At 44.7% G+C, this 72089-nt stretch overlaps 2 protein-coding genes across 2 annotated transcripts; both read right to left on the minus strand.

The window, feature by feature from the left end:
• Window positions 1–3627: 3627 nt before the first annotated feature.
• Window positions 3628–4055, minus strand: LOC142454185 (large ribosomal subunit protein eL31-like). Its single transcript, XM_075555563.1, has one exon. It carries the CDS (start codon window positions 4014–4016, stop codon window positions 3642–3644), a length of 375 nt encoding a protein of 124 aa, XP_075411678.1. The 5' UTR covers window positions 4017–4055; the 3' UTR covers window positions 3628–3641.
• A 5709-nt stretch (window positions 4056–9764) lies between these two features.
• On the minus strand, window positions 9765–59438 carry ERICH6 (glutamate rich 6). Its single transcript, XM_075555937.1, has 14 exons — window positions 58548–59438; window positions 57712–57769; window positions 48496–48590; window positions 40264–40329; window positions 39487–39542; window positions 39271–39387; window positions 38380–38487; window positions 36228–36385; window positions 33888–33958; window positions 32711–32856; window positions 23497–23585; window positions 17804–17959; window positions 14708–14936; window positions 9765–10028 (listed from the first exon to the last, which is right to left on the minus strand). The coding sequence occupies exons 1-14, from the start codon at window positions 59368–59370 to the stop codon at window positions 9765–9767; spliced, it is 2436 nt and encodes an 811-aa protein (XP_075412052.1). The 5' UTR covers window positions 59371–59438.
• Window positions 59439–72089: the final 12651 nt, after the last annotated feature.

The raw sequence follows: 72089 nt of genomic DNA on the forward strand, positions 1-72089 counted from the left end.
TCTTTGGAGCATAAAAGTTTTTAACATTTTTACAGTGAAAAAATGATTTTTCTTTTGTTGCCTGTCCTTTTAGTATCATATCAAAGAAACTATTTTCTATTCTAAAATCATAGAGATTTATCTATCAGGTTTTGATCCATTTTCAGTTAATTACACGAGTATATGTGATTGAAAGGGGGGGGTTCAACTTTCTTCTTTTGCACTATTTGCCCCAGTACTATTTGTGGAAAAGACTATCCTTTCCCATCTTGAATTGTCTTGACACCTTAATCTATGGCGGGGAAATTTTAAAACAGATTGGTGTTAGCAGATTTGCTTCTTTGTTGATTATTTTGGTTGAAAGTCTGTACAGGCTACAAGACAGTAAAAATATTACAACTGGCTCAAGAATAAAGAAGACACACTCAGAACCCAAGTGATTGAAATATTTTTTCTTACTGAGAGAAATCAGGGTTCCTTGGAGACGTGGCTGATTCTAGATTGAAAAAGCATCTGTGTATTTGAGAAGATGTATACTCTACTGTCACTAGCTGGAATATTCTTCTGGTGTCTGTTAAAGCTATTTTATTTATGGTGTTGCTCAGATATTCTATTTGCTTGTTCATATTCTGCCTATTTGTTTTACTCTTGATTGAGAGTGGGGTATTATAGGTCTCCAACTATTATTGTGCATTGCACATTTCTCACTTCTGTGTCAGCAGTGTTTTCTTCTTACATGTGGACTCTTGTTAGGATCATATGTTTATAATTACGGTTTCTTCCTGTGGCTTGACCCTTTTGTAACTATAAAATGTCTCAAGTAACACTCCTCTTTTAATAGTCGTGTTTTTACCAGGTTTATCTTTTCATTCTTTTATTTCTACTGGCACATATCATCTAATTTAATAGCTCAGTTATATTAAGAAGAGTTGATACTAAAAAGTTGTGCAATCCATCCTTTCACTTTTAACTCATTTGAATTTTTTAATCTGAACGGTGTTTCTCTTTTTTTCCAAGTTCTCTTTCATTTTAATGCATGATGATTATGAAGATAAAACGGAGTCAAGAACTTGACTAAATTGGAACCTGATGATTACAAATGATCACATATGATTATTTCAGACTGATGAAATGAAACTTGCATATAGGTTTAGGAGAAGATAAAAGAAACATTACAGTTTCAGTCATGAATATGTTAATCTAATTAATCAAAGGTCTCAGTCTCAAAATCCTTTAAAATTCAAATATTGAAAATCAACACATGATAGCTTACAGTTGATGCTTCACATTTTACTAACTTTAATAATCATTTCCCAATGTATCGTGTAGCATATAATAATTTCCCCACAATTCTTACTCCCAAAATAAAAATTACATTTCAAAAAAAGTATTAACTACTTCTTAGAACAGCATGAGCAATGAAAAGAAGAAAATAATCCTTTCAAAAGGCAGATTCATCAATACCGAATATGGAGAGTAAGTGGAGTATATTATATGTCTGAGTCCTATCTCAAGAAAGTGCCCTGCGGGGGAGAGAACAACGCTCCTTCCATTTTCTAGCCCTCTCCCTTTCTCTCTTTCTCCTAAAACATCATTTTATTAGGGGCTCATACAACTCATCACAATCCATACATACATCAATTGTGTAAAACACATCTGTACATTCATTGCCCTCATCATTCTCAAAACAGTTGCTCTCCACCTAAGCCCTTGGCATCAGCTCCTCATTTTTGCCCTCCCTCCCAGCTCCCCCTTCCCTCATGAACCCTTGATAATTTATAAATTATTATTTTGTCACATCTTGCCCTGTCCAACGTCTCCCTTCACCCACTTCTCTGTTGTCCCTCCATCCCCCAGGGAGGAGGTCACATGTAGATCCTTGTAATCAGTTCCCCCTTTTGAACCCACCCTCCTCCCACCCTCCCAGTATCGCCACTCTCAGCAGTGGTCCTGAAGGGATCATCCACCCTGGATTCCCTGTGTTTCCAGTTGCTATCTGTACCGGTGTACATCCTCTGGTCTAGCCAGATTTGTAAGGTAGAATTGGGATCATGAAAGTGGGGAGGGGGCTGAAAGCGTTTAGGAACTAGAGGAAAACTGTATATTTCATCATTGCTACATCGCACCCTGATTGGCTCGTCTTCTCCCCTAGACCCTTCCGTAAGGGGATGTCCAGTGGCCTACAAATGGGATTTGGGTCTCCACTCCACATTCTCCCCTCATTCACAATAATATGATTTTTTTTGGTTCTGGTGATGCCTGATACCTGATCCCTTCGATACCTTGTGATTGCACAGGCTGGTGTGCTTCTTCCATGTGGGAAGCTTCTGAGCTAGATGGCCGCTTGTTTACCTTTAAGACTTTAAGACCCCAGATGCTATATCTTTTGATAGCCGGGCACCATCAGCTTTCTTCACCACATTTGCTTATTTACCTGCTTTGTCTTCAGCGGTTGTGTCGGGAAGGTGAGCATCATAGAATGTCAATTTAATAGAACACAATATTCTTGCCTTGAGGGAGGACCTTGAGTGGACACCCAATGGCCTCCTGCTACCTTAATACTAAACATATAAATGTGTGCTTATAGATCTATTTACCCATCTTCATATATAAGTGTATTTGCATATGTACATACCTTTATTTAGACCTCTATAAATGCCCTTTGCCTCCTAGCTCTTTCCTCTATTTCCTTTGACTTTCCTCTTATCCCACTATCATGCTGTCTTCATTTGGGTTTCAGTAATTCCTCTTGGTTACATTACCCTTGATCACACCCTACCAGGCCTCCTACACTCTCCTCATCACCAGTTTGGATCACTTGTTGTTCCCTTGCCCCTGGGTTTGTTAACACCACTACCATTCCCCCCACCTCCCCTTCTCCCATGTCCCCCCAGAACTGTTGGTCCTGTTTTTTTCTCTTACAGATTGTTCTGCCAGCCTATCTTATTTAAACAGACCTGCAGAGATAATAACATGTACAAAAACAAGACAGAGCAAAACCAAGCAACAATATACAACAAAACAACAAGAAACCAATGACAAAAACCCAAACAAAACACAAGAAAAAAAGCTTGCAGTTATTTCAAGGACTGTTTGTTGGCCTTATGAGTGTTTTCCAGTCCATTCTGTTGGGGCACCATGCCCTGGCCCCAAAGTCCACCTTCAGCATTCCCTGGGGACCTTGCCGCTCTATTCCCTTGCTGTTCTGTTGCCCCCCTTAGTGTTTTGCCTCAGTGTGCTGGGATCAAATTGGGCGCAATTCCCACACTGTGTCTCTGGCGTTGTCCCCTGTAGGGCTATGGATCAGTGAGGGATGCCACATCTCATAGTGGGGCCGGCCATGTGGTCCTCTCTGAACTGGCTGCTCTGATCGGGAACATAGTCCTCAGGGCCTGGTGGACCAGGATGCGCTCCGTTCTCCTCCCTCTTCATCTGCTCCCATGTGCTCCCATCCCATATGTCCCTCTCCCGGAGATGCAGAGTCAGTGCTGTCCTCTGAAATAAATTATTCTGGGGGGAGAATCCTTTGATTTTTCAATGTGTTATCTATTCCTGAAATCCTAGTACTAGTTTAAAGTATTTATTTATGCTATTGTACATGTGGTTTCTAGTTTTTTGTGTGTTTTTTTGCAGCTTAAAAACCTTTATTAGAGAATCAGCCACTAGTTTTCATCCACGTTGACTGTCTGTAGGTTTTTGAAAGTGGTGACGGGCACGTAGGTGACCAGTGTGTACAGCTTGTTTGGGGAATCTTCATCCTCGTTTCGTTTCCTGGACAACCGCACACGGATGCGGTACGGGACGTTCCTGATTCCTTTGGCCCACACAGCTTTGTTGAGCCTGGTGTCGATTCGTACATCTGGTGTCCCCATCTCCTTCATGGCAAACTTCCAAATCTCCTTGAGCGCCCGAGGGGCACGCTTCTTGAAGCCCACGCCATGGATACGCTTGTGAATGTTGATGGTGTATTCCCTGGTCACGACCTCGTTGATGGCCGAACGGCCCTTCTTCTCACCGCCCTTCTTCGCGGGAGCCATAGCGCCGGGACCAGGCTGGAAAGGGAGAGCGCAAGGAATTGTGGGAGCTGGTTTCTATTTGTAATGTATTTTACACTGCAGTTTTTTTCTCTGAATTGTTTTGCTGTTTCCCCCGTCCCTGTGTTTTCCTTGCTTTTGTTGACCTTTCTTTTAAATTGTTGGCAGGTTTTATATACCATTCTTTTAAAATCCTTGTCAGGTCATTCCAATGCCTTTTCTTTTCGAGAAAAGTCGTCTGGTTTGTGTCTTGAACACCTGTGTGAGCGACGCTATCTTGTTTCTCCATGTGAATGGGAATTGTCTGTTTCCTTGAGATATTTTTGGTGTTGTACTTATATGTAAGTAATGATTGTATGTTTCTGAGACCTTAACCACTCACCCCGTTTCCTTTTGGGTGTCACAGAGGATATGAGTGTCACGCAGTGTTCTGTCTCCGGCTCATATAGCATAGTTGAGGTCAGGTTTGGCTACAGTTTCATGTTCCTCGTCGTTGATCTGGTGATAGTGGTGGGCAGTAGCTTTCCCCGGATGTGGATGCAGGAGTTCCAGCAGTGACTGGAGCACGTGGCCATCATCACTGTCTCACACTGGGTGGGCCAAGAGGATGTAGAGCAAAAAAAAACTCAGACGAAAAACAAAAGGTAAAATAAACAGCAACCAAAAAAGGAAATTATTTTTAAGACTTTAAATAAAAACAAAAAAGAAGCAATCAAACAAGTGAAAACAGCCAAGAAAACAAACAAACAGCAAGAAAAAAGAATCTTAAATAAAATATAAAGAGAAAACTAAAGACAAATGTAATAAAGAAAAATTAAAAGCAAAAGGAAAAATATACTAAAGAAGAAAAGGGCAAACAGAAAAGTGAAAGAGAGCATAGTAATGAACAATTAATTGAAAAGAAAAAAATAAAAAGGTGAAGGGAAAAGTAGAAATGAGAAACAGAAAAAACAAAACCAAAGCAAGGATAAAAAACAAGAGAAGAATATAAAAGAAGGAAAGGGGAAAACTCGGACTGGAGCTGGAACCAGAGACGAGAAATCTGTGCAGGGCCTGGCGCCTGGAATGGATGGGGGCCCTTTTCTAGCCAAGGAGTTAACAGTTGGGTTGGGGATGGGAAGCCCAGTCTTAGATGGCTTAGTTGATGGGTTAGTCCAGGTTGACTAGAGAAACAAGTCCAGAGACATTCATGGGTGTTAGAGAAAGCTTTATAGTAAAAAGCAATTGTACATTGAGAAAACATCCCAGCCCAGACCAGATCAAGTTCATAAGTCCAATGTTAGCCCATATGTCCGATACTAGTCCATAAATTTCTCCTTAGACTCATGCAGCACATGCAATGGTTCTGAATGCATGAAGATCACAGATCTGTGGGTGAAAAATCTTGTGGATCCAATGGCAGTAGAAGCATCTTCACGACTCTAGCTCCATCAGCGTGGCTCCATGTGGCTTGTCAACAGGAATGTGAAGCAGAGACAGAGAGTGTGTCCAACCTCCAGGGAGGAAGAGAGGAAGTTCCCAGAATCCTCATGAGGCCACGCCCACAATGGGTCATCAGGCTGTGACCGGATTGACAGGTTAGACTCTACCCCTTTACTCTTCTTTTTATTTTTTATTAAAAGATCATTTTATTGGGGGCTCTTACAGTGCATAACAATCCATACATCAATTGCATCGAGCATATTTGTACATATGTTGCCATCATTCTTTTCTAGGCATTTACTTTCTATTGAGCCCTTGGTATCAGCTCCTCTTTTTTCCCTCCCTCCCCCCCTCCCCCCACCCTCATTACCCCTTGATAAATTATAGATTATTATTATTTTCATATCTTATACCGACCGCTATGTCCCTTCCCTGATGGTTTCTGTTGTTTGTTCCCTAGGAGGGGTGTGTGGTTAAGTGTCAGTCATAGCGATTGTTTCCTCCTTCCTTCTCTCATCTCCCCTCTTCCCCTTCCCCTTCTAGTATTGCTGTTTCCATTCCTGTTCCTGGATTCCGTGTGTCCTGAGCTCTTCTCTCTTATCTGTTCCTGTGTACATGCTTCGGTCTAACCGCAGTGAAAGGCAGCACTGGGGTCATGCTCGTGGGGGGTGAGGAAGCCTCAAGAAACCAGAGGACTATTGTGTATTTCATTGGTCCTTTACTGCACCTGGTTGACTCATCCCTCCCCTGTGACCCATCTGGGAGAGGATGTCCCATTGTCTACAGATGGGCTTTGGGTCTCTGCTCCCACCCACTTCGTTCTCAACAATATGTTTGTTTGTTATGGATCTTCTGATGCCTGTTACCTGGTCCCGATGACAACTCGTGATTTCACAGGCTGGTGTGCTTCTTCCATGTAGGCTTGTTGCTTTTCTGCTAGATGGTTACTTGTTTAACTTCAAGCCTTTAGGACCCCAGCCACTTAATATTCTCAAGTTGACACGAGATTATGTAACTACCACAGTTATCTGGGATCAGGGACTACTTGATCTGGATGTAGTTCATTCAGACTTAGATGGTGGTTGTGATCTGGGTAGTTGCTTCCAGAAAGGAACTCTTCTGGGCCCAGAGCATATCTGAGGACAAGGTGGGTAGTTAGGGAAGTAGTTCTTGCCTACTGATGGTGTCTGGCAACAGGCTGCTTGCCTAGCAGTGTGCTTTCTGCTATTCTGACGAGGCAGAGGTCTGCACCTTCAGACAGTGAGCATGGTCTACCAGGAGTAAATCCACAAAAGAGAGCCTCTGATCTCAGGCAGAGTGGAGCTGTGCAGGGGGCATGTGGGTGGGAGCCAGGAGGGTGTGGTAAGCAAGGGAGGAAGACACCTTTCTCATTGTTAGCCACTGGTGTGGATGCTTGTGCTGGTCCTGAGCAAGCTGAACTGTTCATGGCTGCATCATGCCAGGCCAGTTGGCAATTCACCTATTTTGGTTGCTCGCTGGATCCTTTGGCTCAGCTGCTTCTCCTGGTTGGCATCCGGTCTACCTCTCATCCTTTGTGCCGAAGCTCGAGGTTTCAGGATGTTCAGCTGTATTTGTTTCTCGGGTATTTGGTGTAGAGGGTTTGGGCAGTGTGTCTGCCTAGTCTGTCATCTTGTCAGAAGTCCATTTTGTCCATTATTAAATGAGTGACTCATTTGAAGACTGCTGCTTTTTTTGGGAGCACTGTTCCTATAAACTTTTTTTTGTAAAGCATCAGTGGTTTTACCATTTTTGTATTCCAGTGTCACCATAAACTTGATGCTTGTTTCTTCTTCAATTTTAACAGAATTCATGTTGTTCAGATGGGGCTCTTTTAAACTGATCTGATCTTTCTCAGTTCCTCCAAATATAACCTGTTGTATAAGAAATTAGTTTGATTTTTTGATGCAAAAATATTGAAATCCAGGCCTTGTTTTTTCATAAATAGATGTGTACCACAAATCTTTCCATGACCTCTCTTGTATATGTATTGATATACTAACTTTGGAAACAGTTTCAATAAAATTTTAAAGAAACAGCATCAATCCCTAGTTAATTGTTGATTAGAACGAAGATAATTCTAAATGAAATTCTGGCATTAGTCAGGAAGCAACATGATAAAGGATCTTGCTCCATTTTCTTGCCAAATCTCCAATCAATCCAGACTGTATTTATCATCTGCTGTGGACATTGCAAATACAGTTTGGAACGATGTCTGAAAGCCTTTGAAGCTGGAGGCAGCACTGGCTGTCTGGTAGCCGCAGCGTGGGCTTTGATTGTAGACGCTAACAGCTCAACTACTCTGACACTCTCCTCTCCTTTGCGGGAAACAGAGCTCAGACACCAAGGCCGCCGAAGGCTAAGGCCAAAGAGGAGAGACATTTAGCACTGATGAAGACTTAAGTCTAGGCACTTTTTCACAATGCTTAGCCAGGAGGATGATCAAAAGTAGAAATGGAAACAAACAAGCAAACAAACAAACAAGTAGTGGAATTAACTCCTCGGTGTTAGAAATGTTTGTAAAGAGAAAGCCTGGTGGTTACAGATTGCCACAAGAACCAAGCCCTGTTGCTCCTACCAGTGCAATGACTTCACGTTCCCGGGCCCCTCAAATCTTCCTCTTCTTTCCCTCTCATTCCCTCTTAGTACTTTCCCAAGCAGCTCTTCGTCAGAAAAATCACATGATGCTGCAAACTGGAAATCTAGCATGAGGTGTAACTCCTGACCGGTGTTCTGTCTCTCAATGACAGGGGATGAGGAGCCTGGGAGAGATTTGGGCCCCAAGGTTCCTTTGAGGATTCTCCACGTTCGACACTGAAGTGTTTTCTATGGAACCGAAAGCCCTGGGTCCTAAACTGTAACAGCAGTGCGCTGAGGTGCCAGTGCTGGGTTGTCACTGGGGATTAAGAAACACCCCCCCGCCCACGTACACAGGAACTAGATGTGTGCATGTTCTGTCCATGAACTTTTGCCAGAGGGCCTGCTGAGAGTTCCCAAAGGTGAACAAGGAGAAGAGCTATCATTCGCTGTTGGCCCCAGGAGGCGCTGTTTGGGCAGCTGGCAGTGTCTAGTGAGTTCTGCCGTAGCAAGTCAGGTCATTTCCAGAAGAGCTTCCAGCCGCTCTCCCAGGTGGTCGGTCCCCTGCGGCCCAGGCTAAGGCTGTTGACTTTGAATTTCTGGTTTCCTGTAAGGCAGTAGGGGTTTCCGCTGACCTTCACTTCTCCAGCCTTTCCATGGTTTCAAAAGCAAGCTCATCCTTTCCTACTTCCATTTCTCCCTGTTAGACATCACACTGATACTCAATACTTGGCTGAACTGCTTTTCAGGTGTCCAGCAAGTGTGGGAAACTGAGGAACGGGAAGAGAGTGGCTGGCTGTATTCTCATATTTTAGGAAGTCTGGCAGGCCAAGATTTTGGTGGAGCGAGGTGTTCACACTTGTGGCTTGGAGAGATGAGGCCCCATCACATTCTCATAATTAATACTAATCCCCACAATATCCTCCCATAATAGTGCTGCCTAACGTTACCTCTTATAAGCACATGGCTGATGGCTATGTAGCCCGGAGCTTTAACTATAGGGGCAGATATGTTTCCATTGCTCTCACTGCTCAGGTAGGGGACAGTCACTCCCCCTTACCTGTCGCCAGCATTGGCGTTAGGTTACTCCTCCAGTGAACTCGGGACCTTTCCCATTAAGGTTCAGCCCACTTTGTTACGTAGGGGGGTGCCTTTAATTAAGGGAGCGTGTATGCCCTGAGAGTACAGAAGAGTGGTTCTCAACCTGTGGGATTGGGGGTTGAATGACCCTTTCACAGGGGTCACCTGATTCGTCACAGTAGCAAAATGACAGTGATGAAGTAGCAATGAAAAGAATGTGATGGTTAGGGGCGGGGTCCCCACCACATGAGGGAGTGTATGAAAGGGTGGAGGCACAAGGAAGGTGGAGAGCCGCTGCTCTAGAAGCTGGTGCTGGGACTACATTATCTCCCACTTTGCACGGAATTGGTTCCCGATGCCATGGCAGAGGTGAGCACCCCAAAACATTGGTGTGTCCTTTCATTTCTTCCCTCCAAGTACACTACTGTCTCCTAGAACCGGTCCAGATGTGAGGCTGGAGCTCACAAGCAAGTAAGTTGCTTACTATGTTTCCTGCCAAGCGCATAAGCCAGTGACCACGGAGGGAGGGCATGTTCTACTTGGACAATCAGTCAACTTTCTTGTCCTTTCCCAGGCCCCCAGTCCCCTCCCCCCAAAAACAAACAGCAAAAAACCCCACCCACCTCAAGACAACAAATAAAAGCACCGTTGCTCTTATATTTCCTCATTTATTAAGTCTGTTATGGTTTCCATTGTATCTTGATTTACACCGGAGTTATGACAGAGGGCAATCAATTTGAGAGAGAGTGCAGAAAGGTAAGAAGGTTCCCTTAGTTTACCCCAGACTTGGCTCGAGGGAAACGTCACGCCGCCTTCAAGTTTATGAAACAGGCGTCGAATCTTTATGAGGATGGCCAGCAGAAGCAGGTCGTCCCCACTGAGGTAGCGGAGGGCTGGGATCTCTTCCGGGTTTGGCAGCTTTTCAGCAAACAGAAAGAAAAGGCAAGTTCAGGGGCCAGGAGGGCAGACTGGACATGGTGAACGGTGGGCCTGGGACGGTGGGGGAGCAGAGTGGCCGTGAAGATTGTGGATGCGGAGTTCCTGAGGAGGATCCGGCTAGTGAACCCCTCTCAAGGGCAGATGGCTCAGTCTCACCTGTCTGGGCCGTGAGCTGACCTGCCCTGGAGGCTCGAGAGACTAAAAGCAAGGCCGACTTCAAGAAAAATACTTTTAAGCCTTGAAATACTTTAAGTAAAATACTTCAAATACGTAAATGAGATTTGGATACTTTTGAAAGCTTATAATTTATTTAAGTCGTCGGACAGCCATAAAAGGACTGAGAGGCCCTGGGAGCATGGTCCTTGGCGAAGGCCTCTGCCCTGCCCTGCCCACTTTCTCTCGGCCTCCTGTGATTGAAGGCCTCGTGCAGCCACCTGGAAGCTGCTGGGCAGTCTTGCCGAGGTATTTCTACGCCCTGTTTCCAGAGTCTTCTGAGAAAGGGCGTGAGCCTCAGTGAAACGCATCGCCCTCGAGCCAATGTCGATTCACAGTGAGCCTATGAGGCAGGGGAGACCTGCCCACCCCTGTGAGTTTTAGAGACTGTTACTCTGTAAGGGAGAAGAAAGCCGCCTTTCTTCCCCCCACGCTCGGCTGGTGGTTTCAAACTGCCGACCTTGCGGATCCCAGCCCAATGAGTAACCATTACCCCACCAGAGCTCCTGAGTAGACAAGCTAAATGCCAGCAGGCTTACTGACCCGCCTTGGTGGCCTGGGGGGTTATGTTCTGGGAAGGAGGTGAAGCTTTCTGCTCCGTAAAGATTTACAGCCTCTGATCCACGGGCGCAGTCCCACAGTGTCCTACGGGCTGCCACGCGCTGGAAATCAACTATGGTGCTGAGTTTGGTTAGGTTTTACTCCCTGTAAAAGACACAGAACCCATAGAGCTTCTGCGCTTTCCACAGAAAAAGGCAGGCAGGAAAGACAGAAGGAAGAAGGGTAGATCGGATGAATGAACAATAAAGAATGGATCTGAACCCTAACATCTCTAACTCCAAATCCCATAAAATGGCGAAAGCCTTTTAAAGCGCTCACACTAGCAATGCCTGTAGAAAATAAGAAAGCTCTTCATCCGCAGGATAATTTAGGAACTACTGAAAACCCGGAAGCAGATTTGGACAGCACGGGATTGGGACATACACCACCAAAGGAAGCCACTCACCCCAACCGCACACACCACGTCACCCGAAAGGAACAGGGCAAGGGACCGCGCCCGGGCAGAGCTGAAGAGGGCCAATCAGAGGGCGGCCGGAGCCACAGAGAGCATTCTTCCTCTTTCTTTCCCCGGAGCAGCGGGGCCACAGGCTGGGGCGGGCGTTGGCGCTGGGCAGCCTTCTGCGGGCAGCACACGCCCCTGGTTCACCACGCTCAGAAGCGATGTTCAGCAAGCAGAGCACACGGGGGCACGGAAGTCCCCCAGGGCAAAAATGAACACACACAAAACAAATATACACAAATACCAAAACAAACACAGCCCGATACTCTTCAGAAGCATGGATGGTCGGACAGTGTAAGACATGACAAAATAATAATAATTTGTAAATTATCAAGGGTTCATGAGGGAGGGGGAGTGAGAAGGGAGGGGGAAAATGAGGAGCTGATACCAAGGGCTCAAGTAGAAAGAAAATGTTTTGAGAATGATGATGGCAACCTGTGTACACATGTGCTTGACACGATGGATGGATGTGTGGATGGTGAGCGTTGCCTCCGGTCCTTGGACCTCTCGTCAGGAGAGACGAATCCTTGGAAAAGGCCAGCGTGCTCAGTGAGGCACGGGGTGCCCGAAGGGGAAGCGCCTCAGTGCGAAGGACGGATGGCGGCGATGGAGCCCAGCTGACCGTGCGTGCTTGTTTCTGCGGTCCCCTGGGCCACTGTGCACTGGAACCGACTCAGCCGCAAGGACAGTTCTCAACCTGGCTCTTGTGTTAGATTCGACTGCTTGGAAGCCACTCTATTAATTCAAATAAGAGATGGGGTCGATACAAAAAAAAGAACATAAAATGGGGGATGGGAGATGTATTGCAGATGACTGCTGTGTCTTGAGGCGGAGTATATAGGATGGCAGATGGGTTGATTGGGAGCGATGGTATAGGGGAGAGTCACTGCTCGAAAGCGTTGGGCTTGAGCCATCAAAAGCATGGCATTGCCCTTTTCTGAGATGGAGGAGCCTGGCTGCGGAAGCCAGCCTTGAAGTTTTGCTGTGCTACAGATTTCCAATGGTGGTTGACGCCCAAATGGAGGCATCTGGATGGAATCACAGATTCACAAGGCTAGGGTTCATGGGGCGTCTACTTGGAGGTAGATGAGGGTTCTCCTCAGACAGAGGGTTGGTTGTGAAGGGCATGAGACTCACTGGAACTACCTGGGAGTGAGGAGGCAGCGAGAGAAATGACGAGCAGACGGACAGTGCCCGGGGTCTTCCAATAGTGGGAGAAAACACAGGTGAAGGAAAATAAAACCGAGGAGGGGCAGTTAGTGAGATAAAAGGAAAACCAAAGGAGAGAGGCAAGGGCAGAAACCCTTCTAAGAGAAGGGTGTGATCCAGGGGGCCCACGGGGAAGAGAGAACCGCTCCGGCCACAGCCAAACCCGAACCGCTTCGGAGTTCCAAGTCGATTCTGGGTTTTCAGGGCTGTGGCTGTGGAAGAAGGCTTCCAGGTTTCCCTTTCACGGCACCTCTGGACAGGTCCAAACAGCCCGTCTGTGGTTAGCACGTGAGCACTCAACCACTCGCACTACCTAGACTTGGAAACCAACTAGCGCGCATGCCCTGAAAAACCAAATGGACCCCAGACTTGGGACTGTCGACGTGGAAAATCTCCCGGGTGCGGGGAGTGAAACCCCAAACCAAATAGGCTCACTTTCAGCTATATACTCAGAATAGCATGAGCGGAGGTTTTATTTCTTCCAAAAGGTATGTATGAATCACGGATCAGTCCATAGCAAGAGGCGCAGATACACATGTCGTTTCAGGTGTGATTATCTCTGGGGAAGGGTCAGAAAATAAAGCAGGGATAAAGAGGGAGAATCTCATCTTTTACTTTCCGTATTTGTATTCTGTTTAAACATTTCAAAGAGAGAATATATCCACATCTCTCTTTAAAAACAAACACAAAATAATAATAATTTATAAATTATCAAGGGCTCATGGGAGAGGGGGAAAATGAGCTGATACCAAGGGTTCAAGTAGAAAGCAAATGTTTTGAGAATGATGATGGCAACAAATGTACAAAAGTGCTTGACGCATGGATGGATTTATGGATTGTGGTAAGAGCTGTACAAGCCCCCAATAAAATGAGTTAATTATTAAACAAACAAACAAAAAGGATGACTATGAGAATAGTAAAAAAAGTTTAAAAAAAACTTTTAACATGACGACTCTCTAGGGAGAGAGAAAGGAAAAGGCAGGCGGCGACAGGACAGGGCCAAAGGCAGGACGGATGGGATTGAAACAGACACACAGAGGGCGAAACAGTTGTGCTTCTGGGCTGAGGGTAAGAGAGCATTGACTGTGACGGCGATGTGCCCCCAAGAAGCTATCTTGAAAGTATCGAAGCCAGAGAGAAGAGGGTCTGGAGTTTCACACATCTGGCCGCAGCCCTGCACTAGTGCTTGCTACACTGCAGACCTTCCATCCTGCCGGCGGGTACGCGTCTAAGGGCTCATCTCTTGGGGTGTGTTCTCAAAGGAATCCAAACAGTGAGGAATGCTGAGACCGTATTTCCCTGGACTTGAAAGCGTAAAGTTTTCAGAAGTGGGAGAAACCTTTGCAGTTTTGAGCCCTTGATGTAATGAAGCCCCTCTGAATTGGATGGAATTATTCAAAGTCACTATGTACACACACACACACACACACACACACACGCACACACGTCTCTAGTCATAGCTATCTCTACATTGAGCTGTTACTTACTATGCTTAGTGCTTTGCACTCTCACTGAATCTCAACACGATAAGGTAGGAATCACTGCCTTCTGTGTGCCAGCTAAATGGTAGTGCCTCGGTAAGTCTGAAGCCTGGATTCTTAAGCACAGTGCAAGACTGCCAATCTCTGAGTGGGTACTTAGAGCCATGCCGTGGGCTGGACTCTGGGCTGGAGGACTCAGTAAGAGATCCTGCTCGCCAGGGGCTCCCTCTTCACTAGAAAGGCCGTCATGGGGCTAATGACAGTCTCACAGTTCAGCAAGTGCAAGGTCAGGCAAACACGAGAAAAGCCCAGGGAAGGGCATGATTGGCCCTGCTTCAACAGCAGACTCTGAGATCTGGGGAACCACTTCAAGGAGAGGAGGCTTCTTGAACCTGACTCCAACCCCAGACCCTTGACCCAGTCCCCTATGGAGAAAAACACACACAGTACAAAATCCCCAAACCAGCTCTCCAGAACGGCCCTACTTCATCACAGACACGCAATACATTGGAACTGCGAGGAATTTCTGAGGAAGAAGAAACACGGAATGGCCAGTTCGACCCATGGGAAACTTTGACCGTGGCTTTTTCCAATGAATTCCAAATCCTCCATGGATGGTACTCTGTGCACAAATGGAATCTCTCACTGAAGACAAGGGATGGTGCCCATTCTAAAGGATTTAAAAACACACCCACCTTCACTTTAGTTCCAACGCTGATTCTTGCCTGCCGGCCCACGGCTAGAAAAGTGATGTAAATTTTGTCTTGTTCTAAGATGCGAATTCCAATATGTTGGTTCAAAGCCAGAAAGACAGGTTTAAATGAAACGAAGGGTGTGGAAGCCACAGAACTGGACCAGTTCCAAGCCCTGACTCTGTTGCCTGCTTGATCTGAATATTGACCGCCTAAGATGTTGATGCATACCCTGGATAAGAAAGAAATGAAAAATCACAAACAACAGCACTGCCTGTCAGCCCCGAACTTACCCTGTCCTGTGGAGCACTTGTTTTATGTTAACCAAGAGCACACCGTTGCACATGGGAATGGCAGGCAAGAAATCAAATGACGGGTCACGTTGGGCCTATCTGCTATACCAGACCCCTCTAAAGAAGGAGAGACAAAGATGTCACTTTGGGCGCTCAGGAGCGCCTGCAGGAAGCCACAGTGTTTTCAATGGCCTCACATGCATGCGGCTGCTGGACATTCATCAGGAGCCTGCAGAGGCGTCTTTGCCCTCGAGTTCCGGGGAAGAACACTGCGAGGACCAGGGACTGCCGGAAAAACAAAGCAAGTTAGTTTTAGAGGCAGCACAGGCCACAACGCTCCTTAGAGGTGAGGGCATGTGGACATGTTAGCGGGAGAGCCCAGCCGCGAGGAAAGGACGACATGGTTGGTAGAGAGTCACCAAAAGCGATCCTCAGTGAGACGAACTGACTAGTGGCTACAAAAATGGGCTCAAGCGTCACAGTTGTGGGGATCTCCCTAGATGGGGCGGAGTTTCCTTCTGTTGCAGGTGGGGTTGCTACGGATTGGAGCTGATTGTATAGCACCCATGAAACAACAGCAGCGCTTGAGAAGCCCAGATCATCCCATAATTATTTGGAAAGTGGGGTCCAGTTAGATCCTACACTGCAAAATGAAGACAGGCCCCAGGGTTGGAATCTGGGTGATGAAAGGGTCTGGAAAATTATGTGGTGAGAAGAATGAAGGGGCGCAGGGAAGGTTTAGTCTCGAAAAGACGAAGGCCAGTGGGTGGGAGCTATTTGCTAACAAATGGGTCCGTGCTGATATGTATAGTGGACTAAGCAGTGGGCTTCTAACAGAAAGGTAGCTGTTCAAAGCCACCAGTGGCTCTGGGTGAGAAGGATGCCCTGGAAAAACCCTAAGGGAAGTTCTGCCCTGTATTTAGGTCACTGTGAGTTGAAATCTCCTTGCTGGCAGTGGGCTTGGCCTTGGCCTTGAGTTTCTAGCTCTGCCTTCGAATGGGTGGGGTCAGGCTTCCTTCAAGGCCTCGCAGCAGGCCTGGATGTGTGTAGGCGAAGAACCAGGGAGACTCCTAAGAACATATACGTAGAAATGGGTAAAGTGGCAACCCCCCCTTTTTGTTGTTAAATATATTCTATCACAATAAAACTACAACCAATCAATTAGATCAGTGGTTCTCAACCTTCCTAATGCCACAGCCCATTAATACAGTTCCTCGTGTGGTGGTGACCCCCTGACCATAACATTATTTTCATTGCTACCTCATCAGTGTCATTTTGCTGCTCTCATATAAATATCTGATCTGCAGGATGTATTTTCATTGTTACAAAGTGAACATCATTAAGGCATAGTGATTTATCACAAAATAATGCATAATTCTATATTGTGAGATATTTATTTCTAATGACAAATCAGTGAAATGTTGTCTTGAGCCATGGTGTAGCATGGGTCACAGTGTCATGCCGGGTACTCGTCTGTGGGTGTATCTGCATGTGGGCAGACCCACCTGGAGATGGATAGAGGAGACGTGTCTCGGTTCCTAAGACCATCGGAAATGGTCTTAGGTGACCCTGGGTTTTCCGATGGTCCTCGGCGACCCCTGTGAAAGGGTCATTTGACCCCCAAAGGAGTCACGACCCACAGATTGAGAACCGCTGAATGAGATGGACTAGATAAATTGGCCTTGGGAACCTCCGAGGGTAAGATACATTATATCTCATTTTCCAATATTGATGAATGATGGTCAAAGAGCATAAGCCCAAATGGTAGCGTAGTGGCACACTGGGACTGAAAATCACAAATGGCTCTGTCCAGTACTGGCAGCGTCCAAAAGCTGCCACCTCCTGGCAGAGCTTCTCCCATAAATACCTTCATGGGAAAGAGTAGCTCTTGCTGAAGAGCTTGAAAAGTTAGACTCCAAGTTCTATTTTGTCAAGTTAAACAAAAATAATATGTATATTAGAAGATCCAACAGAGTCAGAATCTTAACACGTTAAAGAGGTTGTCCCTATGTTGTGGTTGTATTTGGCTGCAGGAGGCTTATGGGTTGGGAATAAATACACCGTCTGTGAGGGTGATCTCGCGACATCTATCACCCCATTGATGGCCGGCCAGGGTTGTTTTGGCTGACCTGGCTTGCTAGGTGGGTGTCCCCTTCCTCCCTCACCTCTCCATGTGTGTCCCTCCTGAAGCTGTGCGCTTGCTCGAAGAGGATGACCTTCCCCTATCGAAAGAGGACCATCCTTTGGTCAAGGGAGCAGCTGCGCTCCCCCGCTAGACCCTCCAAACACGTCTCAAGGAATACATGCTCAACAACACAAAGCAATCTGCTGCAGCTCCTGTCAAGAGGATCTTGGCAAACTCTTGCCACCGATGAGGCCAACCCAAACTCACTACCCCAAGTCCATTCTGACTAATAGTGACTCTGTGGATGGAGGGGAACTGCCCTCCGTGAGTTTCTGAGACTGTAACTCTTTACAGGAGAGTAGATCGGCTGGGGGTTGGGACCGCTGACCCTGCAGTTGGCAGCCCAATATGGACTATACTACACAACCCGAGTTCCTCACATAGGAGGACGTTATCAGGGGCACAAGCTCTAGCAATGAGAAACCACAGGAGTTCGTGTCCCCAATCCATAGGGCCGTAGCTGGTTACACAACAAAGCGGTGCATTTGACGGGTACAGAAAGGCTATAGTAGCCTTTGCTTTCTACAGTTACCTGAGACTTCCCCACATGGGCTGATATAAGTGAAGCACTTCCTTGAGTTGAGCATTACTATCATAAGACCATACTGAACCCTTCCTTACCAGACGTTTCCGTTGGGATGGTAGCAGGAGCCGCGGCCCGAGGAATCCAGCAGGGCCAGGATGGCGGGGTTAGTGGGTGTGTCTTCTTGGATTATACACGTGAAGCCATTTATCTTGTTGGGCACTCGGATGATGGCAAGGTTTCCAGAAGGGTAGCTGAGATCAGATAAGGTCATGTGAGTCGTTCTCGTGGCTCTTAACTATTCTGGGAATACTCCGTTTCTGAGAAAACCCACTGAACCTGTATAGCCTTCTGAAAACAGGAAATCATATTATTACAAAGGATTTTAAATGCCACAAGGTGGCAGAGTAGGTATGCACTGGGCTTCTAAGGGCCAGGTCAGCTGTTTGAAACCACCAGCAGCTCTGTGGGAGAAAGACAGGGATTTCTACTCCTGGAAAGAGTCACAGTCTCGGACACTCACAAGGGCAGTTCTACTTTGTCCTACAGGGTTGTCAAGAGTCAGGCGTCAACTTGATGGCAGTGAACTAGGTTAGGTTATGTGGATCAGAGGCCCTGGCAGAGCAAGAGTTAAAGTGCTTGGCTATTAATGGACGGGCAGAGTGGCCCCACAGGAGAAAGAGGTGAAGAAGGCGTGGCCGACTGCTTCCGTATGGTGGACATGCAGCCTTGGAAACCCCATGGGTGCAGATGTACTCTGTCCTTCAGGCTCCTGGCTCTCGTGTGGTGGACATGCAGCCTTGGAAACCCCATGGGTGCAGATGTACTCTGTCCTTCAGGCTCCTGGCTCTCGTGTGGTGGACATGCAGCCTTGGAAACCCCATGGGTGCAGATGTACTCTGTCCTTCAGGCTCCTGGCTCTCGTGTGGTGGACATGCAGCCTTGGAAACCCCATGGGTGCAGATGTACTCTGTCCTTCAGGCTCCTGGCTCTCGTGTGGGTCGAATGAACTTGAGAACAATGGTTTTTGTTGGTGGTGGAGGCGTGACGTGGACAGAAATATGAAATGCAAAAGTCTTCGATTAAATACCAGGAAACTAAATCCAGGAATATATATAAAAAAGATGACGCACTATGACCAAGTTCCACCACGCAAGCTTGCTTAACAGATGCATGTGAAGCAATGTACGATACCACACTGACAGGGAAGAGGACAAGCCACCCCCACCCCTACCACAGGGTCATCTATCTCAACAGAAACAGAAAAAGCATTGGACAAAACCCAGCACCCTTTGATGATTAAAAGCACGTCACCAACGAGGGGCAGAGGGAACTTCCGAGTGCATCGAGCACACCTCTCATCTGTTTAACAGTGAGAGATGGGACCTGTTTCCTCAAGTCAGGATCTAGACACAAATGTCTACTCTTACTGTTTCTAATCAATATTGCCCTGGATGTTTTAGTCAGGGTCATGTTAAAACTCACTGGCGGTGGGTCAATTCTAACTCCTGGCGACCCTGGATTATGTTAGGTTCTGAGGCTGGGTCAGTCTTATAGGAGCAGACAACCTCATCTTTCTCATGCAGAGTTCTAGCAGGTTTGAACCACTGACCCTGTGGTCAGCAGTCCAACCCTTATCCGACAGAGCTCCTTTGGGTAATGTGGGACTGAAAAAAAAAACCACCACCACCAAGGAAACCACCCACCTCACTGCCTTTGAGTTAACTCTGATTCGGGGGGACCCTATGGACAGGATAGAACTGCCCCTGAGACTGTACCTTTTTATGGAAGTAGACAGCCTCATCTTTCTCTCAGATTGGCTGATGGTTTCGAACTGCTGACCTTGCAGTTAGCAGCTCAATGGGTAACCACTATAGGCATCCATATTAGAAATCTTCATTAATATGACATGCTCTGATATATATATAGGAAACATTAAAGAATTCACCTTGCCTGCTGAAAGTTAAGAAGAACTGAAGCACTTGATGATGAAGATCAGGAATTGCAGTCTTCAGTATGGATTACAACTCAATGTAAGGAAGACAAAAATCCTCACCACTAAACCAATAGGTAGCATCATGATAAATGGATAGAAGGTTAATGTCAAGGATTGTGCCTTGCTTGGATCCACAATCAATGCTCATGGAAGCAGTAGTCAAGAGATCAAATGACATACTGCAAGGATGCTACTCTGAGGACCAAAGTGTGCCTGACCCAAGCCATAGTATTCTCCATTGCATCACATGCGTGTGAAAGGTGGGCACTGACTCGAGAAGAGACTAGAGAATTGGATATATTTGAATGGTGGGGCTGGAGAAGAGTAGCGAAACTGCCGTGGGCTGCTCAAAGACTACACAGATGTGTGTGGAACGAAGTAGGCCAGAATGGTCCTTAGAGGGAAGGATGGCAAGACTTTATCTCAGGGACTTGGGACGTGTTGTTAGGAGAGACCAGTCCCCGGAGAGGGACATCCTGTTTGGTAAAGTGGAAGGGCAGGGACCAGAGGAAGGCCCTCAGCAAGCTGGAGTAGCAGTGGCTGCATCAGGGGCTCAGGCAGAGGAACCATCGTGAAGGGGCCCAGGGCCCTGCTGCGCTTCATTAGGTTGTGCAGAGTCGCTAGGGGTCGAAATCATCTTGATGGCACCTAACAACAACAAAGAATTCATAAGGCATTAGCTTAGAGCTAATAATATGATAAGTCTGCAAGGTGAAAGGATACAGCGGGATCAGTATAAAAACTTTACTTACATATATTAGCAACTAACATTTTGACAAAGAAATGATGACAATTTCATTTGCAAGAGAAGCAAAAAAGATAAAATATACTGAAGATAATTCACTAACTGTTGATACTCAGTCCACATCTAAGCTGACAAGAAGTCCAACTGAGACATGAAGTAAACATAGATGAATTCTCACTCATTTTGAAAATCGGGCCCAGACTTCAAGAGAGCCAAGAAAGATGAAAGCCAAAGCAGAATAAAGACACAACAACGAGAGCTGAGTTAGCTATGTGAACTTTCCTGGCATAATTTAAACATAACCTACGTGCTTTCTCATAGGATTGAAGGAACTGAGACATCAGTTCGTTTCCTACGCCATGCAAGTAAGTCTCTTTTGGTTTATCTGTTCATTGTTGGAGTTTGACTAGACATTTAGGAAAATATGAATGGAAATCATATTCTACAAAAAGAATCCAGGACAGATGATCCCTGCAGGACCAGTGGTGAGAGTAGCGATACTGGGAGGGTGGGGTGGAGAGGGGGAACAAATTATAAGTATCTACATATAACCTCCCTGGGGGACGAACAGAAAAGTGGGTGAAGGGAGACGTCGGACAGTGTAAGATATGACAAAATAATTTATTAATTATCAAGGGTTCATGAGGGAGGGGGGAGTGGGAAGGGAGGGGAAAAATGAGGAGCTGATGCCAGGGGCTTAAGTGGAAAGCAAATGTTTTGAGAATGATCAGGGTAATGAATGTACAAATGTGCTTTACACAATTGATGTATGTATGGATTGTGATAAGAGTTTTACGCACCCCTAATAAAACGATTTTTAAAAAAAGAGGCCTTTGTGAACAAGCGGCCATCTAGCTCAGAAGCAAAAAAGCCCACATGGAAGAAGCACACCGGCCAGTGCGATCACGAGGTGCCAAAGGGACCAGGTATAAGGCATCATGCAAAAAAAGATATATGTGTGTATATGTGTATATATGTATGTGTGTGTGTGTGTATATATATACCATATTGAATGAAGGGGGAAGTGCAGAGTGGAGACACAAGGCCCAATTGTCGGCCAATGGAGATCCCCTCATAGAGGGGTTTAGGAGAGGAGATGGGTTAATTAGGGTGCGAGGTAGTACCGATGAGGAACACAGCTTTCCCCCAGACCCTGGATGCTTCCTCCCCCAACTACCATGATCCGAATTCTACCTTGCAGGGCTGGATAGGGCAGAGGCTGTACACTGGTACATATGAGGGCTGGAGGCACAGGGAATCCAGGGTGGATGATACCTTCAGGACCAAGGGTGTGAGGGGCGATGCTGGGAGAGTGGAGGGCGAGTGGGTTGGAAAGGGGGAACTGATTACAAGGATCCACAAGTGACCTCCTCCCTGGGAGAGGGACGGCAGAGAAGGGGGGGAAGGGAGACTCCGGATAGGGCAAGATATGACAAAATAACGATGTATAAATTACCAAGGACACATGAGGGAGGGGGGAGCGGGGAGGGAGGGGGAAAAAAAAGAGGACCTGATGCAAAGGGCTTAAGTGGAGAGCAAATGCTTTGAGAATAGTTGGGGCAGGGAATGTATGGATGTGCTTTATACAATTGATGTATGTATATGTATGGATTGTGATGAGTTGTATGAGTCCCTAATAAAATGTAAAAAAAGAAAAGAGGAGAAAAAAGAGAAAATGATTAGGGCAAAGAATGTACAGATGTGCTTTATACAATTGATGTATGTATATGTATGGACTGTGATACGAGTTGTATGAGCCCCTAATAAATTGTTTTTTTAAAAAAAGAGGCCTTCAATTGTCAAAAAAAACCCAACCCCCCCCCAATCCTTGCTTCACATCATACAAATATTTTAATTTTCCTTGATGTAGTGAAAGACCTTGATGTATTGAGCTCAAGACATCTAGAGCCCTGGATATCAGTTAGGAGTTCAGGCGATCATTAACTCAGTATTCTGTAGAATGTCTATCAAATTTTTGTATTAAAAACCAGTTAAAATAACCTGTTGCTAATGGATGGGTCAACAGACATGCTTTTTCTTGGGGACAAAAAAATCTACCAAAGCCTTGAAATGCCCATTATTTCCAGGACGTCTACTCCTCGGTGTTTAATTCAAGGAAACAAGTGGTAAGTAGGCAGCACAGTATGCGCCACACTGTTCACTTAGCTGTTGTGTAGAATGGAAGACCAAGTCTGTTCAGCAATAGAAGACGGGTTAAATAATGAACCACTGCGCATTATTAAAAACAGTGGTGCATCTGTATACTTATTGCATATTATATACTAAAGCACTTACTATGGAATGTGTGAAAAGGGAAAATATTATGAATAAGTGTAAAAAATTGTCAGAATCAACTATTTTAAAAGTCTTTTTTATCTTTATATGGGCTTATAAAAAACCCTAAACTCACTGCCATTGAGTCATCTTTGACTTGTAGTGACTCCAATATAGGGTTTTGGAGATTACATCTTTGTGGGAACAAGATAACTTCACCTTTCCCTCAAGAGGCTGCTGGTGGTTTTGAACCACTCAACTTGCCACCAGGGCTTGGTATGGGCGCATAAACCATTCACTGCCATGAAGTCAATTCCAACTCAAAGTGACCCTACAGTACAGAGTAGAGCTGCCCCTGTGGGTCTCTGTGTCTGTAACTGTTTATAACTTCTACTCCTACATTTTATAGGAGTAGAAAGCCTTGTCTTTCTCTGGCTGGTGGCTCTGAAGTACTGATGTTATAGTTAACAGCACAGCCAAAAACCAACCCACTCTGCCACCAGGCCTCCTAGACATAGAAAGAAGTAAGAGAGGTATATGAAAACCTGGTAACAGCTTTGTTTTCCTGGTAGAAAGATATTAGAGAAATATATATATATATAGATATATATGATATTAGAGTGGTATGTATATATATATAGGATATTAGAGTAGCATATATATGTGTGTGTGTGTATATATATAGGGTCATTGTATGTTTCTGTACTGACTTCCTTTACCTTTCTTTTAGTGAAGAGAGAAAGTAAATAAAAATAACTTGCTGAAAGAAAGGATACAATATTTGTGTTGTTCCATCTGGAAACGACGTCAGAAACTTGGCCCCGTGATTGTAGTTCTTCTCCAGGAGCTCGCCCTGCAGGACAGTCTGTGCGACACGGGGACAAAGAGCAGGCACGTCAGTGGCTCTGGAGGCAGGACAGTAAGTCCAACTGCAGTTGTCATTTAGGTGCTAGGCTGTGATCCCATTTTTCTCAATTTGAAACGTCCCCTTGGGAAGTCCATCTCCACCCCCCAGCGTCACTTGGTACAACCTTTCTGGGAGGAATATAACATTACAATCTGTTTGAAGAATTTTTTAAAACTTATACACGTATTACCATAAAGACAAGATGAAAGATGATACAGAGCCAAATGGAAAGTATTCTACACTCTGATTTTCATGTTGATTATATAACTATATACATTTGTCAAAACTCAGAGAGCGTCACACCTGAGAAAGGGTCAATTTTACCATGCGTAAATTACACTTCAACAAATGGAACTTAAATGACAAACTCCAGTGTAAGCTGCAGCCATCGATGGCACTTCAAGATCGCACTGCAAGTTCATTTGATCAAGACAGTCATGAGATGTAGGAAGGCAAAGAAAGGAAGATATTCTTTCTTTATCGTCTAGTCTTTCTTATATATAGTCCTTATAGGGATGTGAATTTATATTTGTATTCCATTCACAAAAGCCTGGTGAAACATTATGTTAAGCTTTGGACTGTGAGCCACAAGATTGAAGGTCCAAATCCACCAGCTGCTCAGTTGCAAAAAGATGGGACTCTGCTCCCATGAAATGCATCGGCTTGGCGACTGTACAGAGCCCTGGTGGCATAGTGGTCACACGCTGGGCTGCACAATGTGAGGTCAGCAGTTCAAAACCACCAGCTGCTCCACTCAAGGAAGGTGGGGCTTTCTACTTCTGTAAACAGTTACGGTCTTGGAAACTCACAGGGAAGTTCTACCTTGACCTGTATGGCCACTCTCAGTGAGCACTGACTCAGTGGCAGTGAGTTTGGTTTTTGTTTTGGAAACTGTAAGGAACACTTGTACATTGTCCTTTGGAACTATCTCAATGGCCGTGGGATATCTATTTATTATTACAGAATAGTTTATATAATACATATAAATAAAAATGATGGATCAAATAATAGCTTATATATATGCATAAAACCATTGTAACATAAATTATATGTATGAGGGGGCTCCAAAAAGTTTGTGGAAAAATGGGATTGGAAGACAATGAAAAATTCCCAGGAGCTTTATAAAACACCCTCATAGATGTAATTTGTTGGTTTGGACATATTAAAAAGGAATACTTTTTTACACAGCTCCAACTGTGGAAGTTCCACACCCTGTTTTATTATTTCTCTGAGTGCTGTGGAAATTTCAGCATGCACGTTTACAATGATCTTACTGATTTATTGCCCTTAGCGTAATTGTTTTCAAGCTTTATCCATATCATAGCAGGTATCATAACTTCATTTCTTGTAAATATTAATTGCAATCCGTCGATGTTTATACCACAGTCTGCTTGTCGATTCATCTGCTGATGAACACTTAGTACCTGGAGGTGGCTGTTCCCGCCCTGAGCTCCTGTGCACCACGCTGCAGTGGGCCTGGTGGGTAATCACAGGCAGACCTTACTTGGTTGTACTTTGCTTTACTGCATTTCCCACATATTTAAAAAAACAAATCGAAGCTTTTTGGCAGTCCACTGATACTGTGTTTTCTCTTTGCTGTTTTGTTGTTGTTTTTCAATAGCAAGTGCTTATTTCACGTCTCTGTGCCACATTTTGCTATTTATTGCATTAGTTCAAAACGTTTGGATGTTATTGCATACTGAATAGACTACAACATAGCGACCATAACTTTTATATGCAACAGGGAACAAGAAAACAGCATAATTTGTCTTACTTTGCTTTTTGCATGACTGGGGTGATCTGGCAAAGAACCTGCAGCGTCGCTGTGCAGGGCCTGTACCTGTGCTTAACTTCAATTCTTTTGGATAAATGAGTGGGATACAAGGCTAAGGGAAAAAGAATTGCTACAAAATCAGACAAACATCAGTGAACAAAACTATCAAAATGTGCAGCTATTTTGTTCTCGACACATCTTCCATCTCGGTGTACACACTTCTGTAAGTGTGGAGACCCTTCAGAAGAGTCGCTCTGGCTCTTCCCCAAAGCATCCTGTGCTCTCCAATTTACCTGACGTCACATGGACAGGTGGGGCAAGCTCAAGGGACTTACAGCATGCTCCTAAAGTTTGGGGAACAATGAGAAGTCAGGAGGGGAACAATCATGGCTGTAGAGTGGCGAAGGTAAGACTTCCCAATGAAAGTCTAGTGGATCCACCCTCGCTGTCTGGAAGAGGAAGCAAGGGAGTTGCCATGAGAAAAACAAGTCCAACTCAACCAAAGCAAGCACAGCTTTCCTGGCCCATTTCTCACCACTGCGGTTTGCAATTAAACAACAACAAATTCTTCATATAAGTCTCTGTGTTTGTAAGCGTCTAAGACATCGTGATCAGCCAGTGTCTTCCAAGGAAGTCTATCAAGCGTTCCCATTTGGATTCTAAGTAAAAAGCCATTATAACACTGAATTTGTCTCTCTGCCTTGAATTTAACTGGCTTAGCAGAGCCTATCAGATGGAATCTTTCATCTGACGGCACCCTAACAAGATGAAGAGAGTGTATTCCTGTGAGACCTGTCTGCAACCATCTACTGACCTCTCAGAAATGTTTGAACATGCTTTGTTAGGGATAACCTGTGCGTATATGAACTGGAACCACGGTAGGAGTATTTTTTGACCCATCATCATATATGCAAGTCATATGATGATTCCATGTTTCACTGTTTGAAGAATGCCTGTCTTAGACTGGGTTCTCCAGAGAAGCAAAACTAAAAATGCCTCTGTGTGTGGATAAATTTATATAAGGAAAATGGCGCACACAGTTTCACAAGTGGGCAATTCCACGTGCAGGCAAGTCCAAAATCTGCGGGTCAGATTTTAAGCTGGAAGCTCCTCCTGAGGCTCAGTGGGGCTGATGAATCCAAAATTAATAGGAAGACCACAGGCTGGTGGCTGCAAAAACGGATGAATCCGAGACAAGTCGTTATGCTTGTGGCTGGAGATCGAATGAACCCAAGATCAGCAGGTTCGATGGCAGGCCTCTGATGACTGCCGGGGTTAGCAGGCAATATGGCAAGCCACTGGCTCAAGGAAGAATCAGAGACTGATGAACCAGATGCAGGATCCAGACCCAACAAAAAGCAAAGCAAAGTTTTCCACAGTATCCTTATATTTGAAGGAGGAAGCAATTCCGAGGAGACTTTATTTAATTGTATTGCGGCCATGACCTGAGTAAGGATGTTGCATTTCACCCTAGTTTTACACTTTTATGGAGGCTTACAAGTCCTTCCCTGTGGTTACATTGTGTTAGATTAGGTCATGGGGAATTCCTATGTGAGACTGGCCAAACCATGATAACCCTGACCCAATCAATTTGCCAAAAAAATTAACTATCATAATGCCCAAACTTTCCCACAGCGATGATTTTCACATTTCACATTCCCACCAACAGTGCGCTCCAATTTATCCAAATTTCATCAACACTTAGTATTTTCTATTAAAAATGCTTTTTATAGTAGCCATCCTAATGGGTGTGAAGTACTTATAGGGCATTTTTAGATCTACCTTCTTCAGCTTGCAAGAGATTAAAAAAGAAGAAGAAGCAGAAGCAAGCAGAGAACATGGGACTGGACTACCACCAAGAAGAAAGAGCTGGACCGGAGCCTGTACGTTGGCTGTGGGGCCTCCGTGATAGAGCCTCCTGGACTCAGGGGAATGTTGATGGAAGGCACAAGCCATCTCCGAGGAACACCAGGCCCACAGATGTTGAAAGGAGACTAGTGTCTTCCTCCAGAGTCGACAGAGAGGAATCCTCGTCTAGAGCCAGCAATCTCAATTCAGATTTCTAGCCTCTTGAATGGCGAGAAAACAGATTTCTGCTAGTTAAGGTCATCCACTTATGGTATTTCAGACATAACAAAGTCAGATAACCAAGACATTATATATTTTTACTTCTATAATTATTTTCAAGATCTGCTGTATTTATTGCTTTACAGTTTTCTGTTCCCTCCATATTACTGACAAGTTATTATTAATTTGTGAAGTAAGCATAAGTTGATAACTTGTTTCCAAAGGTGTGGCATGTTTTTTCTTGTTGCATGGGATTCTCAATTGTGTTGGCTTTCCCTGTGTTCCTGGCTACTCTCCTTGGTGTGTTGGTCACGGCTTGGAGATACTTTAGATGTGTAACTGGAGGGCGAGATGAGTGGCCTTCCTCCGGAGAGAATCTGAATTTGCTCTCTCCCTCGCCTGGCATCGCTCGTCCTTTTAAAATGCTCTATAACCTGGTCTCGTGGTCTCAGCAGTTCAGTCCTGGAGGACTTCCTTTGAGGAACCATACTTACCGTATTTACTCGAATATAAGCTGACCTGAGGATAAGCCGGGGTACCTAATTATTACCTGGGAAACCAGAAAAACTGACTGACTCGAGTATAAGCTTAGGGTGGGAAATGCAGAAGCTATTAGTGAGTTTCAATAATCAAAACAAATGAAAATAAAATTACTAAAATTTGAGACATCAGTGGGGAAATGTATTTAAATATTTATTTATTTTTAAATGCATGATTTATAAATATATAAAATGTCCACAGATATGTTTACAATGATAGGTTTCTAGATTAAATATTTATTTTAAATAAAAGGATGGCAAGTCACATAACATTAGTAAACCAGCACAGTAAGTGGAAAATAGGTTCAACAAAAACAATAAGGTGTCAACAATGATACCTTAAGAGTACTATTCCCTGAGCTCAATCAGCAACCAAGCTAAAATGTAAAGAGTTAAAATCCTTCAAAACTGGATTCCTCATCATCATCCGTATCCCAATGCAGAGCTTCAGCTGGTGTGAGGTCATCATAGACCCTGTCCTCACTGAGATCGCCGTCATCACCATCACTGCCGTCATTTTCATACAAAGCGCAGTCTTCACTGCCATCCATAGCATTACTAATACTACATTTCTGGAAGGCACGTCGCACCATGTCTTCTGGAATGTCTTCCCATGATCTCGAACCCACTTTGCAATGAACTCTATGTCAGGCTTCATGAGATTTCCTCCTTTGGTTAGTCGGGCTTGACCAGATGACATCCATTCATGCCACATCCTTCGCGCATGGTCTTTAAAAGGCTTGTTCAAAGATACACGTCATAGGACGGCTCTGATTGGTTAGATGTGAGTAAACAAACATTCAAAGCCCTGCAGTGTCAGCGGGGCTTTGAAATGAACAGCAGAGAAACGGCAATCACCTACGAGATCACGGGCGCTCGTCCCGTTACCTCGGGTGACTGGGGGGCGGTGGGCAGCGAGATGTTACCACCAGTGTATAAGCCAAACCCTAGTTTTTCAGCACATTTTTTGTGAGGAAAAACTTGGCTTATACAGGAGTATATACAGTAAGTAAAAGTAGATTTTGTACATAATGATATTCAGAGCATTATTTAAGATAGCAAAAAATAGTATGGGAAAATATTTAATTCCGTTAGCAGTGGAAGATGGCTACATCCACTAACAGGGAAGGTTAAATAAAAGTGTAGGGAAGATGACACAGAGGTGAGTGTTGTGGTTGTGAGCTATGCCGAGCAGGTGATTAGGTTTTCTTGCTTGTAATCTTCATGGAAGCACATCAGCGGGACTTTAATTCCACAGTACCGCTGATGGCCTTTAGGGTAGCAGCTGAGTGCAGCCTGGTAGCTGCCACTGAGTGGACTCCAAGCCATGGCGGTATCAGGTGTTACAGAACTAAACGCTGTGCCCTCCCGAGTCATCTTCATGAAGGCTGGCACGTCCCAGCTTCGCAGGGAGCGCACGGCGCAATCGGTCTCATCAGGGTCGCCCTCCCCCTCGTGGGACCCCCGTTTGGCGAAACATGCCATCCCGCGTTAGCAATAGGTTCTTCACGATGCTGCGTCCACAGTGAGTGAGCGCTTAGAACCCTAGCTCCACTTAGCCGCTCCCTCCCAAACCACCCAAACTCATTGCCATTGGCCGATTCCTACTCACAGGGACCCTGTGTGGGTTCCGAGGCAGGAAACAGGCAGGTTACAAGTTGGGCCACTAACTGAAAGGTCAGCAGTTCCAAGCCACTAGCTCCTGCAAGGGCGCAAGATGGGGCTTTCTGCTTCCACACAGGGGACGGTCTGCCCTGTCCTACAGGGTCAGTCTGAGCTGGAGCTGACACCAGGGCAGCGACGGTATGCTATTGTTTAAAAGGCAGTAAACCTTTACTGGAGTAGACAACCAAATCTTTCTCCCTGAGCGGCTGGTGGGTTTTCAACACGGACCTTTTCGTTAGCAGTCTCCCCCTTGCCCAGCGGTTCCACCAGCAGCTCGCTCCCTCCCTCCCTTTATCCTGTCATGCGTTATTGTTTTCATGTATTTTAATTCTATAGGCCCACACCTCACTTATCAGGGACCTCATCGGATATTTTGCATTTATGAGAATCATAAAAAAAACCATCTATGCAAATCACATTAAAGCCATGGAGAGCAAGAACTCTGGGAGTTAGGTAGGAAAGCCCCTCCTAGCTCCAAACCCTGCTGCAGACAGCTCTGCCTGTGCTTTGGGAGGGCAGGAGCAGACCCAGCTGCTCCAGGCCTGGAAGAAGGGAGGTCACGGTCAGAGCAGAAGACCCAGCTTCAGAAGGTGGCTGAGGGAGGGCGCAGCTCCCAGTTGCTCATTTCACCTCAGAACTGACTCCTGAACAGAGAGCAGCATTTGGCCACTGAAGTTTCTCTGAATGAAGATTTTCTACACAACAACCTGGGCTTTGAAATCTCAGCATGCCCGTACGTGAGGAATGGGTATACTGTTTTTTACTTTTTTGATCCTATATTTCATTATTAGTACTATTTAACCAGGCAAAATTTTGTTTTCCTGTATTAGCCATATACTGGTTTATCTTGGGATCAGTGAGGGTTTCACTGGACAGTATTTGGAAGATCACCAGGCCTTTCCATGTAGTCTGTCTCAGTTAGCCTGGAAGGGCCACTGAAAGCTGTCCACCATGGGGGACCCTGCCGGTACTTGAAATGCTAGTGGTATACCATTCGAGCAACATTCAAACCACTGTAGTAGGATGAAATGATGGATAGGTGGTGGCACACAGCTATGAAAATGATATTCATGTAAATTATGTAATATCATGGCAAACAATTTGTTACAACCAAATACAAGAGAAATTTTTCATATAATCACATGCATGTTAATAAAATCGATGCCTGGAACAAAGTCTAGAACAGTGCTGTCTAATAAAACTTTATGTGATAATTAGCACTGGGCTGCTAACTCTGAAGTCAGAGGTTCAACTCTACCAGCCCCTCCTCAGAAGAAAGATGAGGCTGTCTGCTCCCTGGAAGCCCTATTTTGCATCCCTAAGGGTAGGATTTGACTCAGTGGCAGTGGGGCTTTTGGTTTAAATATCTAGATAGTCCAATATGGTGTTATGGGAGCCTCTGACCCCATGCAGCTAGTTAACATTTGGAATGTGTTACTAAGGGATTGAATTAAAATGTTTATGTAACATTAATTTTGATTTCAACAACCATATATGGTAGTTGCTATCATGTTGCGCGGTACGGGTCTACACATGGTCCAGTAGTCATGCTGTGCAGGGGAGTAGATGGGGCTTTCGGTGATCTTCTCTCCTTCCACTCATCTGTTCCAAGTCTTCTCTTATGTGCAATTATCATGTCTTATTTCTTATTTTTAACAGTTTTATTACAACTCAGTAATCTAATCAGATCAAGAAGAGATGCACAGCCATTACCACATTCAATTCCAAGACATTTGCTGCTTCTTCATACTCATGGTTACTTATGTAACTTTTTGTTTTTAATCATTTTATTGGGGCTTGCACAACTGATCACAATCCATACATCCATCCATGGTGTCAAGCACACTTGTACATTTGTTGCCATCATCATTCTCAAAACATTTTCTTTCTACTTGAGCCCCTGGTATCAGCTCCTCATTTTTCCCATCCCTCCCTGCTCCGTGACAAAAAGTATACCCAGCAAAGCATTCTCCAATTCCATAACTTCTACATGTGTAACTCAGTGCCACTGATGGTCCTTTCTGTGTTATATAACCATTTTATATTCCTTTCCAAGTTATTTCACCGCCAGCAACAGAAGCTCAATGGCCCCTCAGCAACAACTCTCTCCTTCACCATGGTAACCATCGGTCACGTTTGATGTCCTTCTTTCTTCATTCTTTCTATTCGTCGTTTTCTTGATACAGTATTCACATGTCATACACTCCCACAGTTAAATCACTTGTAAAAAGAGCTGTATCTAATGCTCCCTCCCCACGCCCACATTCATTGTTTGCTGCCCCAATCCCCTCCCCTCCCCCACCCTCCATGTCCCTGATAAATCCTTAAATCAGTTATGGTCCCTACACATCTACTCCTTCTGTACTTCACAAACTGAGACACCAAACAAACAAACAACAAAAAAAAAACTACAAGGAGAAAATAATAATAATAATACAAAGATAAAAATACAAATAAAGAATAAAAAAGAAAAGACCACCAACTACATTTTAAAGGCCGGAGAAGAAATGTCTATCGTGCAACAAGTGAGAAATATTTGAACCCAGGGCACAATCTGGTTGCATCAAGAGGGAAGTCAACTGACCAAGTATCATGTTCTACCAGGGCTCAATCCACCACAATCCAGTTTAGAGTAATCTCTGTTGGAGCGTGAAGATGTTTGAGTCCCTTGCTGTGGCTAGGCGGGGTCTGTCAGAGGCTCCACCTGCCTCGGAAGCCTGCAGGTGGGTTTGGGGCTCCCACTGTCCTCCATAGCCTTGGACACAATGATCATATTTTAAGGTAAAAGGTTTTAAGCAACCCCCACCCCCACCCCAAACCTGATTCAAGCTCTGCAGGACAGAAGAGAGCTGCCCACGGGTTTCCGGGGCCACTCTTTCCGGAGGCAGGCTGCCACGAGGAGCAAGCAGCCGAGTGGAAAGCAACGGGACCACCAGGGCCCCCTCTCAGCAACATAAATCCCCACGGAACATTTATAAACTGTACGGTTATAAGGAGACAAAGGAAAGAGCAAGTCTGAAAACCGACACGTGCATTACCTTTCCACATGCCACCCTGGAATCACAGCAAACGATGGGTAGGTCATCGGTCTCCATTTGAAAGTCAAACTTGCTCTTAGTGGGCGCCTTCTTTTCCGGTGTATCCACGGAGAGTTGGTAAGAAATCGTTTTCAAGTGCTTGGAATCTGAAGGGAAAGGAGGCACATGAAAGCACAGTTTCAGTTTCCCAAAGCCGCCTTCCTAAATTCAAGTTTCCAAGTCTGACAGGCAGTCTGCCCTAAATATCTTTTCAATAGCTCTGATTGGTAGAGGAGGAGCCTGATACACAGAAAGATTAAAAAAATCAGTGTTCAGAGAGAGGAGCAAACCCACGGCCCAGAACCTTTCCTCTAAGATGGGTGCTCCTGTACCATAACTGTCATGGCGAGCAGTACTGGCTGATTCAATATGAGGAGAAAAGATTTCCCATTCCCAAACTCGACAACATGGAATATGTAAATAAAACAAGAAATTATGAAGCTGGAAGTTCTTTGCAGGTAAAAGGGCTCTCAAGTTTCGGTGCTCTGAAGTTCCTGAAGTCCAGAGGGCCCTGGTGGTGTAGTGGTTGATGTGTTGAGCTGCTAACTGCAAGGCCAGCGGTTCAAAACCAGCAGCTGCTGTGTGGGAGAAGGACGAGGCTTTCTCGTCTCAAAAACTCACCAGGGAAGTTCTGTTTTCAAAAGCTGTCCTATAGGGTCACCGAGTCAGCATCCTCTCAATGACACGGTGAGAAAAGTGCTCCAAAAATGTTGCTAGTTTTATTTCAATGGATGATCAGGAGACGCAGGCTGTTCGCTGGTAGGTGCCATTTAGTCGCTTCCAAACCAACGCGAGCCCAGGCAAAACCGAGAAAACTGCACGGCCCTGCACCGGCCTCGCCTGTTCCTACGCTCAAGCCGCTTGCTGCATTCACTGGGTCAGTCCGTCTTCTTGAGGGTCTCGCTCTTTCTCGCTGCCCCTCTACTTTACCACGCACGGCACAGGCTAGCAATTACAAAGACAAGTCACACGGTGGACATACCACCTTTCCTGAGCATTTTGGCTGGCACAGGCCTGACTGTAACTTAGAAATGAAATTTGGTTAGCGTTAATAAACACCAGTGTGAGCTCCTGCTCCGACATCTCGGCGTCTGCTATTCCACAGCCGAGGTACAAAATCCCGTGTGGGCGAACTCACCGTCCTCCGAGAAACTGGACCCATCGTTGGTGGTCACTGTGTAATGTCTGGCCAGTTGTCGCTCTTGTCTTCTACAAAGTCAAAATGTATCATACGTAAGTCTGAGTGTATTTGAAGCTTAAACTAGGACACGACACAAGTTTAACTGTTTACATGGCATCTTATTGCTTTTATGTGATTATTTATGACTCTACTCTGTTTAAGCATGTAGGTCCCTATTCTGTTTAGTGGATACATTTCTCTTATTTAGGAGTTCTAAATTATCCTGAGAGTTTGAGGTCATTAAATTGCGACTACGGAGTCCTGGTTGCACAGTTGCTAACCCCAGAGGTTAGCAGATCAAACCCACCAGCTGCTCTGAGGGAGATGAGGCCACCTGCTTCCACACAGGTGCTCTAAACTCCAAGCTCACGGCCATCGAGTCACTGCCGACTCACAGAGCCCCCTGGGGGGTCTCTGAGACTGCACCTGTTGATAGGAGTAGAAAGCCCAGTCTTTTTCCGGAGGAGCTGCTGGGGGTTTCAAACTGCTGATCATACAGATGGCAGCCCAAGCCATCACCACTACTCCACCACGGCAGGTCTACTCTGCCCAATAGGGTTACTATGGGTTGCAATTGCTTCCACACAGTAACAGCAATATCTGGTGGAGCATTTAGCCTTGCTAAAAGATAGACTTGGCCTTTGCCCCACCCCCCAAGGCGATTTCTAAACCCTTGAGATGCCACCTGGGCTCATGCTGGATCGTTTCAACAATGGGACTGAGGGTGGGAGGTAGCCATACTATTGCTTTTAAGGTGGGGACGGCCCACACCAGAAACTAACCATGGCTTGCAGCCATCTCTGCAATAGCTTTGAGGGTGGGGGCTTTGGGTCCCACAGCCTCCGTCAAGTTCTGGAGGGGCTGGAGGCTGAGATGATTCATGGCGAATCAGTCATGCTTATGCGATAGAGCCCCAGTGGAAACTCCACCCTGAGGCTCAGGTGAGGTTCCCTGGTTGACAGCATTCGTGGTGTATTGTGTGTGTCGGTATCATACATGTAATGCTGTCCATGGCTGGGGAGCAGGGGAGTACAGGTGAATCTCTGTACTCACTCCCTTTCTTGGACTCGGCCAGAGGAGCCCTGGTGTCGTGGTTACAAACTGGGTTGTTAACGGCAAGGCCAGCAATTTGGAACCACTAGCTGCTACGTGAGGGAAAGAGGAGGCTTTGTACTCCTGGAAAGCGTTAGTCTCAGAAAGCCAAGTGGAGGTCTGCCCTGTCCGACAGGGTCATGTGAGTTAGAAATGCCCTGGTGGCAGTGCGCTTTGACTTGGACTCTGCCTCTCCTCTGGTTGATTTTTACTTGTGATCATGACAGCTTTTAAAAATCATTTTATTGGGGGCTTGTATAGCTCTTATCACAATCCATCCATCCATCAGTTGTTTCAAGTGCATTTGTATACTTGTTGCCATCATCATTTTCAAAACATTTTCCTTCTACTTGAGTCCTTGGTATCGGCTCATTTTCCCCCTCCTCCCCCCACCGTCCGTCACTCATGGACCCCTGATCATTTATAAATCAGTATTATATTTTCATGTTTTACACTGACCAATGTCTCCCTTCACTTTTCTGTTATCTGTCCCCTTGGGAGGGAGTTATATGTAGGTCAATGTGATCGGTTCCCCCTTTCTCCTCCCACCCTCCCCTTCCTCTCCTGGTGTCGCTACTCTCATTATTGGTCCTGAGGGGCTTATCTGTCCTGGATTCCCTGTGTTTCCAGTTATCTGTACCAGTGTACGTCCTCTGGTCTAATCAGATTTCTAATAGAATTGGGGTCATGATAGTGGGGGGCAGGGGAGAAGCAGTAAAGAACTAGAGGAAAGCTGTATGCTTTATTGTTCCTATACTGCACTCTGACTGGCTCGTCTCCTCCCTGTGACCCTTCTGTAAGGGGATGTCAAGTTGCGTACAGATGGGCTTTGAGCCTCCACTTCCATTCACATTGGCAACCACGACAGCTTTCAGTGAGTCCAGTGAGTGCCAGCCAACTATCAAGTTAAATGTGGCTTTGGAAGCCTCTGAACCCCTGTTGGAAGGGAAAGTGGTCACGTGTGGTAGACCATGGTCCCTCTAACTGTACAGTTGACTAACATCCCCCACTACTTTAAATCAGAGGGTCTCCAGTTTCAGATGGCATGACATGCACCAGGAATTGTAATACGCTTACCTTACTGGCAACACAGCCTTAACATTATGTAAGTTTTTGGGGGGTGGTGGTGAGGGAAGGTTCAGTTTATAAAATGTTTTCCAAGGAAGGGAGCCGACCTCGGTTTTAATATCCAAGGCTCAATGTTACCTCCGCAAAGCTTTTTCCTTTGCTTTGAGCCTATCAACTTCGCTGCCAAAGGCTGCATGCGGTTGGATACTGATTAATTTATCACGAGGGCTTTTGGTTTTATGTTCTTCATCAGAGACAAATTCCATTATTTTTCGGAACTGAGAACAACATGAGTCCTGAAAAAGAAGAAGAGCTTTTGTTGCGCTGTGAGTCCTAGATGCAGGTGCTTAGAGGGGAGAGGAAGATTGGCCACACGATGGGGAAAGAAAGAGACGGGCGAAGAGAGAACTCAAAGTTGGTTAATGAAGTTTGAATTCAGACAGCCATCTTATCAAGTTTTTTCTTTTTGGTACACAATTTTATTGAGCTATAATTCACCTATTGCACACTTCAACCATTTAAAGGGTGCAACGCAGTGGACAGAGTTGTCCAGGCATCAACAGCATTAAATGTGGAGACTTTCCTTACCTTGAAATGAAGCCCCGTACCCGTTGTTCTCCCTGACAATCCCTAATATACGTCACATTTCTATGGATTTGCCGATTGTGGCTATTTAAAGTAATGGAATGAAACAACCCACTGTAGTGACTGGATTTTCTCGGCGTGATGTTTTCAGAGTTCGCTCATATTGTAGACCCCGTCAGAATTCATTTTCTTTCCAAGGCCAAATGATCTTCCAATGCAGGGATATACTCTACTCTACCTGGCCGTTTGTCAGCAGCGAGCCCTTGGCTGCTTCTGTTTTTGGACTATCGTGTCCTACTCTCTTGGATTTCCTAGAGTGGGGTTCTATGTTAACTCTATGGTTAACCTTTTCGGGAACTCACAGGCTGTGGTGCACAGTGACGGCACCGTTTTCTACACACTCCCAGCAGTGTACGAGCATCTGATTTTCCGCATCCAAGCTAACACTGGTTGTCTTTTCTAAACACCAACTTGTTGATGTAATTGGCACGTCCTACCACTCAAGAGCTCAATCATAGGAAGAGGGGCCGCACAGTCATCACCATAATCAATTCGGGAACCTTTTCTTTCTTCTCGTGCCCATTGCTGCTGACAAACCCCCCCTTTCCATGCCCCCAGGTAAATTTAGTCCAGTTACTGTCTTTACAGATCCACCCATCCTGACATCCTTATACAGAAAGACATCCAATACAAAGACAACCCCCTAAACAAACAAATCCCACACACAAAAGGACACCCAACAATGACTAAATTAGAGAAAAACCTCAATTGAAAAGAACAATGCTTTATCTGATACTAAGACCATTCACATTCCTGATTATGGTTAGTGGGGAGTTACTGGAGACTCAGCCCATGTAGGGATCCGTGGACTGTTGGATTGGGGGCTTACACTATCATCCATAGAGTCTGTAAAGTGAGTGTTTAGAATTTAGGCTCTGGTACCATTTCCTCCTGCAGGTTTGGAGTTTATTGTTTAAAATCCTTGGATCACACAGGTTGGTGTGCCTCCCTCTTCCATTTGGACTTAGGTGGCTCCTTACTGGCATAGCCCAGTGAGATGCGCCTTTAAGACCCCAGACACTATTTTCTTCAATCACCAGTCACTATTGTTTTTTTTTTTTTATGGTAACAGCTATATTAGTGGGTGCATTGTGGTTTTGGTTTGCATTTCTCTGATGGCTAACACATAATTAAAACAAAACAACCTTTTCATTGTGCATTGGATGGCAATGTAGGAGAAAGGGCAAGAGGAAAGATCATGTGATCCGTGCACATTTCAAAATACTACTCCTGTCAGGATCAGTAATGAGAGTAGCAAGACCAGGAGCATAAGGGAAAGGTGGGGGAGGGTGGGGGTGAGAGGGGGAACCGATCACAATGATCTACATATAGCCCCTTCTCAAGGGAAGGACAACAGAAAAGTGGGTGAAGGGGGACATTGGTCAGTGTAAGGTATGAAAAAATAATTGATAAATTTCCAAGGGTTCATGGGGAAGAGAGAGTGGGGGGAAAATGAGCTGATACCAAGGGCTCAAGTAGAAAGAAAATGTTTTGAAAACGATGATGGCAGCTTATGTACAAATGTGCTCGACACAATGGAGGTGTGTATGGATTGGGATAAAAGCTGTACGAGCCCCCAATAAAACGATAAAAAAACCCCACCAAAATAATACGAGTGCCGCAGCACACTTGCTCTAGAACTTACACGTTTGACTTCAGCATTACTGTATTCAGAGGAAAGATCCATACTGGAAAGAAATGTCTTCAGATCGTTCCCACAAAATTCACAAGTAGGCCACTCCTCATCTTCTTCCTGTCGAAAGGGGGAGATGAAAAGAAGGCCAGACAACTGACACGGAGGGCCCGAAGCTCTGGCAGCAGCAGGGGGACCGTTCAGGGAAGGTTTACTGAGGGTCCAGCAGCAGCAGGGGATATAAGCTCAGGAGACTCCCTGATATATGTGGTGGGGAACTTTCAGGGCCTGAGAGCCTGTCTCAGAAAGTTCCAGCGGGATTAACTTGACGGCACTTGTGCTCCCAGATGGGTGTGGACCTGGGAGACCGAGCTGGCATTTTGAGTGCCTCTGCTTGAAGGCAGTCCACTAGGGCAGAGCTGAGCTCATCAGGGCTGGGGCTGGCTCCCCAAACAGGAAGCCAGCTACAGAAATCACTGCACTGCCGATATCTAAGTCCCAGGTGAGGCTGCACTGTGTAACTAAGAGACAGGAGATAATCCGTGGCTGAGTTCATGTCGGTCTTTGATGAAAAGAAGCTCCTTCAAGGAGTGTCGCAAAAGCATAAAAACCTTGGCAGTACTGTGTAGGCCAGCTTTTACGAGTTACCTAATGATCTCAAATCCACCAGCCACATCTCGAGAGGAGACCCAAGGCAGGGCTCCCAATTCCCTGTCTGGATTGTATAAGGTCACGGAAAGTCGGAAGAGACTCAAGCCTGCGGGCTTTCCCTGCTTCTGCAGGCACTCATTTGTGGGATTTCTCACTAACCAGGTATGCTCATGACTGATGGGGGAAATCATCAGGTGGCTTTGTAATTATGTGACTGAGGGAAAAGGAAAAAGACTATGGCTTTAAAATCACCTCGAGGTTAATGCTTAGAGTGGAAACCTCTGGTTTGTACGCCAGGATGGCTGGGGGCCCAATGCTGGGCAATGTTCTCAGAGAAGGCTGAAACAGCTGGATGAAGTTGTCTTTAAACTGGAAGAGAAAAAGAAAAGGGAGATGGACACATGGAAGATTACACCATTTTAATCATGAAAGCGGTCAATTACTACTGGGTTTGAAAACATTTCTTACCTCCATCTCACATAAAATCTTTAATTTGGGGTCTTCTGCATTAAGCCACCATTTTTCTGAAGAGAAGGGGCAGATGTGTAAGTAAAGGTTAAAATGTGTTTGTGTTACATTTGGAGATTCCCACCTACCCTCCTCCTCACCCTCCTCCTCACCCTCCTCCCCTGAGGTAGCTAGTTTATTGTGCCAACCTGGCCGATAAACACACGTGGGATTAACTGAAGGGTGGAAAGATAAATGGCTCAGCAAGCCTTGCCTCTCTTGTCTCTTGCTCTTTGATCATTGGGCCAGTGTGCGGCTGCCTTGCTTGTTCTTTGCCTCAGTGTGTAAGCTACACTACCTGTGGGACACCTAACCTGTGGACTGTGTCACTGTGATTTGAGGTTCCTTCAAGACCTGCTTTGCTACACCACTGGAATTTACATCTTTTGAGCTGGGGACTGTCGGACCCTGTCATCTGACTAACTTAGTGACCTGCCTTGCTGTTTGCTGCCTGTGCCCGGATAGCCTGAATTGCTCTACAGAGGACTACCCGGCGGCCCTCAAGACTTGAAGGACTGCCAGTGTCTCACAACTGTCTCACGGGAGTGAGTGTCACTGATTCATTTGCACTGCTTTATATTTTAATTAACTGTTTATTTCTTATGTTATATATCTGTGTAAGTATATATTAAATTATTAGCATTCTGGTTTTGTTTCTCTAGAGAACCCTGTCTAACACAGGCCTCAACCAAGATTGGTTCCCTAGTGGTAGCTCGGATGCTCCAAGTCCCTATTTACCTCTTAACTGGGAAGCCAGGCTCGCAGGCTTTTCTGTCATCTTCAATGGGCCAGTAAGTACTGCTTCTGTCAAAAGAGAATGCTTGTCACCAACTAGGGTTAAATTGAAAAGATGTTGAGTTTTTTTTTTTAACATTTTATTAGGGACTCATACAACTCTTATCACAATCCATACATATACATACATCAATTGTATAAAGCACATCTGTACATTCTTTGTCTTAATCATTTTCAAAGCATCTGCTCTCCACTTAAGCCCTTTGAGATGTTGAGTTTTTACGCAAGTAAACCTTTTAGAAAAATAAGTACCACTTTTCTGTGTGTTTTTATCTTTTAATTTTTGTCTTTTTCCAAATGATATTTTACCAGTAGTAACACAGAGGAACCTTACACTCTAACGCAGCACATGCAGACATTTGCCTCTGTTCATCCGTAGTCTTAGAACGCTCGCAGAGGCGTAGTTCACTTGACCGTAACCCTGAAGGGAGCACCCTGATGTGTCCTGCTTGTTTTCAGTATCACCAAGCTGCTGTTATTATGTCAGTGATCTTGTGTGAGAGTTCTCAGGCTGGGGGATTCTGGTCAGAGAGTTCCAGCTCAAAGCAGTGAATTAGGTCACTGGGGTTGCTGCTTCACCCTCCACAGATTTCAGATCAGCACTAGAGAGGGGGACAAAGAGCCACGACAGCCAGGCGACTTGGAAGAAATGTCCTAGCAGGCAGAGAGCATGCAGACTTGAATGATGGCCAGTCTATCAGAGCGATGCTCCATCGGACAGAGATGTTGGGGAAAGAAATGAGCTCCGGCAGGTATTATTGGAGGAAGAGGGTGGCAATGTGGACTTAAAAAACACATTTCTAGGCACTTTGCTCAGTGGAAATGCCCAACCCCCCCAAAAAAAACCCCCATAAAAATAAGACTTCATAAACATTTTCATTAAAGCATCATTTGTTATACGGAAACGCTCAAAAATCAAAGGAAAGGAAAGCAACTCTATCTGTAATGCTGAGAACTCTGCTTTATTTCATAAGTGACAATGATGTGAGGGGAATGCTACTCAACCATTTAAATGAAGTAGACCAGGCTTTCCTGTCAAGAACAGATGTGAATACTAGACTGTTAAGTTAAACATTCAGGAAAGATAAAAAGATGCCATGAATTGTGATTTTCCAGGAAGCTCTCAGCTGACAAGCGATTTATATTAGTAAGAAAATTAAGCAAGATAATCAGATACAAGATTAACATATAGAAATCAATAATAGCCAATGAATAAATATTATAGGAAAACATGAGTCCAGTTGATACATCAATAAAACAACATGAAATAGTTAGGGATGATCTAATAAAAGCCACATGTGTCCTACAGAAGAAAACAAAGAAACCATAAAGGAGAATGGGGAAAGAAACGAGGAGTCCTCTAAGTCCCTATATCTCAACTCTGCACAGCCACGGAGTCGTTCTATAGGAGAGAGTAGAAGTTCCTCTTTGAGTTTCCAAGACTGGAAATCTTTACAGGAGTAGAAAGCCTGTCTTGCTCCCACAACGTGGCTGGTGGTTTTGAACTGTTGACTTTGTGGTTAGTAGCCCTATACCACCAGGCCTCCCTATTCCTACGTAAGAAGGCTTATATTAAATATTAAAAAAAATAAATATTAAAAGTAAATATACAAATTACTTAAAAATTACTCCCCAAGCTACTTACTCTATATGGTCAATGTAATTCCAATAGGATTTCCCTTGGTTTTCTCAAGTTGATGCTAAAATGCTTCGCAGGCTCAGACTCACTAGGAGCAGCTTCAGAGAGAAGCAAGGGGCCCAGCTGTTGAGTCACTTGGAACTGACGGGTTCCAAGTGTGTCAGAGCAGTACGAGGCCTCCGAGGGTTTTCAATGGCGTCGTATTTTCCCCCAAAGTAGATTATCGGCTTTTCTGTGAAGGCTCCTCTCATTGCTCTCTAGACTCCAACCTTTTGGCAGCTCCTGAGCGTGCTAGCTGTTGATATCACCCATACCCAAGACATGGTAAGTGAAAGAGAATAAGGAAGGCAGTCTCTTATCTGTTAGAGATATATTGTGTTATGTTATGAAACCATCGAAAATACAGCTATGTGCAATTGGTGTAAGAAAATACAAACAGTTTCAGGGAACAGAATTTTCATATATACGAGAGAAATCTTCTTTCAAAGCATAGAGAAAGGAAACAATACAACACTGATATTTGCTCAAGTCACCACAAAAATGAATTCCATCTTGGTTAAAGAACTAAATATAAAAAATAAGATAGATGAAGTAGTAAAAGAAAATTAGGAAAATATGGCTATAATTTTGAGTTAGAGAATGAACTCTTAAACCAGCAGTTTTCAACCTGTGGGTCGCCCAATTCATAACAGTAGCAAAATTTCAGTTATGAAGTAGCAACAAAAATATAATTTTATGGTTGGGGGGTCACCACAACATGAAGAACTGTATTAAAGGGTCACAGCATTAGGAAGGTTGAGAACCACTGTCCTCAACAAACCACAAAATATAAAATTCACAGGGGAAGTTATTTACATAAAAAATGAAAATTACAAATACTAAAAAAAATACCAAAAATAACAGTAAAGGACAGATCTAGAGGAAAACTTTACAACCCAACAATACTTAAAGTATTCTGATATATGTAAAGCGCTAGAGTAAAATAGACAACCAATTGAAAAATAAGCAGAATATAGGAGTACTTGTTTATTTGCCTTATTCAAAGAAGAAGATATTCAGGTGGGCTAAAAAACATATCCTGGTAATAAGAGCCTCAACCTCACTTGTAACCATAGAATACAAAATAAAATAATATGATACACTATAATTTCCACATACCACACTCTCCAGAACTTCAAAAAGAGGTAATATCACATGCTTGGAAGTGAGGTGGGAAGCAAGTGGTCTCAGAACTTTTGGTGGAAGCATACAGAGGGCTAGCTCTTTAAGAGAGCTGTGATTAATATTCTCCCCTTTTGCCCAATAATACCACCTCCTGGCAACTGCTTTAGAGAAGCACTTGGATGCGCATACAGAGAAGGCGATGTTTACTGTAATATTGTGCAAGTGAGTGGGAACAACTTTATTACACAACAATTGGGAAATCTTTAAATAAAAATTGCACATCCGTACTACATATTATTTATGCAGGAATTAAAAAGGATAAAGAAGACCTGTCTTTGCTGGCCTGGAAATATTTCCAAGGCATATTAGGCCAAAAGGCAGGCACACAGGTTTTTATCTACGCAATCATGTCGAAATGAGTCTTCTCATCGCCACCATGCTGAGTGTAGGACTTTCCTACCGGCAGCACCGGGCAGCGTTTGATCCAGCCGCTCATTCTCTCCTCTTCAAGACTAGTCCTTGCCATTAGGGCTCTTATATATTTTTGGTTTTAGTTTTATTGGCTACTTTTTAAAAAATCTCCTTTGTTGTCATTTCTCCCCAATTTCTGGGGTGCCCCAAGGCTCAATCTTTGGAGCAGCAGCCATTAAAAGGTGAGAGAGATACACTCCAGTGACTTCTCATTTAATTCACAAGGAAAAAATCCAGTCCTCATTCTTTCTCCAGCTTCGTCCCCTAGGACTCTCCCCTCCTTGGTTAGTCTGGAGGCAGCCTCTGCTGTTCCCCTCTGCCTGCAACATCCTTCCCACAAACTCTCTCACCTCCTCCAGGGCTTTGACCAAGTAGCTCAGTTTTCAGTGAAGTTTTCCCTGAGCAACTGTATAAATTGGTAGCCCTCCCACTCGGATACACCCCCACTCTCTTCTGTTAGGAATTTGTGTCCTATAAAAAGATATGCTGAAGTCTTAACCCCTGGGCCTGGGAACTGAACTTTGTTTGTAAAGAGGATCTTTGAAGATACTATCATTTGGTGGGGCCTAACCCAATAGAAGGACTCTTGATGGAAGAGAAGAGTCACAGTGGAACAGAGGAAAGATTCAATGTCTCCGTGCTAAGAAATGCCTGGGCTACCAAAGACCAGGCGAGATCAGAAAGGACCCTCTCCTTCCTAGATGAAAGCCTTTGGAAGAACACGGCCCTGCTAAAACCCTGAATTCTGATTTCTTGGCTTCAAGAACCAAAATAATACACGTCTGTTTTTCTGGTCTCTCAGTGTGTGTGCTACTGTGTTGCAGCAGCCCTAGAAAATGAATACACCTTCTCTGCTCTATTTTCTCCTTCACACTTACATCATATCATATTACGTATTTAAGAATTTATCTTTGTGTATTATTTATCTTTCCTCAGCCCCCGATACACTAATATAGCTGAGCAGAGGTTTTGTTCATTTTGTTCACTGCTATTTCCCTAGGTACTTGGCCCATGGTAGGCACTCATTAAGTAGTTAGTAAATGAAGGCGCCCCAGTGGTGTAGTGGTTATGAGTTGGGCTGTGATCCATATGGTTGTCAGTTCAAAGCCACCAGCAGCTCCACTGGAGACAGACAGGTTGTAGTCTTGAAAACCCACAGGGGGTGTTTGCTATGAGTCAGCATTGACTTGATGACAGTGAGTTTTAGTTTAACCTAAAGTAAGATTTAAATAAAAAGTCTGGAAAGAAAAGCTGTTCATCATGATTACCTCTGAGAATTATAGAAGTATGTTTTTAAGTTTCAATCTATGTTATTTATTTTTTAATGATTTGAGGTTTAAAAAAACATTCATATGCTACTTCCATAATAAAAATGATAATGCTACATGTTAAGAATAAAATGGCAGATTATTATTTTTTTCTGTTTTAAAATTATTTTAGATGATTTCCTGAGGTGACTGGAAATGTTGCCATTTAATAAATACTGAGTTCCAGTGAGTTTAAAATGCTTTTTTATAAATGATTTTTGGGGGGTTCTTACAACAATCCATACATCAATTGTGTCAAGCACATTTGTACATAGATTGCCATCATCATTTTCTTTTCCAAATGATCTCCTTTCATTAAACATTCAATCTGTATTATATGCAAAACATATCTTCCAAAAAGCTGAACTACATGAAGATCAGTCTTGGAGGAGACTCATTAGCATCATATGGTATGCAGAAAGCACAGCTTGCTTGATGAAAGTAAGAAGGACTTGAAACAGAGAGCCTTCAGTATAGATCTCACCTAACATAAAGAAAACGAATATCCTCATGATGCATTTGTCAGAGAAAAGATTCAAGTTGTCAAGGATTTCATTTTCCTTGGATCCACTATCAATGGCCATGGACACAGCTTTCAAGGAATCAAAGAATGAACTGCACTGAGCAAATCTCTTGCAAATGACCTTCTTGATTGTGCTGAGCTGAAGCAGGTCAGGGCCTGCTTCCCTGCAGGTCCCTGGAGGTCAGCAGCAGACGACATCAGATAAGTTAACCTGTGAAACCAGATGATCCAGGTACAAAGAAAGCCTCAAGGAGTCAAGCAATTCTGGGAGTGTCCAGACCCCATATAGGAACTGCCGTAATTCCCATACATTCCTCACCACCCCTTTAAAAACCTAGCCAGCTGCTGTGCGTGACTTCCCTGACCTGCTGGCCTAGGTCACAGAACCTCCTCCATCCAGGAGCTCCCTCTAATAAAGTTATGTGTTTCTGCTCTCCCTTGTCCTGCCAGTTGTCTGTCTGTCTCCCTGTGCCTCAGTTTCACCTTTACACTTCTGACAGTTGTCACCATGAGGATTAAGAAGAGCTGAGCCCAGATGAAGGTGTTTTCAATCACCTCATTGCCTATGAAAGCTGGACAATAAATGAGGAAGTTCAAGGAATTCACTTATTTTAATTATGGTGTTGGTGAAGAATACTGAAATTACAACGGACTGCCAGAAGAACAAGCAGACCTGTGCTAGATGTACAGTCATGCTACTTAGAAGAGAGGATGGTGAAGTTTTGTCTCAAATACTTTGGACATGTTTTCAAGTGGGACCAGCGCTTGAAAAATGACATCATGTTTGAGAATGATGAGGACAGCAAATGTACAAATGTGCTCAACACAATGGATGGATGGATGGATTGTGAGAAGAGTTGTACTGCCATCATCATTTTCAAAACATTTTCTTTTTACTTGAGCCCTTGGTATCAGCTCCTCTTTTCCCCTCCCTCCCTTAACCACCCTCCTGATCCCTTGATAAATTATGAATTATTATTTTCATATTGTACATTGCTGTCTCCCTTCACCCATGTTCTGTTGTACATCCCCCTCGGGGTTGGTGGGTTGTTATATATATACATCGATCATTGTGTTCGGTTCTCTCTTTCTCCCCCTACCTTTTCCATACCCTCATGGTATCACTACTCCCATTATATTTTCTGAGGGGTTTATCTGCCCTGGATTCCATGTATGGAGAGCTCTTATCTGTACCAGTGTACATGTTCCTGTCTTGCCAGGTTTGTAAGGTAGAACTGGGGTCATGATAGTGGCAGGGAGGAAGCATTAAAGAACTAGAGGAACATTGTGTGTTCCATTGGTGCTATATTGCACTCTGGTTGGCTCATCCCTTCCTGTGACCCTTCTGTGAGGGGATGTGCAATTGTCTACAGATGGGTTTTGGGTCTCCACTCTGACCCCCCAATTGCATCAATATGATTGCTTGTTTTGGGTCTTCTGATGCCTGAAATCTGGTCCCGTCAATACCTCGTGATCACACAGGCTGTTGTTTTTCTTCCATGTGGGCCTTGTGGCTTCCCTGCTAGATGGCAGCTTGTTTAACTTCAAGTCTTTAAGACCTCAGATGCTATATCTTCTAATAGCCGGGCACCATCAGTTTTTTTCACCACATTCGCCTATATACCCATTTTAACTTCTGCAATCTTGTTGGGAAGGTGAAGCATCACAGAATATTAGGTTATTAGAACAAAGTGTTCTTGTATTGAGGGAGGACTTGAGTAGGGGCCCAATATCTGTCTGCTACTTTAATACTTAACATATACATATATGTACCTAGGCCTATATCCCAATCGCTATATATTAATATATATAAAGCTTATATTTAGACCTCTATAAATGTCCTTTGCCTCTTAGTTCTTTCCTCTATTTCCTTTTACTTTCCTCCCACTGTCATGCTCAGTCGTCATTCGGCTCTCAGTAATCCCTCTTGGCGACATTGCACTTGATCAACCCCACCAGGCCTTCTTCTAGACTCTCCTTGCTTCAGTTTTAGATCTCTTGCTGTTCCTGGGTCCCTGGGTTTGTTGACTCCCCCTCCCTTTCTCCCCCACCCCCCAACCACTGGTTTCATTAGTTTCTCCTTGGGATTGCTTATCTTGCCTATCATATAGGTAGACATGAAATTTTAAAAGGGCCTATAAATAATTCCAGGTCTGTCTGCTGACCCATAAGGTCAGTTTTCCGATAGAATCTGATGAGGTACCAAGCCCTGTCCACTGAGTCTGAAGTCTATTTTTGGGATTCCTTGGGGACTTCATTGCTTTGCTCCCCTTTCTGCTCTCTTGTGCTTTTTGTGTTTCGCCCCTGGTATTGGGGGATGGGGAGGGTCAGAAGGGCACAATTTCTGCACTGTCTCCAGTGTGCTGTCCCCTCAGCGCTGTGGGTCAGTGAGGGGATGTCATGTTTCCTGGTGTGGCCGGGCCTAGGGTCCTCTCGGTGCCTTGGCTGCTCCGAGCAGAAGAGTCATCTTCAGGGTCTGGTGGACCAGGACGAGGTCACCTTTCTCTTTTCCTACCACCTCCCATGTGGCCTGGGCAGATGGGCCACTCTCCCCAGGCTGTATCTTCAGCGTTGCCCTCTGTAGTGCAACCTTCCAGATAGGCGGTCAACCGAGCTGGGATCCGGCTGGTCCGGACAGCTCTGTAAGTTTGTTGCTTCATGCCAGTATGTTGCCTTCAAGGCTATTCCAGGGAGTTTTAAGATCCAGTCTCCTGACAGTCCTACAATGGAAGCGTAGTTGCTAACAGCTGAAGAAACTATAACTCAATGCGGTTAAGTCACTGGTTCAGGTGCATAGTGTTAGTTTGTGATAAAGCTTGAATTTACAGAAGTGGTTCTCAACCTTCCTAATGCTGCGACCCTTTATTTCAGTTCCATATGTTGTGGTGACCCTCCAACCATAAAATTTTTTTTCGTTATTTCATCACTATAATTTTGCTACTGTTATGAATCGAGTAACCCCCTATGATAGGGCCATTTGACTCCCAAAGGGGTCGCGACCCACAGGTTGAGAACCGCCATGCCACAGGCTCTTTAATATGCAATCCTTCCCAGGAAATCAAACTACTCACTTTTGGGCTGTCTTTGGCCGGAAGTTCCTTGAAGCCAACTTTCCTCTGTTTGTACTGACATTGGAGCTCTCAGATACCAGTTTTGATAGATGGTCCTAAAATTTAGGGGGGGGGGGATTAATTTTGTGTGTATCTACAGAGAAGATCCTGATTCTGTCTTCCTTGACATCTTACTTCTTCAGGGTTCAAGGCACAGAAAGATTCACAGCAGTTTACCAGTCATTTATTTCAAACACAAACCAAAAAATGACTAGTCACTCAAACACAATCAAAAGCCTGCTCTGAAAAGGTGGCCCCCGAGGACCCAGCAGAACAGCTGATATGAAGGACAAAAGAATACAGAAAGCTTAGTGGAGAACTAAATATGTTTTATCATTCATGTCCCCAGAGAACTGAAAAACAGATCAACATTTTCCAGTGCTTATGTTGTTGCCATTAGGTGCTGTCCACTTAGTCCTGACACCTAGTGACCCAGTTCACCACCGAACAGAAACTCTGCCTAGTCTTGCGCTAGCCCCACCATACCTACGCCGGAGCCTATGGTTGCAGCCACCATGCTAATTCATCTCCTTGTGGGCCTTCTCTGTTTTTCATTGATCCTCTTACAAAGCATGATGTCGTTCTCTAGGGGCTGATTCCTCCTAATTGGTCCGAAGCATGTAAGAGGACGCCTCGCCATTCTCACTTCTAAGGATCCTCCCCAGATAGACTGGACAAAATTGTTTGCTCTTCTGGCAGCCCAGGCTTTTTCAACAGGCTTCACCAACACCACAATGCAAAGGCATGGGTCCTTTGTTTGCCTTTCTTTATTCATTTTCGAAGTTTCATGGGCATTTGAAAATGCTATGGCTTGGGTCAGGTGTACCTCAACTTTTGAACACCGTTAAGGAGTTATTTTCAGCACACTTGCCCAATACAATATGGAGTTTGATTTCTTGTCGGCTGCTTCTGTGAATGTTGATTGTGGATCAAGTGCAATGCAGTCCTTGACAATGTCAGTCTTTTCTCTATTTACCATGATATTGCTTATTGGTCCAATTGTGAGGATCTAAAAATATCTTAATGTTGAGTTACAATCTAGATTGTAGTCCTTTATCAGTAAGTGATTCAACTTCTCTTCCCTGTAAGTGAGGTTTGTCATCTGTGTATTGTAGGTTGTAAATGGTTTCCCTTTGGTTCCAATATAGCATTCTTCATGTAACCCAGCTTCTCAGATTACTTGCTCGCTGCACAGATTGAATAAATCTGGTGAAAGGTGTATAATCCTGATATATCCACTTTCCTGGTTTTAAACCTTACGGCATCCCCTTGTTCAGGTTCAATACCTGCGTCCTGGTCCAAACACAGGTTCTGCATGAGCAGACTGAAGTGTTCCTGAATCCCCATCTTTGTAATGTTATCCATAGTTTGTTCGGACCCATACACTTCACACTTACGGTCAAAACATACGTAATCATCTTTTGTCTATTCTCTGCTTTCAACCATGATCCAATGATATTTCTTGTTCTATGTCCTCTTCTGAATCTGGCTTGAATTTCTAGCAGTTCGCTCTCTGGGTACACCTACACTCCTTTTTGAATTATTCTCAGCAAAATTTTACTTATGTATGCAATTAAAGATAATGTTTGAGAATTCCAGTATTCTGTTGGGTCACCTCTCCTTGGAGTGGGATGAAATATGGCTCTCTGGCAGTTAGTTGACCAGGTAGCTGTGTTAAAAATTTCTTGGCATAAGGAGTGAAAGCTTCCAGCATCGCATCTCACAATTTGTATCCTATCACTTCTTGGAGACTAACACCACCACCCCCCCCTGCCCCCCACCCAACCTTTAGACTCCTTCCTTCAGTATCATGGTTTCTTGACAGGCTGTGTCCTGAAATGGCTGAATGTCAGCCAGATGTTTTTGGTAGTGACTCTGTGTATTATTTCCTGATTCTTTTGATGCTTCCTGCATTGTTCAAGATTTTGCCTGGAGGAATCTTCAGTATTGCAACTCCAGGCTTGACTTTTATCCTCAGTTCTAGCAGCTTGATACATTCTGGGTATGACCTTCACTTTGGGTTTCTGGCCCCAGGGTTTCACATATTGTGCCACAATAGCTTAGCCTTGTCTTCTCAAGCTACCGTTTGAAATCTTCTGTTTGTTCTTTTACTTCATTAGTACCTCCTTTCACTATAGCTACTCTTAAATTCAAAGCTAGCTTTGGAATCTCTTCTGGTATCTATTTTGGTTTGCTTCTACAGTGACACTCCATTGTCGAGAGGCTCCCAGCTTGAACTTTCCACTACTTGAACAGCAAAGTTGGAAGAAAAAACATCTGCCAGTGTTCATAACCTTGCCTGAGGGCCAAACTGAAAATCCGTCCAACATGAAAATACCTGTATGGGTCGTCCTCTCTCACCTGGGACACAAAGTAGTAAGGCTTCAGTCATGTGCCGTGCTTGCTCAGACGACATAGAGTGCTTGTGGTAGCACTTGAAAACATTTGTCATTGGGCTTTTTTGGGCATTTTATTTGCATAAAGTATCACTACAGAGGAAGTTAGTGATAACTGGAGTAAAGCTAAGGGGAAAACAGTGAGAACCAGGATGGAATTAAAGAAATCATTGTGAAATTTGAATCAGGTCGTTGTTTGCCTGATTTGGTGGCTGAATATAACGTGGGTAAGTCGACATTAGCAACCTTTTTTGGGCGGGAAAAAATGTGATTAAAGCAGCTAATGTAGCAAAAGGTATGTAATGTTTAACCACAAAACAAAGAACCCAGGCCATTGAAGAGGATTAAAAGTTACTGATAATTGGGGTAAATCAGAAACAGCTCAATTGTGATAATGTGTTCAATGCAGTGATATGCAAGTAGGCTAAAAACCTCCATAGTGATTTGATGGAAAATATTGTGGGAGCAAGGGCAGTGTCCAAGTAACCTGAAGTGTTCAACGTCAGACATGGCTGGTTTAAAAAATTCAAAAAGAGAAGAGGCCAACACAGTGTAGTGAGGCATGGGGAGGGGGCAAGTGAAAACCCGACAAAGCTGATTCGTGGCTGCATTTGATATTTAATGTACTGTTTTGATATCCAATGTACTATATTTATTGTGTCTAGATGTTGTTGGGGTTATTTCCACAACTTGGGGCTGTTAACTTTGTGTTAAAGTCCTGGAAAAATGCTTGGCACCCCAATAGACTTGACTGGAAAACACTCCTATGGCCAACAAACAGTCCTTGAACTAACTACAAGCTTTTCTTTCTTGCTGTGTTTTGTTTTTTGTCATTTGTTGTTGTTGGTCGGTTTTATTTTGTTGCGTGGTTTTGCTCTGTCTTGTTTTTGTGCATGTTATTATCTCCGCAGGTCTGTCTAAATAAGATAGGCTGGATGAACAACCTGGAGGAGAAAACACGAGACTGACCGTTCCAGGGGGACATGGGAGAAGGGGAGGTGGGGGGAAAGGTAGTGGTGTTAACAAACCAGGGACAAGGGAACAACAAGTGATCCAAATCAGTGGTGAGGAGGGTGAGGGAGGCCTGGTAGGGTGTGATCAAGGGTAATGTAACCAAGAGGAATTACTGAAACCCAAATGAAGACTGAGCATGATAGTGGGACAAGAGGAAAGTCAAAGGATATAGAGGAAGGAGCTAGGAGGCAAAGGGTATTTACAGAGGTCTAAATAAAGGCATATACATATGTAACTATATTTATATATGAGGATGGGGAGATAGATCTATGTGCATATATTTATAGGTTTAGTATGAAGGTAGCAGATGGACATTGGGCTTCCACTCAAGTACTCCCTCAATGCAAGAATGCTTTCTTCTATTAAACTGGCATTCTATGATGCTCACCTTCCCGACACAATTGCTGAAGACAAAGCAGGTGCACAAGCAAATGTAGTGAAGAAAGCTGATGGTGCCCGGCTAGCAAAAGATATAGTGTCTGGGGTCTTAAAGGCTTGAAGGTAAACAAGCGGCCATCTAGCTCAAAAGCAACAAAGCCCACATGGAAGAAGCACACCAGCCTGCGTGATCACGAGGTGTCAAAGGGATCAGTTATCAGGCATTAAAGAACAAAAAATCATATTGTGTGCTTACCTCCCTGATATGATCACCGAAGACAAATGGGTGCATAAGCAAATGTGGCGAAAAAAGTTGATGGTGCCCGGTTATCAAAAGATATAGCATCTGGGGTCTTAAAGGCTTGAAGGTAAACAAGTGGCCATCTAGCTCAGAAGCAACAAAGCCCCCATGGAAGCAAACCAGCCTGGGCGATTATGAGGTATAGAAAGGATCAGGTTATCATCAGAACAAAAAATCATATCATTGTGAATGAGGATGAGTGTGTGCAGAGTGGAGACCCAAAGCCCATTTGTAGGCCACTGGACATCCCCTTACAGAAGGGTCTCAGGGAGGAGGCGAGCCAGTCAGGGTGTGATGTGGCAACAATGAAACATACAGCCTTCCTCTAGTTCCTAAATGCTTCCCTTCCCCCCACCCCAAACTATCATGATCCCAATTCTACCTTACAAATCTGGCTAGACCAGAGGATGTACACTGGTACAGACAGGAACTAGAAACACAGGGAATCTAGGGTGGATGATCCTTTAAGGACCAGTGGTGAGAGTGTATGGGGGGAGGTCAGATGCTTACAGACATCCTCCCTGAAGACAGTCAGTCACCAGACAAAGGTAGGCCCTGCTTCCTGCTGTTAAGGACAATGGACAGGCCTGCAGTCATTGATTTGATTCCTGTATATGGGGTTTACACCCTACTGATAATGGTTCCTACGGAGATCCTGAGAACAGATCAAACCCACTCCAGGACATCCAAAGTTAAGCTGCCATCCTGAATCTAAGATCCGCCCATCTTGTCACATGTATGCCCCCAACCCCTCTTCTTCCTATTGCCTGTATGTCCCTAGCTTATCCCCCTCTCATTGCTGTATAACCTATAGTACAACCCCTTCCTGTGACGTATGTCTTTACCTGTAATTAGTGGGCTTGCACTCCCCGCCAAAGGTATATAGGCCTGGGTTAGCAATAGAGAGGCTCTCTCTCTCTCTCTCTCTCTCTCTCTCATTTGGCTCCTCCCTTGACCTCGTCGGCTCCTGTTCTCCTCTCCAGTGCTTGCTCCCCTGTTCCCTTTCCCCTTGCCCTCCTTCCCTTCCCCCTCTCTCCACATGGACCACCAAGCAGGGCTGAGGTGACCATTGCTACTATGAAATGTGCCTGACTCCATTATTTTAATATCTCTTTTATCTCTCATGCTCTCGATGAATTTTAATATTTATATATCTCAACTGTACAATTGTGCCTACAGAACCTGTGATTAGTGGTGGGGGGCTGGCATTCTCCCTCCAAACGCAAGAGTGGCGATCCGGGAGGTTGGAGGGAGGGTGGGGTGGAAAGGGGAACCAATTGCAAGGATCTATGTATAACCTCCTCCCTGGGGGACAGACAACAGAAAAGTGGGTGAAGGGAGATGTAGGACATTGTAAGATGTGACAAAATGATAATTTATAAATTATCAAGGGTTCATGGGGGGGGAGGGGAAAAATGAGCGATGCCAGGGGCTTAAGTGGAGAGCAAATGTTTAGAGAATGATGAGGGCAATGAAGGTACAAATGTGCTTTACACAATCGTATGAACCCCTAATAAAATTTTAAAATAATAACAAAAAATAAAAAGCTCAAGATTGCTGAAAAAAATTAAAACTAAAAAATAATAAAGTCCCAGAAAAATGAATGACAAGTGTAACTTTTAGGCCTCAGAAACAATTATTTGGCTTGCCATTATTTTATAGGAAAAACATGTTGATCTCTCAATCTTTTTGGTGTTCATTGAAATGCAAATTTGGAATGAATTGAGTTTGACAGCTGAAGTATCACTGTACTTTCCTGTCTTTTTAATGACCTTTTCCCTTTTTTTCATGTATAATGTCCTTCCACCACATTTCTAGTCTTCAGTTATTAGTGTTCAATGAATCAAATCTTTTCTTGAGATGGATATTCCTCTAAATTCGGGAGGGATATACTCAAGACTGTATCTTGGCTCTTGTGGACTTGAATTAATTTTCTTCAGCTTCAACTTGAATTTTCATATCAGTAATTGATAAACTGTTCCAGTCAGTTTTGCCTAATTATATTGAACCTCTTGGTTGTCTCTTTCCAGACAAATTACTGTTTATTTGATTCCTATGCATTCCATCAGGTGAGGTCCACGTCATTGTTTGTTGTCGACGATGGTGCTTGTACCAATTAAGTAATTGACTTTTAAAAATTCTGTCATGTGATCGACAGTGCCATTTCTACCACCAAGGCCATTTTCCAACGTTTGATTTGTCTTCGTTTCCAAGTTTCACATTCCGATGACCAGTCGTTGCCAATGTGTCTTGATTGCATGCTGATCAATGTCTGCCTGCGGAAGTGCTCAGTTCCCTAATCATTGTCATTAATGGCTAATACATACATTTAATAACAGTCCGATTAATGGCTCATCCTCACAAGTACCTGGATCTTTCCTATCACTGCCAGTCTTTTACATCAGAACAGACCTTAAAATATTATTTTTGAGGATGAATGGGAGGTCTTTCATCTTCAGTTTTTCATTCTCAACTTAATAGACCATGTTGTTTATGATAAAGAGAAATTTTGCAAGAATTATTGGTAGTTGCACAATATGATCGATGGAATTGGTATCACTAAATTATACCCATGTAACCTGAATTGTCTGTCACAACATGTGCATTCATTTACAATAAGTATTGAAAACTATTTTGAACAGTAATTAATCAAACAAGAACTGGGTTCCTGGAAATTATATATACGAATAAAAAAATTTCTCTACAAGGGCTACATGGTGGCATACAAGTATCAAAGATGTTAAAGGTATTGAAAAGTAATAAAACATGGAGACTCTACCTAAGAGCAGAAGCTCCAGGAGACAGCAGAGACAACGAAGGGTTAGAACACAGTCAAGTATCAGGACAGTTTGATGAGCAAACTGAACACTAATACTGGGTAAAGGAGGCCATGAAGCGATGTCTTTCAGAACTGGGAGAGAATATGTTTTTAAAGCAATTCTTTACTGACAGCTCATAGCAAATACACAAGCCACGTGAAGAAAGTTTCTGAGGCGGAAACTCAAGTTTGACTTCCTGTGAACTCTCCAAAGGATCTCTCGGGGCGCTGTCAGTGAAGCACTGAACTGGTAACGGTAAGGTTGGTAGTTCCAAACCACCAGCGGTTTTGTGGGAGAAAAAGGAGGCCACCAGTTCCCTACAGATTCACAGCCTTGGAAACCCTCTCTCGGATCAGTTAGCATCTACTTGATGACATTGGGGTTTTGTGAACCCTCTATGAAAAAACTACCTGAAGAGTTTCTCTAATATCAAAAAGGAATAAAATCTAGGGGAATCAAGAGATTATTGCTGTGAGCCCAACCCAGAAAAACTGAAGGTAACTAAAAACTAAAAAAAGTCGAAACAGTCACTTTCCATGAACCAAGTCTTACAGACATAGGACATTTTATTGTCTGTGGGTCCAATCGCATTGTTGGGTTTTCTAGTAAATAATCATTAGCATGATTTAGGTAGTATTGCTATTTGACCTTCAAGTTTTACAATCAACCTGTATCTAAGACTTCTGTAGAGTTCTCGCTGCTACAGAGCAGATTCCGACTTTAGAGACTCAAGAACACAGCAGAACTGCCCCTGTAGCTTTCTGAGGCTGTGCATCTTTGTAGGTGCATGCAACATCATCTTTCTCCTGTAGAGCTGGGGGTGGGTTTGAACTTTTGCCCTGTGGCTAGCAGCCAAATGTGTAACTGGCTACACCACCAGGACTCCTTTAAGAATATTTGCAGAATAAAATATCATTAAAGTTGGCAAAATAATACAACTTGATCTGTGAATGGAAGTAAAAAGTTTTGCTACAAAATTATAGAAAATTTTATTTGAAAAATATTGAAATGTGAAGCCTTTATTTCTCCACGTATCTGCCATGTAGATCTATACAGCTCTGAAAGTGGTATTTCTATCACCAATCCTTCTCTAAAGAATTTTACTTTTTCATTTCCATGTAAAAAATGCTAGCTTCGGAATCTTTAAGGGCCTCAGATCGTATTTCTTTTAAATGTTATTTGAGCTTTAGAAACAAAAAGAATTCTGCAGGGGCGCGATCAAGGCTGTAGGGTAGATGGGGTCAAGTTTCCCAATGAAATTCTTCTTTACCCTGGAAGCATGAGCAGGTGCACTGCTGTGATAAAAAAAATTCCTTAGCACAACTTTCCTGACTTTGCCTCAGTAATCCAGGCTTCAATTTTCTGGAAAGCTCTTCATAAGAGGTCCCCATGATCGTCCTGTGTGGAAACCTATCAAGATCACACAGTGGAACTCCCCGAAACAGCACCATTATCTTAGAAGTTGGCTTCTCTTTCTTGAATTTACCTGGCTCAGCAGATATCTTCAGAAGTCATTGCTTAACTTAAAAAACAAAAACAAAAAAACCCCTATGTATCTATATCTCTTTTATCAGAAAGTTGAATTAAAAGTAAAAATACAAAAAAGGATAAATACAGAGGTGAGACAGACCAATTCTCCTTATTTTTAAGAATTCAAAAGGTGCTCATAAGGTCAAGCTTATGTGAATAATAGTGGAAGTCAGGAGGACTCAAGTTTGGTATGAAATTTCAAAGCTTTATAAAGGCCCAAAGTGATTTCTCTGGCATTTCTCTATTATAGTTAATGGGCTTAAAGACTAATAACAGTAACAATAATAAGGACAAAAGGCCTATGATTTCCACTTTCCTTCATAATGGGTGTCCATGATGATTCTCTTAGGCATAGTTAGCCAATGTCCTAGACTTTCAGAGCATTTACTATTAAAAATACTGCTGGTATTTTTACATGCCATTTCTCCTCACAGTGCAACTGTGATCGAGAGCACTTTCACTCGCTGGTCTTTCCTCAGATTTTCCTTCCATAGTACCTGAGCACACCTGAACTGCCAGCCTTCCTTTAGGCTGGCTACCCTCAGGGCACATGAACGGGGCTCACTGGACTCCTTCCCAGTGTCTCACACAGCGTGGACTTGGGAAAGAAAAATCTTTTTGACTAAGTCAGTTATAAGTAGCCTGGCTTATTTTATTCTAGTTCCTGATGTTTATTCCAAAGCTAAACATTATCAGCCACCAAAGAGATAATATGAAAATTGAAAACACATCTTCTTACCTTTCTAAGGTCAGTTCAGACATGTCTTTCCTAAATGTCTGAAATATTTTAGGAGCACCTGTTGAAGAAACATGTAAAATTTTAGGACTCATTAAATCAGTGGTTCTCAAGTGGGTGACTTCTCACCCAACCATCCCGACATTTAGTGATGACTGGACACGTTTTTTGATTGCGTGTGTGTTGGGGAGGGGACAGGAGGCAGGGGGGATAGTGCTGCTACTAGCAGAGGTGCAGCTATGGCTACATGCGGTTACACTCATGCACAAGGCAACCCACAGAGTTAGGCTAATGGCTAAAATGTCATTAGCGAAGGCTGAGAAACCTGCGTGTTCTAAGTAAGTGTTCTGCCTCTGGTTTTGAGGACGTGGCCAGATTATCTTCAGGACAGGACGCTAAAAATTTAATATAAAAACAAGCGCCTTTCAAAGACTAGTGTATGTGTGTGTTTCAGTTCCAGAACACCCTGACACTGCTTCTCGGGTGAGATCCAAGTGCTCTTGTGTACATTCACGGGAAAAGAGAGACAATTACGTGGATACCCACATTAAAGTGAGCACTCCATACGGCACCAAATTTCCAGTCTTACAAAGCGTTTCACCTAGACCCTAAATTATGAACCAGCACAATTAGCGGCCAGCTCGGTGCCTGCGACCTAAGAGGCAGGGTGATGGATGGCCAAGCGTTGTAAAGGCTGCCGGCCTGTGTGTGGTGGTGGTGACCATTGGATACGTATATTCAGAAAGCAGAGGCGGGTCAGGCTAAGGCTCTGGCGTCTGGGGACCAGCTCCCCCCAGGGGCTGTGGTGCCTAATGAGCACCGGGGGACGGGACAGGTACTTTTCTGGGATGAGATGGAGGCCTTGGGGGAGCTCCGCTGGTCGCTCCACGTTTGGCTCACTGACTGGCTGAGCTGATCCGGGCTCGGGCTGAGGCTCGGGCTGATAATGCTAGTGATGCGAGGGATGGGGGCGTGCGCGTCCTCTCTTTCCTCCTGGTCCAGGAGCTTCAATAGGTAGTCATAGTCCCAGGTCGCGGGAGCCTCGGGCGGTTTCATGTTCCTGGCCTCCCCCTCTTTCCAAGCCTCGTCCGCCGCCGGTTTCTCCGTCCCTTCCACCTCTTTGGCCACTGCTACCGGCACGGCTGCGGCGGCCGATGGCTTCACGTGCACCTTTTTCGCGACGGCCGCCGGTTCCTCCTTCCCGTCCTTCGCTTGGGCCGCCACCGCTGGCTCCTCCTCCCCCAGCGGCTCCTCCTTCACTTCCACCTCCTCCTTCTCCTCCTTCACTCGCACCTCCTCCTCCTTCTTCTCCTCTTCCTCCTCCCCCAGCGGCTCCTCCTTCACTTCCACCTTCTCCTCCTTCTCCTCTTCCTCCTCCTCCACCGGCTCCTCCTTCACTCGCACCTCCTCCTCCTTCTTCTCCTCTTCCTCCTCCCCCAGCGGCTCCTCCTTCACTTCCTCCTCCTTCTTCTCCTCTTCCTCCTCCTCCACCGGCTCCTCCTTCACTCGCACCTCCTCCTCCTTCTTCTCCTCTTCCTCCTCCCCCAGCGGCTCCTCCTTCACTTCCTCCTCCTTCTTCTCCTCTTCCTCCTCCTTCACCGGCTCCTCCTTCACTCCCATCTCTTGAGTCGCCACCGCCTGCGGCTCCTTCTTCACTTCCATCTCCTCCGCCACCAACTCCGCCACCGGCTCCTCCTTCACGTCCGTGTCCTGGGCCGCCGCCGCTGGCTCCTCCTCCGCCTCGGGCTCCTCCTTCACTTCCATTTCTTGAGCCGCCGCCGCTGGCTCCTCCTCCGCCACCAACTCCGCCTCGGGCTCCTCCTTCACTCCCATCTCCTGAGCCGCCGCCGCTGGCTCCTCCTCCGCCTCCGCCTCTTTCGCTGCCTCCGCCGCGGGCTCCTCCCGCTCCGCCATCGCCGCCCCTCCGCCGCCCCCTGCTGGCCGCGTCCTTCCGGCGGCTCGGCGGCGCGGGCCCGCCCGGGGGTCGCGTCGGCGGCGCCGTCAGCCCGCGCCCTGGGACGCGCGTCGCCGCGGCGCGTCCGTCTCCCGGCAACGGCCCGCGGGGCCGCCTCCCTCTTCCCGGCGCTGCGGGCGCCGTCCTGGGTCGGAAGTGGGCGCTGCGTGCGGCCCAGGACCACTCCTGGCGTCCGTCCCCGCGGTCCCAGGTCTCAGAGACCCCGGGGGCCTGCGGCGGATTCTTTTCTTCTCAGCCTATTCGCATCCTCTTTCCCTGCGGGAGGGGGTCGGGGGAGAGGGGATGGGACGGGATGGAGCGCTAGCTTCTCGCGCTGAGTGCAGCTTTAATACTGCTGACGCAGGAGTGCAATTTATATTGACTAGGTCGGTAGAATTTGTACTAAAACGATTTTTGCAAAAATAGGTGGATGGCCCCTTTCCTCTAGTTTGCTGGTTTACTTCTTCCAAATATGGAAGACCAAGGACGTAACCTTTGCAAATCCCGCCCCCTCCCCCCCGCCGGAAACATCAGTAGGGACCACATATGTGCACCTCACCAACAGAATACACAGGACTGCAAGGTCAGCAGTTTGAAATCACCAGCTAGCTCTGCAGGAGATAAAACGGGGCTTTCTACTCCCATACAGAGTTTCAAGTCTTGGAAACTCACCAGTTCTAGCCGGTCCTATAAAGTCTCTGAGTCGCATCTACTCGATGGCAGTGAGTTTTATGAGGCGAGAGGAGAAACTCAGTTTTATGAAATCAAACAGGCCGGACAGCTAGCTGACTGTAGAACAGATCATCAATTGTTATACGCAAGGACAAATTGAAGCGGAAGAAAGTTAAAACCCAGTATTTTGTATATCTCAAAAGAATTTAGAGACTATCTCAAGAAGCAGTTTTGAACATTGAACACGGCTGACCAGGGACCAGATGAGTTGGGAGTGAGGTGGCTCGAGGAAAGCAAAAGATCATTAAAAAGCCAGGGGAGAAAGAATGGATCAAATGGGTATCAGAAGAGACTCTGAAATTTGAGCTCACAGTAGCAAAAGCACATAGAAGGAAGTATGAATTTAAAGAGCTGAGCAGAAACTTTCAAAAGGCATCCTCAGAAACCTAAGCATTTTTATGAAACCCAGAGTTAAAAACAAAAAGAGGAAGAACATTTTTAATACACTCAAGTCAGTATACCTCGTGCATGAACTGAAGAAAATATCAAGCATTGAGTTGCAATATTGAAAGATTCTATGGGCAAAATCTTGAAGGAAGGACGTATCAAAGAAAAGAAAGAAAGAAAAGAAAAGGAAGGAACATACAGAGACATAATACCAAAAACAATTGTTCAGTGTCTAGCCATTTTAGGACCTAGCATATGACCAAGAACAAGCGGTACTGAAGGAAGAATTCTAAGCCATTGGCAGAAAATAAAAGGCTCCAGGAATTGGGAGAGACCATAAGATGTAATGATGGCAGTACTCACTTGTGTCAAGAAATTTGGGAAACAAATTCTAGTAAGCCAAAAGGAAGAGATTCCTATTTGTGCCCATTCCAAGAAAAGTGACATAGCAAAATATGGGAACGAATCAGAAATATTATTCATATTATGTACAAGTGAAATGCTGCCAAGATAATTCAGAAACAGCTGCATCAGTAAATCAACAGGGAACTGCTAGAAATTCAAACTGGATTCACAAGAGGATCGATACTGCTGATGTCAGGTGAATCTTGACTCACAGCAGTGTGCCAGAAGGGTTTGCCTGTGTGTTCTTGGCAATGTAAAGATTCATAGGAAATTGTGGACATTTCACACTTACCTGTGCTCATTTGGAACTTGTGCCATAGACCTAGAGGTAGTCATCCAAAGCAGAACAAGGAGGCTGCACGGTTTAAAAGGAGGAACGGCGTGTGTCGGAGTTGTGTCCTTTCAACACACTTACTCACTTGGATGTTGGCCAACTGGTCTGGCCTATTCTCAACAGATGTAGTCAGTTTGGTTCCTTTGTACGCCATGTGGTGCGGTCCAGGTGTTGTTGCTTTTTAGGTCGTTAAAAAATGTGTCTGCAACGAAGAAGTCATTGGTCTTGCAAAGTTGTCATGTGATCTCCAGCTTTGTTTGTATCGCCAGTGCCGTCTTTTCCAACTACCGGTCCTTCCCCTTTGTCTCTAACATTTGTGTTCCAGTCACCAGCAATTGCCAGTGCATCTTGCTGACATGTTTCATCAACTTCATCTGAAGAATTTAGTAGAATTCTTCAATTTTTTATTGTCAGTTTTAGTGATTGGTTTGCAAATTTGAATGACAGTTATATTAACTGGTCTTCCGTGTTGGCATCGCGATATTATTCTATCACAGCATTGAATGCGTCACTTCAAGTTAGCTCTTGAAATGCTCTTTTTGATGATGAATGCAACGCCATTCCTTTTGGGTTTGTCATTGCTTATGTAGTCCACCATAGAGTCGTCTAATTCAGAATAGTACATACCAGTCCATTTCAGCTCACTCATGTGTAGGCTGTTGGTCTTTATGCACTCCATTTCATGTTTGACAACATGATTTTCCAAATTCATACTTCATACATTCCAAGTTCCAGTAATTAACGGATGCCTGCATCTACTTGTTCTGCGTCCTGCCCCATTAGCAACGGAAGGTTCCAGAAGCCTGGGTCTATTCACCTCACGAGGCAGCCTCGAGCCAGCAGCAATTCCCCAGTTGCAGTCTGAGTACCTTCCCACCTGAGTGCTCATCAGGTGGAGTGCTCATCTTCTGGCACTCAGTCGGGCAATGTTCGCCTACCGTATAACGGGTTTCAGTAACTAATCCTTCAGAAGTGATCACCTTTCTTTCTTCCTACCTTTTTGGAGTCTGGCAGCTCCCCTGACCCCTGCTCACTGTGAGCCCTGCTGGCATTTGAAACACTGGTGGCACAGTTTCCAGCATCACAGCCACGTGCACATGACCACAGCGAGACCAACTGACGGGCACATAGTGGACTAATACTGCATTTCTCTGCTTTAAATTTTAAATCATTTTATCAGGGGCTCATATAACTCTTCTCACAACCCATACACACATTAATTGTGTGAAGCACATTTGTATATTCGCTGCCCTCATCATTCTCAAAACATTTGCTCGCCACTTAAGCCCCTGGCATCAGCTCCTCATTTTTCCCCTCCCTCCCCACTCCCCCCTCCCTCATGAGCCCTTGATAATTTATAAATTATTATTTTGTCATATCTTGAACTGTCCGATATCTCCCTTCATCCACTTTTCCGTTGTCCGTCCCCCAGGGAGAAGGTCACATGTAGATCCTTGTAATCGTTTCCCCCTTTCCAACCCACCTTCCCTCCATCCTCGTAGTATCGCCACTCACATCACTGGTCCTGAAGAGATTATCTGCCTTGGATTCCTTGCATTTCCAGTTCCTATCTGTACCAGTGTACATCCTCTGGTCTAGCCAGATTTGTAAAGTAGAATTGGGATCAGGATAGTGGGGAAGGGGAGGAAGCATGTAGGAACTAGAGGAAGTTATATGTTTCATCGTTGCTACACTGCACCCTGACTGGCTCCTCTCCTCCCTGAGACCCTTATGTAAGGGCATGTCCAGTGGCCTACAAATAGGCTTTGGGTCTCCACTCTGCACTATCCCCCTCATTCACAATGATATGATTTTTTTTTGTTCTGATGATGCCTGATACCTGATCCCTTTGACACCCCATGATCACACAGGCTACTGTGCTTCTTCCGTGGGGGCTTTGTTGCTTCTGAGTTAGATGGCCGCTTGTTTACCTTCAAGCCTCTAAGACCCCAGATGCTATATCTTTTGATAGTCGGGCACCATCAGCTTTCTTCACCACATTTGCTTATTCACCCGTTTTGTCTTCAGCGGTTGTGTCAGAAAGGTGAGCATCATAGAATGTCAGTTTAATAGAACAAAGTATTCTTGCATTGAGGGAGTACTTGAATGGAGGCCCAATGTCCTTACACTATCTTAATACTAAACCTATAAATATATGCACAAAAATCTATTTCCCCATCCTCATATAAAAATATAGTTGTGAGGGAGGGGAGAGCGGGGACGGAGGGGAAAAAAAGAGGACCTGATGCAAAGGGCTTAAGTGGAGAGCAAATGCTTTGAAAATGATTAGGGCAAAGCATGTATGGATGTGCTTTATACAATTGATGTATGTAATGTATGGATTGTGATAAGAGTTGTATGAGCCCCTAATAAAATGTAAAAAAATATATAGTTGTATATGTACATGCCTTTATTTGGACCTCTATAAATGCCCTTTGCTTCCTACCTCTTTCCTCTATTTCCTTTGACTTTCCTCTTGTCCCACTATCATGCTCAATCTTTATTTGGGTTTTAGTAATTCCTCTTGGGTATATTACCCTTGATCACACCCTACCAGGCCTCCTACACGCTCCTCACCACCGATTTGGATCACTTGTTCCCTTGTCCCTGAGTTTGTTAACACCACTACCTTTCCCCCCACCGCCTCATCTCCCATGTCCCCCCGGAACTGTCGGTCCCGTTGTTTCCTCCTGCAATTGTTCATCCAGCCTATCTTAGTTAGACAGACCTGCGGAGATAATAACATGCACAAAAACAAGACAGAGTAAAACCAAGCAACAAATATACAACAAAACAACAACAACAAGAAGCCAGTGACAAAAAACAAAACAAAACACAACAAGAAAGAAAAGCTTGTAGTTAGTTTAAGGACTGTTGGTGGGCCTTGAGGAGTGTTTTCCAGTTGAGTTTGTTGGGGCGCCAAGCCATGGCCCCAAAGTCTATTTTTGGTATTCCCTGGGGACTTCGTTGCTCTATTCCCTTGTTCTGTTGTACACCGTAAGTGTTTTGCCTCGGTGTAGATCGGGCGGAATTCCCACACTGTGTCTATTGTGTTGTCCCCTGTAGGGCTATGGGTCAGTGAGGGATGTCGTGTCTCATAGTGGGGCTGGCCATGTGGTCTTCTCTGTGGATTGGCTGCTCTGAGGGGGAATATCGTCCTCAAGGCTTGGTGGGTGTATTTATTTCCAATAGTGAGTTTTTCCTGGCGCTCCTTAAACTTTTTTCCTCGGATGAACGCCTCACAATAGCGCTGGTCTCTCTTCCATCTCGAGGTGAAAAAGGCTTAATCATGTACGCTGCTTAGGCACCATCTCAGTCCTTCTAGAGAATGGTTCCCAGCCTTCCCAAGGCCGCGGCCCTTTCATACAGTTCCTCGTGTTGTGGTGCACCTCCAATCATCAAATTGTTTTTGTTGCTACTTCATCACTGTCATTTTGCTACTGCTATGAATCGGGCAACCCCTGTGAAAGGGTCATTCGCCCCTCCCAAGGGTCCAAACGGGTAGTCACCCACAGTGTGAGAATCACTGTTCTAGAGGCTTTTTGCAAAGTATTTTTATACATACATAAAGTACAGAAATGAAAAAATGAACGCCCATTTACTTTCTACTTCAATTGAAACATTACTCTGACCATAGACTTCTGCTTCCTCTGGCCAGCCTCTCAAGACCGGGGAGACTGTCTTCTTCCTGCAGGCTAACACCTCGAGGTAAGGACATGCACTCGGGCTCCGTGGCTTGAGCGCCACTCAAAGGGTACTGGACGGATTCCTAAAAGCAAGGTCTTGGCTAAATTTCACGTGCTTTTGGCCGCGCCACTTGGCTTCTTTCAACCTCCGTTTTCCTAGGTGTCAATTGAGAACAGTCACAAGTGTTCCTGGCAAGCTTGAGGCTGTCAATGAATGTGACATGGCTGCAGTCCTTGTCAGTGCACTTCAGTGAAAGACCACATTCGTTACCTTGGGTTTGTTAGCTCCTGCAGCGAGGTTTTCAGTAGGTGACCAAAAGAAAGAAACGCTGCACAATGATCTGAGAAAGTGGAAGTTTACTCTAGATCAGCGGTTCTTAACCCGTGGGTCGAGACCCCTTTCACAGGGGTTGCCTAAGACCATCAGAAAATACTTATTTCTTTTTTAAAAAAAGTTTATTGGGGGCTCATACAACTCTTATCACAACCCATCCATCCATCAATGGTATAAAGCACAGCAGTACATTTCATTACTCTCATCATTCTCAAAACATCTGCTCTCCACGTAAGCACCTGGCATCAGGTCCTCATTTCCCTACTCCCTCCCAGCTCCCCCTCCCTCAGGAACACTTGATAATTAATAAATTATTATCTTGTCATATCTTACACTGTCCGACGTCTCCCTTCACCAACTTTTCTGTTGTCCACCCCCCAGGGAGGAGGTTATAAGTAGATCCCTGTAATCAGTTCCCCCTTTCTACCCCTCACTCCATTCACCCTCCTGGTATCGCCACTCTCATGACTGGTCCTGAAGGGATAATCTGTCCTGGATTCCCTGTGTTTCCAGTTCCTATCTGTACCAGGGTACATCCTCTGGTCTAGCCAGATTTGTAAGGTAGACTTGGGATCATGATAGTGGGGGGGGTGGGGGAGAGGGGATGGGGGCAGGGGAGGAAGCATTTAGGAACTAAAGGAAAGTTGTATGTTTTATTATTGTTACACTGCACCATGAATGGCTCATCTCCTCCTCACAACCCTTCTGTAAGGGGATGTTCAGTTGCCTACAGATGGGCTTTGGGTCCCCAATCTGCACTCCCCTTCATTGACAACGATATAAGTTTTTGTTCTTGATGCATGATACCCGATTCCTTCGACACCTGGAGACACTATTTTTCTGATAGCTGGTCAACATCTGGTTTCTTCACTATATTTTGCTATAGTGCCTTTGTCTTCAGTAAACTCTACATGAGGGCAAGTATCAAGTAGGGCTATGTCCTAAGATCTAACTTAGAATCAGGGATTAGAATTAGGTGTGAGCCTCTCCAGATGGGAATGAATATCATTGGAAGATTTGGCCTGTCACCAACGTCCGCTGTTTGTGTAAATAGTGGCCAGACAGTGACGTCTCTAAGGTGAACCAGAAACATATAAAAGCCATAGGTGTGTGAGTGGATTTTAGGCTTGCACTTATTTCTAGCCCCAACCCAAGGAAAATCCGTTCTTATCACATGCCCCTGCTTGCTGCTCCCTCTCATGAAGAGTTCACCGAAGACAGGGGCTCCATAGCAAAGTGTGATACAGAAACCCCGGCTCACAGAAATAATAGTGTCTGGGGTCTTGTAGGTAAGTTTTCAGACCAGCAGCCATCGAAGTGAGGCATCAACTAAGTCCACATGGAAGAAGCACAGCAGCCTGTGCGATCCAAGGATGGCAAATAGTAATCATAATAGTAATCCAAATCTAAAGGAGGGAATGGCACGAGAGCTTCAATTGCGGAAACCCAGGTTGCAGAAGGCTATGGAGGACAGTGGACGTCCAAGTCTATTCCCAGGATCCACAGGTGGATTAAGCCTGCAGTGACTCTCTTCTGATCAGAACTGAGGGATGTGAACAGCCCTGCTCTCAGACAGCGTTGTAAAGTCCATCACGGCATATCTTATCATTTGATCTCCCTTTTGCCCAATTTTAAAGCTGTTTTAATGTGTTGTTTTTGAAGCGAAAGGTAAACACACGGATTAAGTCCCCGATGAATCCCTCTGACCATGGACCAGGGATCTGAAAGGCCTTGCTGACATGCAGGACGCAGCAGGAAGTGGATTGTTGCAGGTGCAGTTGGATTAAAACCAATCCTCTATCATCTGGTCTCCTTTAAGAGCCATTTAAATTTGGATAGGTTTTACTCTTTTCTGCGTGAGGTTTTTGAAAATCCATTTTACAGTGTTATTCTTGTTAGTTTTGTTCGTTCGTTCATTTTTAAGTGTTTTTCGGTACATGAAATCCAGATTAGGCAAATCTATAGCGACAGTAACTGGATTAATGGTTCCTGGCGGTTACGGGAGGGAAGGTTGGGGGAAAACAGGGAGCTAATAAAGATGAAAATAAGAATGAAGACAATGTTCTAAAAGGAGTTCAAGAATGAAGACAATGTTCTAAAAGGAGTTCAAGAATGAAGACAATGTTCTAAAAGGAGTTCAAGAATGAAGACAATGTTCTAAAAGGAGTTCAAGAATGAAGACAATGTTCTAAAAGGAGTTCAAGAATGAAGACAATGTTCTAAAAGGAGTTCAAGAATGAAGACAATGTTCTAAAAGGAGTTCAAGAATGAAGACAATGTTCTAAAAGGAGTTCAAGAATGAAGACAATGTTCTAAAAGGAGTTCAAGAATGAAGACAATGTTCTAAAAGGAGTTCAAGAATGAAGACAATGTTCTAAAAGGAGTTCAAGAATGAAGACAATGTTCTAAAAGGAGTTCAAGAATGAAGACAATGTTCTAAAAGGAGTTCAAGAATGAAGACAATGTAAAACGGATCGTGGTGATCCTTGTACAAGTCTTCTGGATGGGAATGAACTGTTGAATTGTATGGTTTGCAAATTAACTGCCAGTAAAACTGATGGGGAAGAAAAACCCCAACTAAATGTGAGCCCCAACCTGGTCATCTATGTGGGGTTGATATGTGTCTGGTTCCGCTTAGAGGCATCATTTTCATTTTATGACAGAGACATTACAAATCCTCTCCCCGGGGCATAAAGTGATTCTGTTGCTACTGGCATTAATATTGTCAATGGCATAGAATCTAAAACACTGTTGAGAAAAAGACATCCTGTATGTATAGGCCATGTTTCACTTGAAACATTGTTGATAAGCAAATGCCATTGTGTGCTTATTTCACAAAAACACGGGCAGCATATTCTTACAGCTTTTTATCCCTATTTATAAGGCTATTTAAAAATAACAGGAGCTATTCTTACCCTGCTCAGGAGCCTCAGTGGCCCAGGATTCAGCATTTGCTGGTTAACCAACAGCGAGGCGAGGGACAGGTTTTCTCTGTCCTGTCGGGAGGCTATGAGCCGAACCAACCTGAAGGCACACAAACAGGACAAAGGTCTGGACTTTAAAAAATCACACTTGCTATTGCTACAAAAACATAACTATGGAGCCTGGGCAGACAGCGACGAGTTACTTGGCTGGAACCTCAGGGTGGGGAGTCCCCCAACCCATGGAGCCAGTGCATGAGAGCAAGGGCCCCATCAGCTCCCTAAGCACTCCCGTCTGCAGCCTCCTCTGGGGAAGTTCTAATGTATCACGTGGCGTCTCCAGGAGTTGAAAATGACTCTATAGGATTCATAAAAAGAGCAATAGGATTGTACAACTCTTCTTTATGCATTGAACTATTGCATTGTGTGATATGGGAATGATATGCCAATAAATCTGTAAAAAAAAATAGGAAAAAATACAGCCATGATTTATGTTTTACAATTTATGTAGCTGCTATTTGTGCGTATTTTTACAGCGAGACCACGTATCTGATACATTTCTGTTCTCCCTTCCGGTTGTTGAGGGTCGGATTTTCGTGGGCGGGGGTGGTAGTGGTGGCGGAGGCGGGGGCGTCATAAACCTCTTTCCACTCAACAGCCTGCAATACTATGTATGAACACAAGAGGGCAATATGCAATTGCAATTAAAAAAAAAAAGCAAACGGTTTGACCCAGCCCCAAGACTGACAATGTCTAATATAAAAGGGAACTGTCCTTGAAAGTAGCATCACTTAGTATTATGTGTGTCCCACTGCCTAGTGCCATCGAGTCAATTCAATTCTGACCCAAAGTAACCCTACAGGATACAATAAAAGTGCTCCTTGGGGTTTCTGACTGTAAATCTTTAAGGGAGCAGACAAGCTTCTCGTTCTCCAACAAGCTGCTGGTGGACTTGAACCACTGATCTGTGGCTAGCAGTTGTGCCCATTGCATCACCAGCGCTTCACAGAATCCTTGCATTAAAAAAACAGCAACCTCAAAAAACTTAAAACTCAACTGTCATTGAGTTGATTCCAACTTACAGTGAGTAACCCAGTAGGACAGAAAAAAACGACCTGTCCCTTTGGTTTTCTGAGATGATAAGTCTTTTTTTGTTTTGTTCTGTTTGTGTTTGTTTCAGTTTTTAAAAAATCGTTTTATTAGGGGCTCATACAACTCTTATCACAATCCATACATACATCAATTGTGTAAAGCACATTTGTACATTCATTGCCCTCATCATTCTCAAAACATTTGCTCTCCACTTAAGCCCCTGGCATCAGGTCCTCATTTTTTCTCCTCCCTCCCCGCTCCCCTCTCCCTCATGAACCCCTGGTAATTTACAAATTATTATTTTGTCCTATCTTGCCCTGTCCGACGTCTCCCTTCATCCACTTTTCTGTTGTCCGTCCCCCAGGAAGAAGGTCACATGTAGATCCTTGCAATCGGTTGCCCCTTTCCAACCCTCCCTCCCTCCACCCTCCCAGTATCGCCACTCACAGCACTGGTCCTGAAGGGATCATCCACCCTGGATTCTCTGTGGTTCCATTTCCTATCTGTACCAGTGTACATCCTCTGGTCTAGCCAGACTTGCAAGATAGAATTGGGATCATGATAGTGTGGAGGAGAGGAAGCATGTAGGAACTAGAGGAAAGTTGTATTTTTCATCGTTGCTACATCGCACCCTGACTGGCTCGTCTTCTCCCTGAAACCCTTCTGTAAGGGATGTCCAGTGGCCTACAGATAGGCTTTAGGTCTCCACTCTGCAGTCCTCCACTCATTCACTGTGGTAAGATTTTTGTGTGTATGTGTGTGATGATGCCTGATACCTGATCCTTTCAACACCTCATGATCACACAGGCTGGTGTGATTCTTCCCTGTGGGATTTGTTGCTTCTGAGCTAGATGGCCACTTGTTTACCTTCAGGCCTTTAAGGCCCCAGACACTATATCTTTTGATAGCTGGGCACCATCAGCTTTCTTCACCACATTTGTTTGATGTTAAGTCTTTATGGGAGCAGAAAACCTCATCTTTCTCTTGTGGACAGACGGGTGGGTTTGGACAGCACCCCACCGTGTAACCCACTAAGGCACCCACCAGGGGACATATTCTTCTGAGGGAGGGATACCAGAGAGTATCACTTCCGAAAGAATACAGTGTAACTCAGTTTCTATCTGGGTTTGTAGGCTGTAAACAGGAAGTATAACCATTTCCTCTCTGCTATAAACAATATCCCTACTGCCAGTGAATGGATTATATCATATAGTGATACATATAGCAGTGGTTCTCAACCTGTGTGTTGCGACCCCTTTGGGGATTGAACAACCCTTTCACAGGGGTCACCTAAGACCGTCAGAAAACATATTTCCGATGGTCTTAGGAACCAAGACCCCGCTCCTCTGTCCGTCTCCAGGCAGGTCCGCCCACAAGCCAGATACGCCCACAGGCAAGTACCCAGCGTGAAGACTGCTACCCATACTACTCCATGCTTCAAGACAACATTTCATTTCTTTGTCATTAGAAATAAATGTATAATTACATATTGGTTTTGTGATGAATCGCTATGCTTTAATTATGTTCAATTTGTAACAATGAAAATACATTCTGCCTATGAGATATTTACACGACGATTCATGACTAGCAAAATGACAGCGATGAAGTAGCAAGGAAAAGAGTTTTACGGTTGGGGTCACCACCACAGGAGCACCTGTATGAAAGGGTCCCGGCACGAGGAAGGTTGAGAAGCCCTGCTCTATCGGGTTTTCACGGCCATCTATCTTTGAGAGAACAGACGTTTCCTCTCTCTCATGTGGTGACTAGTGGGTTTGAACGGCTATTCTTGCATTTAGCAACAATTCAGTGCTTACTCCACACCATCACCACGACTCCTATAGCCCCAAGCCAAACTCACTGCTAGAGTCGATGCTGACTCACATCAGCCCTGTGGGACAGGGTAGAACTCTCCCTGTGGATTTCTGAGATCCTTGTTTTTCATGGGAGTAGAAGCTCCTCTTCTTTCTCCCAGGGGGCTAGAGGTTTCTAACTGTTGATCTTGTGGTTTGCAGCCCAACGAGTACTGCTATGCCACCAGGGCTCCCTGAAAGCCACTGTATAAGTGGCTGGAGAGTGTATAGGGGGTACCTGCCAAAAACTCAGAATTGCGCTGGGCTGAGCGGAGCTTTTGTAGTATGGATTTTTCCTGTGAGGTGAGCATCCAGCAGCTCGCTCTGAGTTAGTGCACCCAGGGACGTTGCCTGGGAAGGTTCTCTTTGGTCACAGTGAATTTTTTCACAAAAGCAGTTTCACTTGAACCTCATTTTTTGCTATGGCCTATTTAAGAGAACAGCGTGAGGCTGGGAAATTTTGTTTCCAGCTTGGGAAAAATGCCCCAGAAATGGTTGTGATGTTGAACACAGCTTACAAGGACAGTGCTATGGGAAAAACTCAAGTGTATGAGTGGTTTTCTTGTTTCTAAAAAGGTGGAATGCCGATTGATGACAAATCTTGTTCTAAACATGTCAACTTCCCCAATGGACAAAATTGTCAACTTGTAGTGCAGTTGGGGTTTGTTCCACCAGGTCAGACTGTT

This window comes from Tenrec ecaudatus, chromosome 8 (genome assembly GCF_050624435.1).
Source record: "Tenrec ecaudatus isolate mTenEca1 chromosome 8, mTenEca1.hap1, whole genome shotgun sequence".
NCBI lineage: Eukaryota > Metazoa > Chordata > Mammalia > Afrosoricida > Tenrecidae > Tenrec > Tenrec ecaudatus.

Coding starts and splice junctions, on each gene's coding strand:
- ERICH6 (XM_075555937.1), bottom strand. CDS start 59,370: ATGGAAGTGAAGAAGGAGCCGCAGGCGGTGGCGACTCAAGAGATGGGA. Junction 32,857..33,887: donor GTCCAGTTTCTCGGAGGACG/GTGAGTTCGCCC, acceptor CTTTCCCTTCAG/ATTCCAAGCACTTGAAAACG. Junction 10,029..14,707: donor GCGTTGGAACTAAAGTGAAG/GTGGGTGTGTTT, acceptor TTTGCTGAAAAG/CTGCCAAACCCGGAAGAGAT.
- LOC142454185 (XM_075555563.1), bottom strand. CDS start 4,016: ATGGCTCCCGCGAAGAAGGGCGGTGAGAAGAAGGGCCGTTCGGCCATC.